The 72,089-nt window shown below is 38.5% G+C and overlaps 2 protein-coding genes and 2 pseudogenes across 2 annotated transcripts; 1 reads left to right on the top strand and 3 right to left on the bottom strand.

Annotated features, from left to right (window-relative positions):
- Positions 1–35,141: 35,141 nt before the first annotated feature.
- On the bottom strand, positions 35,142–36,934 carry LOC132269255 (cytochrome P450 71B10-like; annotated as a pseudogene).
- A 3,168-nt stretch (positions 36,935–40,102) lies between these two features.
- On the top strand, positions 40,103–47,230 carry LOC132269683 (phenylalanine N-monooxygenase CYP79D16-like; annotated as a pseudogene).
- Positions 47,231–49,183: 1,953 nt separating this feature from the next.
- Positions 49,184–58,430, bottom strand: LOC132269254 (B3 domain-containing transcription repressor VAL2-like). The gene is made up of 14 exons (XM_059770389.1): positions 58,045–58,430; positions 57,749–57,886; positions 56,769–56,850; positions 56,567–56,683; positions 55,214–55,878; positions 54,980–55,076; positions 53,920–54,094; positions 53,135–53,211; positions 52,936–53,016; positions 52,604–52,828; positions 52,371–52,420; positions 51,657–51,770; positions 51,252–51,319; positions 49,184–50,090 (listed from the first exon to the last, which is right to left on the bottom strand). The coding sequence occupies exons 2-14, from the start codon at positions 57,856–57,858 to the stop codon at positions 49,384–49,386; spliced, it is 2,568 nt and encodes an 855-aa protein (XP_059626372.1). The 5' UTR covers positions 57,859–57,886; positions 58,045–58,430; the 3' UTR covers positions 49,184–49,383.
- A 3,011-nt stretch (positions 58,431–61,441) lies between these two features.
- Positions 61,442–65,815, bottom strand: LOC132269253 (trans-cinnamate 4-monooxygenase). The gene is made up of 3 exons (XM_059770388.1): positions 64,937–65,815; positions 64,555–64,688; positions 61,442–62,177 (listed from the first exon to the last, which is right to left on the bottom strand). The coding sequence occupies exons 1-3, from the start codon at positions 65,719–65,721 to the stop codon at positions 61,573–61,575; spliced, it is 1,524 nt and encodes a 507-aa protein (XP_059626371.1). The 5' UTR covers positions 65,722–65,815; the 3' UTR covers positions 61,442–61,572.
- Positions 65,816–72,089: the final 6,274 nt, after the last annotated feature.

The raw sequence follows: 72,089 nt of genomic DNA, 5'->3' as shown, positions 1-72,089 counted from the left end.
GATGCTTAACGCTAGAAATGGACAGAACATGTAAGGAACTAGGAAGGAAATGAGAACAGCACGTAGGCAACAATATCTCCTACGGCGTCAGCAAATGGAGGAAGAGCAGCAAAGGCTTGGGTTTCAAGATGACATGGATCAGTTTCAAGAGGAACAGGAGAATGTTCAACAGACTCTGGACCAGGTCAGAGATCCAGAGATTCCTCCTCACCTCAATGACCTCGTTGCTCGGGCTATAGAGGTTGGGGTAACAGCTGCACTTCGGAATCAGCCTCAGGTACAGCCGGCACCTGTACCAGCACCAGTGGTTCAGACGGATTCTTGGGAAAAGGCTAGGAGCTCTTTCACAAAGGGGAATCCACCTGTGTTCTCAGGCTCAACCGATGCGAGAGCAGCTCACCAGTGGAAACAGGACATTGAGCGTCATCTTCGTTTGGTTCAGTGCACGGAGGGATGCACTACAGTGGTGGGAGTCAGTTACCACCTCAGAGGAGAGGATGACATTGTCTTATGATGAGTTCAGTGCTCGCTTTGATGAGAGATATTTTTCCTATGCAGTCAGGGCAGCTATGAAGACCGAGTTTCTAAGTCTGCAGCAGGGAAACATGACAGTGGCGGAGTATGAGCAGCAGTTCACACGCTTGTCTCTCTTTGCACAGGAGGAGGTGGATACAGAGGAGAAGAAGCTCAACAGTTTTGTCAAGGGACTGATGTGGTCTATCAAGAGAGCTATTACAAGTAGTCCAACCTAAACTACCTATGCTCAGGTGGTAGACGCCGCTCTACAACAGTATCAGTTGACTGTGGACATCAGACAGGCTCGTGGTGAGAAGCGGGGAGATAAAGACTCTACTAATCAGTCAGCTGAAAAGGGGAATGGCAATGGTCACCGGCAGAATGAAAAAGGCAAGTTCCAAGGACAACAGCCTTGGAAGAAGCACAAAGGTGGTTCAGATGCTCACCGGAATGGGGCACCTATTCAAAGGCAACAGAATGGGGGACCACAGGCAGGACAGGGTCAGCCACAGGCTAACCGACAGAGGAGGCCATTTGGTACTTTCCAGGGTAGTTGTTACACTTGTGGAGAGTATGGTCATACCACCAGGCAGTGTCCTAAAGCAGGACAAGGACAGGGACAGAGACAGTATGTGCAGCAGGGACAGAGGGCGTCAGTGCCTCTACCAGCTCCACAGGTTCCACGGATTCAGGGACAGACACATCTGGCTTTACCGGCACCGCCGCAGACTCAGGGACAGACACCACAGCAGTTGCACTATGGTAGGGTGTATAACCCCATGCCACAGGATGTTCAGGCACCTCAGACTATTGAGGGTAAGTTTCTTATTCATGGTTTGCATGGACGTGTTTTATTTGATACGGGTGCTACACACTCAATTGTAGCTAGGACTTTTGTTGCTTTGTCTGGGATGAGGACGAGGGTATGCACTAGACCTCAGGGTATTTCTACACCATTGGGTGATACAGCTATTATACATGAGAGTGATGGGCCTGTGACACTAGATATTGGCAGACTCAAATTTCTAGCCAATCTATTGGTCCTGGACATGCACACTTATGATGTGATACTTGGGATGGATTGGTTGTCTCACTACCATGCCCAAGTTGTTTGTTTTGATAGATCTATTATTTTTACCATACCTGGTCAGGATATGTATGTAGTAGCTATGCCACGTTCTAAAGGGGGCGGTAGCACCTATTTGTTCCATGTGGAGGAGGAAAATGAGAAGGGGATTACTGTGTCATTGGATAACATACCGATTGTACAGGATTTCCCGGATGTATTTTAGGAGATTCCAGGGTTGCCACCTAGTCGCGAGATCAATTTTGTGATAGACTTAGCTCCAGGCACTGCGCCTATTGCTAGGGCACCCTATAGGATGGCACCGGTAGAGATGAGAGAGCTGAGGGATCAGATTCAGCAGTTACTCAGCCAGGGTTTTATTCGTAGGAGTACATCACCTTGGGGAACACCGGTTCTGTTTGTAAAGAAGAAGGATGGTTCGCTTCGTCTGTGTATAGATTACAGGGAGTTGAACAAGGTTACGATTCGTAACAAGTATCCTTTACCCAGGATTGATGACTTGTTTGATCAGTTAAGGGGAGCCACATATTTCTCCAAGATTGATCTGCGTTCTGGGTATCATCAGCTGAGGGTCAGGGAGCAGGATGTTCCTAAGACAGCATTTCTCACGCGATATGGTTCTTATGAGTTTCGAGTTATGCCGTTTGGGACGACTAATGCACCTGCAGTATTTAAGGACTTAATGAATAGAGTCTTCCGGGCTTATTTGGATCAGTTTGTTATTGTCTTTATTGATGACATCTTGATCTATTCTCGGTTGGAGGACGATCATGCTAGACATCTTCGCATAATCTTGCAAACGCTTCGTGAGCACCAGTTATATGCCAAGTTCGAGAAGTGTGAATTTTGACAGCGGGAGGTGAAATTTCTAGGTCACGTGGTGTCAGAAAAGGGGATAGCAGTGGATCCGGCCAAGGTTTCAGCGGTGGTTGAGTGGGGACAGCCTACATCACCTACTGAGATTCGGAGTTTTCTCGGTCTGGCAGGATATTACAGGAGATTCATCCAGGGGTTCTCCAAGATAGCAGGACCACTCACTCATCTGACCAATAAGGGTGTACAGTTCGTGTGGGATGAACACTGTCAGCGAGCTTTTGATGAGCTGAAAAGGAAGCTGACTTCTGCACCGGTTCTGACTATTCCGCAGAGCGCGATAGAGTATCTTGTTTACACGGATGCTTCGTTGCAGGGTCTTGGATGTGTATTGATGCAGGAGGAGCGACCGATTTCTTATGGATCTCGAAAACTTAAGCCTCATGAGCTTAATTATCCAACACATGATTTGGAGTTGGCAGCAGTGATCTTTGCCTGGCGTATTTGGAGGCATTATCTGTTGGGTGAGTCCTTCAGATTATTCAGTGATCACAAGAGTCTGCAGTACTTGTTCACTCAGCGGGAGCTAAATATGAGACAGCGCAGGTGGTTGGAGTTTGTAAAAGACTATCATTTTTCTATACAGTACCATCCAGGGAAAGCGAATGTAGTGGCGGATGCACTTAGTCGCCGACCTGTTGGTAGTCTTTCTACTCTATTCACTACTGAGTGGAATGCTTTAAAGAGTGTGGATGAGTTATCGGATGCTTTTATGGCTTGCATGGTGGTTACACCTTCCATCATTCGCAAGGTTTTACAAGCACAACTCACCGATCAGCAGTGTGTCGACAAGGTCGCAGAGATAGCTTCCGGAGAGGTTCCATTCTACTATGTTGGGGCTGATGGAGGTTTAAGGTACAAGGGATGGTTAGTGGTACCTTCTGCTGATAATTTGAGGAAGGATGTAATGACTGAGACTCATCACTCTGAGTTCTCTGTTCATCCAGGAGGCGATAAGATGTATCAAGATATGAAGCGGCAGTTTTGGTGGGCAGGTATGAAGAGGGACATTGCTCTTTTTGTTTCTCAATGTAGTACTTGTCAGATGGTTAAGATTGATCATCAGAGGCCGCCAGGAGCTCTACAGCCACTACCAATTCCGGAGTGGAAATGGGAGAGCATATCTATGGATTTTATGGAAGGGTTGCCAAATTCTTTCAAGGGGCATAATTCCATATGGGTCATTGTGGATAGGTTGACCAAGTCAGCTCATTTCTTGCCTATTTGCACTGACTACACTTCGGAGCAGTTGGCGAGGCTTTACATTTCAGAGATTGTGAAGCTACATGGCATTCCATTGTCAATTATATCGGACAGGGATTCGAGCTTTGTATCTGGATTTTGGAAGAGTTTTCAGCAGGCTTTAGGTACGGAGTTACACCTTAGTACTACTTATCATCCTCAGACTGACGGACAGACTGAGAGGGTGAATCAGATTATGGAAGATATGCTTCGGTCGTGTGTTCTGGATTTCAAGGGCTACTGGGAGGAATATTTGCCACTTGTGGAGTTTGCTTATAACAATAGTTTCCAGAAGACTATTGGTATGGCACCATTTGAGGCATTGTACGGTCGACCGTGTCGGTCACCTGTTTGTTGGATGGAGGTTGGAGAGAATCGATTCTTAGGTCCTGAGTTCATCAAGGATACCTCTAAAGAGATTGCTTTTATTCGAGATCGCATGCGTACTGCCCAAAGTAGGCAGAAGAGCTATGCTGATCGTCGTACTCGGGCTTTGGAGTTTCAGGTTGGGGATTAGGTTCTACTCAAAGTGTCTCCTATGAAGGGTGTTATGCGCTTTGGGAAGAAAGGGAAGTTGTCACCGCGATTTGTTGGTCCATTCATGATTACGGATCGCATTGGAGTTGTTGCTTATCGGTTGGCACTTCCGGATACTTTGGATTGCGTCCACAACGTGTTTCATGTTTCTATGTTGCGGAAATTTCTTCGAGATGAGGATTGGTATCAGCATATCGATGTTGGGGAGATTGCGTTGCAGCTGGATGCAACTTATTTAGAGCCACCGTGTCGTATTGTCGACCGACGAGATCAGATTCTTCGTAATAAGGTTATTCCTTTGGTTCGTGTTCAGTTGAGTCATCACAATGAGTCTGAGTCCACTTGGGAACGAGAGGATGTCATTCGCTCACGGTTTCCTTAAATATTGGAAGAAGGTAAGAGTGAATTCCGAGGACGGAATTCCTTTTGTGAGGGGGGAAGAATGTAATACCCCTAATTTTAAAAAGGATATTCCTGGTATTTAATGGTATTTAATTTATTATTTAAGTGCGTTTTATTTGATTATGTGTCATTATTTTTTTTATTAGGTGCTTAATTGTTTTCTTTTGTAGTGATTTAATTTATTTCTTTTGTGGTGATTTAATTTATTTAAATGATATTTATTTTTAGTTATTTGATTGGAATTACTTGTTAGTGTTTTAATTATTTAATTGGCATTAATGGTTTAAGTGTAATTGGTTTAGTTATTTGATTGGAATTACTTGTTAGTGTTTTAATTATTTAATTGGCATTAATAGTTTAAGTGTAATTGGTTTAATTATTCTATGTGTGTCTTATTTTATGTGTGTCTTATTTGGTTTAATTGGGTTTACTAATTATTATTTTGTTCAATTAGATTATTTGTTAAGTATTTAATGGTGAATAGGGTAATTAGGTAAATACATCTAACTAGGGTTTTAATTACAGTATAAATTAGGGTTTTATATTATAGCCGTCATAGGTTTCTACGTTAATTGGATGGGCCGGTTAGGATTGTGAGTTGGACTTAAATGAACCTAGGGTTTAGGAAAACTCTATAAGTATAAGGTAGACGTCTGTGTAGGGTTTTTTTTAAAACAAAATACACGTTTTGTGAAAGTGGAGAAGGAAAAACGCAGTTTTTCACATTCTGCCAAGGTTTGATCAAAGCTCCGATCCTGCTTCGTCCGTGGCCCGATCGAGCTGAATTTTGGAGGAGAGGTTCACGACTCAGTGACGCACAATCTGAACGGTGGAGATCAGAGTTTGACCTCAGGAACAGTGATTCGTACTCGTGAACAGTAACTGGGTGGCACAGGTTTTTTTTCCATTCTGCCCAGATTTCATCAAACATCCGATCCTGCTTCGTCCGTGGTCTGATCGAGCTGAATTTTGGAGGAGAGGTTCATGACTCAGTGATGCACAATCTGAACGGTGGAGATCAGAGTTTGACCTCGGGAACAGTAATTCATACTCGTGAACAGTAACTGGGTCGCACAGGTTTTTTCTATTCTGCCCAGATTTCATCAAACATCCGATCCTGCTTCGTCCGTGGTCCGATCGAGCTGAAATTTGGAGGATAGGTTCATGACTCAGTGTCGCACAATCTAAACGGTGGAGATCAGATTTTGAGTTCGGGAATAGTGTTTCGTACTAGTGAACAGTAACCGGGTTTTGGAACTCGCCGGGATTTTTTAAGAAGACGACGTTGAAACTTTGAACAAAAGTTTCTGAGGCAAGATTCTATCCTTACTCTTTCCCTTAGGCTTCATACTCTTTGCACTCTTAAATGATTCCAGGATTAATGAAGATTAAACCAAACTAAAATGATATCTGTTTTGCTATGAAACTGGTAGTTACAGTAGTGTTGTAAGCTTGTTCAACCTAGACAAAGCATGTTTGTGGATGCATTGTGGTTCTGTGGTTCACGTTTTTCCTTACCACTGCTAGTATAAATTATTAGAAGGATGGGTCTAGATGATAGCTATCTTAACTTCTGTAATAGCAACTGTTGGAACTTAAATACTAGGAGGATTTGAGTTTAACACTAGATCGGTTTTGTGGAACACTATAATTTGAGCATGTCTACATACATACTGTGAATATTTTTTTGATGCTTACATTATCACAGTTAGTATCAACTGTGGAGGTTAGGATTTTGTGATACATACCCTACATATCTGTATGTCATTTGTAAGGTGTTAAATGGAAGTTTTAATTAATTCTGTCTTTATATCAGACTAAAGGGAACAACTTAAATTGGGCATGTATATGTTGTTGTTGTGACCCTGTTTATCAATGCTTATTTTATCACTGCTAACATTGAATGTTGGATGTTGGAATTTAGTTGATATATATTTGATTTATTGGTATTATTGACTGCTGGAGGATTGGAAAGTAGACACCGGTATGGGATGGTGGCATACTAAGGATGGGTTTGGTTTTTAAAACAATACCATTACCCACCTACTTGGAATAAGGATGGGATTAACTAAAAGTTAAGTCCCGTGGATTCGTATTGTCATGGCAACTACTTGTTGAGCGGCAATACCCGGGATTTTGGATAGATTTTATATATGTACTGTTATGGTGCCTCGGTATGAGCTTGAGCCTCAGGACCGATGGCTAGGGAGCGTATATGCATCGAGATGTGTAGCTGGCTACGATGGTTGGAGGTGTGCCCTGTTTAGGTATAGGTACATATGCCCACTTCGTGTGCGTTTTAGCATATTACCTCTATTCAGGTTGAGACCGGCCTGTAGTCCAGTGAGAGTCCTTTAGTATGACTATATATATATTTACGGACTATTAGCTATTGTTGACTTGTTTAGGATGTACATGCGTATCGGGCCTCTGTTTGGATTGTAGTAGTATAGAACTTGCGCGTGGGCCTGACCCACTTCTATTTTTCAGGTACACGACAGTTCCAGGCTTAAAAGTGTTCGTGCTGAGCAGAGGTCTCTATTCACTCTTCCGACGATGTAGGGCTCTCTCTATAGTTTTCTTTCTGTACGTTTATTACAGTTGTTCTATCTTCCGTTTGGATGTTTAATAGGGGTCCACTAGAGATGGATTCCCAAGTTATAAACTGATGGAGTTTTGGAGTTTGGGTTTGATGGATTTTAATAATTATAATATTTTGCGGATTCTATTTTTAGTTCCTTCCAGCTTTAATTTCATTTCTTAATTTATTTTGTATTCCGTGTTCATTATAATATATTAATTGTTTGATATTCCCTCGGGTTTGGGCCTGGGCCTGATCAACCCGTGTCTCGGATCCGAGGGGTATCTCAGAGGCCTATGAGCGAGACCTCCAAATCTCACCTTTAGAGACACAGGAGACAGAACAGGCCCCTCTGGTAAACAAGGAGGAGTTGCAAGAGGAAAGGGTTCAAACCTCTTCTTTAATGGAGTTACAATCTTCACCAGTCCTCTTGGTGCCACAGCCACAGACTACTACGAGGGATGCGACGGCTACCCCAACGAGGCGGTCCACATCTCCCACCGTTGAGCAATCTACAACAGAGAGGACTCCTCGCCCTCTTGGTGAGCCAAACTCGGGGGTTGAGCAATGCGCTGGGAGTGACACAAGGCCACAAGCTGCAAATGTAGAGACGGAATGGATGGGTATGCCATTCCCTCGCCCCTACGTACAATTCCTCGAGGCGGCCTTTGCACATCATCCCGAGGTTGTGCAATTTTTATCATCGCGCCATGCATATATGCGGCACTCGATGTACCTATACCTTGGGAAAATTTTGGAGATTTTTGTAAAAATCGAGCAGGGCGGGACCAATGATCACCTCATCCAGGAGGCTACACTCCTTTTGGATGATGTTCAGAGGCTCGAAGTTCTGATTTCATGGCTGCGAAGACGATTGTCTGTGGCTGAGAAGTGTTTGTGGCAGCGACTGCTCGCACCCCGCCTTCAAGAAGTGCAGGCTCGTATTGGCAAATTAGAGGGGGAGCTCGCACAAGAGCGAGAGAGCCTGGAAGTATTGACAACGTATTCGCGAGAGCTCGATGATGATTACTCACTGCTGTCATCATATAGGGACTAGACTTGTGGACTACTTTTTTGATTATGTAAATGAGTCAAGGACTCCACAATTGTAATTGAACAACCTTGAATGAAAAATTGTAATGATTCCACTCTTGGTTTTTTTTTTTTCAAGAACTTGAGTCATGCACCAAGCTGAATAAAAACAGTAACTGTCATTCAAGATAGCCAAGTTTAACAAAAGTATGGCTTGAGCCAAACATTATTAATGGGGCTATGATTAGAGCCCTCGAGTATGCAATAGCCACTATTACTAGCTGACTTGACAATATCGGGGCCTTCCCAATTAGGTGAGAACTTGGGAGCTGAGAGGCCGCGCATAATGTGTGGAGCAGCTTTAAAAATGAGCTGGCCAGGTTGGAACTGTTGAGGTTGAACATGCTTGTTATATGTTCGCGCTATGTTACGTTGGTACTGTTGAAGGTGCTGCTGGGCTAGCTCACGTCGCTCATCAATGGCCTCAAACTCAATATCCCGTGACAAAGGAATGCCACTGCGCGAGGCAAGCTGCGCTGCGGGGACTGCAATATCAATGGGCAAAACAGCTTCCGTTCCATAGACAAGAGAAAACGGAGTTTGACCTGTGGAACGCTTGGTGGAAGTACGATAAGCCCAAAGTGCTAGAGGCAAATGCTCTACCCATGTGCCAGGCTTTTCTTCGAGCGTTCTACTTAAAATGCAAATGAGATTTTTGTTTGAAGCCTCTGCTTGGCCATTACCCTACGGGTAATATGGCGATGAACGCTTATGGTGGATATTGTACTGCCTAAGCAATCGCTTAACTTTGTGATTAATGAAAGGAGTACCATTGTCGGTGAGAAGGTAGTGAGGAATCCCGAAGCGGCAAATGATATTTTCTTGTATGAAAGCCGCGACGGCCCCGCCAGTGGCATGCTTAAAGGGGATCGCCTTGATCCATTTAGTGAAGTACTCTGTTGTAACAAAAATCCACATGTGGCCTCACACCGGTGGATGGATTGGCCCACTAAGATCCAGCCCCCATGTGTGGAATGGTCAAGGGACTTCGACTGGATGGAGGGGTGTAGCTGGTGTATAGATCTGGTGATGATGATGTTGACAAGGTTGACATTTTTGTACATGAGATTTGGCATCGCGCTTCATAATAGGCCAATAAATTCCTTTTTGTAACAAATACGCGAAAAGCTTGCGTAAGCCTTCATGTTCCAACTGGTGAGCCTCCTTGAGAGCTTCTATGGCGTCATTGCGCGATAAACATCGCAGATACGTACCATTGAGGGTTCGCCAAAAAAGTTCACATTCCCTAACCTCGAATCGTGCGGACTTTCTCTTGAGCTTTGCAGCAGCTTGTTTATCATCTGAAAGGGTACCATGTGCGAAGAAATCAATGAACGGGCCACGCCAATCAACCATCTCAAGAATATAAGATTCGGACTCGTCCATTACAGCCTGACATCGCGGGCAGGTACGTTACAAGAAATTGGCCTGAGCTGCCATATCTGGCCAAAAATAACCCTAACACTAGAGGCATCGGTACAACGCTAAAGGTGTGGCACAGTGCTGCTCATAAGTCGCTGCTAGCGCTGCCTCAACATCGCGAGGGCCCAAACATCTGGCCAATGCTCCGCAAGGCAGGCGGAAGTAGAGCAGTCCCTGTAAGAGCTGGAATGATTTCAATTGTGTTAGAGGTAGCGACCCTGACCGCTGTTTAAGCTGGCTAATGATTGGGGCTCACCAATCATTTTCTGGAACAGTTTGGGCCGGGAAGAGCTCGGCGATGATAGCTGGACCAATACGTTTTGTGATGCGGATCTCAGTCATGTCATCTGTAATGGTCAGCTTCGAAGCTAACGTGGCAAGGGCATCTGGGTACCTGTTATTGGAACGTGGTACATGCAAGAAACGAACGGAAAAGAATCTCGCAAGGAACTTTTGAATAATAGTACGATAAGATGCGAGCGACGGCTCGCGTATAGCATACTCACCCGTTACCTGTTTAACAACCAACTTGGAATCCCCGTATACACATAAACGTGAGAGACCTTTGTCGAGGGCTACGAGGAGGCCAAGAATGAGTACTTTATACTCAGCTTCAATGTTAGAACAACAAAAGGCCAACTTGAAAGCCGCAGTGACCTACTGACTTGGCGAGGTAAGAATAATGCCTGCCCCGCCACCCGTGTTAGTGGAAGACCCATCAAAAGCTAGTTTCCATTCGCCGTGACAATCTGCGATGGCAGCCACCTGGAGCTTGTCGAGGGGCAATGCTTCGTCAAGAGGCTCATGCCTCTGTTCAGGGAACTGCGCGAGCAAATCTGCTAAAGTCTAGCTCTTAATACCCTGCGGTGCATAGCAGGTAATGTCAAACTCTGAAAGAGATAAAAGTCATCGCGACGCCTTCCCTGAAATGATTGGCTTAGAGAGGAGGTGCCGATACGGGTTGCACTTTGTGATCAAATGGATGCGATGAGCCATGAAGTAATGCCTAGATTTTTGTGCAGCGAAAACAAAGGCAAGGTAGTGACGCTCGATGGCTGAATAACGAGCCTCAGCCTCCCGTACTAAGCGATTGAAATAATAGACTGGCCGTTCTTGCCCGTCGACTACTTGCGCGAGAAGGGCCCCAATAGACTTGTCAGTTGAAGTGAGATAGAGAAGCAGAGGCTGCTCCCTAACAGGTGGGTGCATGGTGGTCGAGGAGACAAGAATGGTCTTAATCTTCTCGAAGGCTGCTTGATGAGCCACTTTCCAAAGGAATTTGGCATTGCCTTTGATCAAAGTGCTAAAAGGATGAGAGACTTCGGCGAGAGCTGGTATGAACCTACGCAAATACGAAACTTTGCTCAAAAAGCTTTTAAGATGTTTGAAAGAGCAAGGGCGGGGCATATCTGTGATTGCACGAGCTTTGGTGGGATCGAGCTCAATTCCCTGGCGATGCACCGAAAAGCCCAAAAAATTATCGCGACGTACCCCAAACGCGCACTTAAGGGGATTCATGCGTAGATTGTACATACGGCATCGCTCAAAGATGCAACGCAAATCGTGGAGATGATCTTCTCGCCGTTTGGATTTCACAACCATATCATCGACATAATCTTCCACTATGTGATGCAACATATCGTGAAAGATGGTAGTCATGGCTCTTTGATATGTGGCTCCAGCATTCTTTAACCCGAAGGGCATGACAGTGTAATGGAAATTGCGAAGTGGTGTCCAGAACACAGTCTTGTGGGCATCTCCTTCGGGCATCCGTATCTGATTGTAGCCGCTGTACCCATCCATGAAGGAAAAAAGTGAATGCCCAGTCGTTGCATCAACCAGCGTGTCAATGATAGGAAGAGAGAAATCATCCTTTGGGCATGCCTTGTTGAGATCGCAAAAATCAACGCAGATCCGAATTTGTCCGTTCTCCTTCTTGATAGGAACAATATTTGCCAGCCAAGTGGGATGTAAGATTGGCCTAATGAATCCTGCAAGGAGCAAATTTTTGACCTCTGTCTTAATCTGAAGCTCGAGTTCAGGTCTATAGACGCGAGGTGCTTGTTTGACAGGGCACGAGCCTGGGATGGTGCTGAGATGATGTGTCACGAGCTGGGGATCAAGTCCTGGCATCTCGCTATAGGTCCATGCGAAGACGTCCGAGAATTCCTTCAGGAGGCAAATAAGGCCATCGCATAACGATGGGTCTAATTACGAGGAGACGAAAGTTGCCCATGGTTCTCGTCCTGCAGGGGCAAGATTGATGTAACACCCCCACATTTTCCACGCATAAGTTGATCAGGCTTATACACGAAAAACGAGGGATATCAAAAACAATTGGCAATATACAAGCATGGAATACAAAATGATGGAAATAAAAGAATTTAGACAGGAAAGAAACATTAAATAATACAACATCCATCCATCCTTTATTTAATACAGTACTTCATTACAACTTGGAAATCCTACGTCAGGGATCCCTAAATATAACCCTGAGAGTTCAACGTCAAAAGTAAATAAAAACTGAAACTGAAATACTACATAAAACTTCTACCCTGCACTGGATCGTAGGAGTAGATGAGTTCGGATGATGGTCCCACACTGCTAACCTCAGCCTTGAAACGGATACTGACCGTATCCTGAAATAACAACAATGGTGGGTCAACCCCACGAGCAAGTCCTCTCTACTATGACCCAAATCAGAGAATCCAATAAATTAATCATTATGAATCGGATGAGTACTATATCTGTATACATCCTATGGGAACTATCCGATGTATAACATGACCTCAACCAGAATAGACGGTGATCACTTAGACTCACACTAGGTGGTTAAGTGTCGCCTTTCCCTACCCGGGAAATCAGCTATTATACATGGTGCACGGTACTGACAACACAGACTATAACGAACTACACAGTGATAACACCTCGCAAAGTACTGATGAATATACTGAGCATATAAATTAGGCAACACATGCCAACAATATTAAGAAATATACCGAGTATGTCAATTAGGCAACACATGCCAATAATATTAAACCACATACCCCGACAGCCACACATCTGTCTATCGCAACGAATGCATAAGGTATAAATGAGTCTAAACTTATTAGCCAGCTCATATGGTTCTATATGGCAACACATCCATATAATATAAATGCGACATAATTAAACAGTCCATTTATTTCCTGAAATGCACACAGCATAATAATCATGGTTTATATATCAATTAACAGTATAAACATCCTATAAGATATCATGGATAATTTATCTGACTAAAACCATGGCCTTATTTAATTTAACAGTAATGTTTGATACCATTAAATACGATAATAACACTATTTATATTTAACAATGTCGTTAAATAAATCACATTAGTATCTGTACTGTGAACGAGCCAATAAATGCTTAGAAAAGATTAATCGGCCATAAGAATAAGTAACGGGTATTAAAATAATAATTTCGTGGCCCGTTAAACCCGTAATTACCAACACAGTACCTAAAAATCCAAGTTTAAGGTTCTGGAATTTACAAAACAGGCCCTAGGGGTATTCTGGTAATTTCCAGCAGCTGTAGGGACCCCACACGCGCCCTCACGCGCCTCCCAGAGCCTCCCCACGCGCAGCCCAACCTTCCCCACTCTCCCACGCGCCTCCACGCGCGTCTGGCATCAGCCACGCGCTCCCACGCGCGCGCACGCGCTGCCACGCGCGCACTAAGGGTGCCTTGCTGACGTGTCACTTCCTGGTTGGTTGGCTGCATCCGGACTCCGTACTCGCGTCACACCGGATCATCTCACCCTATCTTCCCTCCATCCAACGCCCACAGATCCGGGTGTACCGCGGTATCATGGACCGCGATGCACCGGATCAATCAGACTCCACTAATGGCCAGGATGCGCGCGTACACCCTCCTATGGTGCGCCGCGTTGCACCGGATCACTCCGGTCGTCTCCCCCACTGCCGGCGACCGGAAAACTCGCCGGAAGGTCGCCGGAAAGTGCAGAAAATGCCCGGAAAAATCTAGAAAATTCTAGAAAAATCCCTAAAGTCTTATTTAATTATTTTTAGCCATTATTAATTTCATAGGACATTAAATAAATATATACCATCCTATATAATTAAAATTCCATTAATTGAATAAAATAAAATTAATAATTTATTAACCTCTAAACCTTGACTCTATGCATAAAACTAAGCTAAACAATTAATTTATTAATTCAAAGGGGAAAAGTAGATAATAACTTGCCTTTTTGGATTTAAAATAAATCCGCCGGTCTGCGCGTAGTCGGGTAAAATTGCCTACACCGGTCCAAGCTTCTTTCTCTTTCTCTTTTCCTTTCACTCTTATAAAATAGCTCTCTAGAATTTATACTTTGCTTCTAACTCCCTTTATTTTTTTCTAAGGCAAGCTAGTTAATTTATACACAAAATATATAATATAAATATTACAAATATCTTATTTATAATAACTTCTCACCCATTTCTCATACTCCTACCTATATGGCTTTAAGACAATGCCATCTTTAATCAAGATATTTGATCCACCATTCTACCATAGTAAATGAAATTCTATCCTAGTATTTAATTTTTCATCATTACCTTGATTTAATACTAATATTATTATTACTAATATTATTATTAATAAAACTTTTATAATAATTATTATTATATTATTATTAATATTATTATTATTATTATTATTATTAAACTAATATAATTATTATTATTACAAAATAATACATTATATCATCATAATACTATATAACACAAATATAATACTTTACTTAACTAATAATGATTAATATAAGCATAACCAACAAATAAAATTATTAAAAATAATACATGCATATTTACATGAACAAATTTACTATTTTAACATACACAATTAATTTACATGCACAATTAAATGAACCTAATATAATAATGTAGTATGCACAAATAAATAAAATTAATTAACCTAACACAAAATTAATTTAAATACATTCTTTAAAATTTCAGGGTATTACATTCTCCCCCCCTAATAAAGGAATTTCGTCCCCGAAATTCACTACATACCTGTATTAAAAAGTCCTGGATACTTGGCACGGATAATATCTTCCCGTTCCCAAGTAGACTCTGTAGCATTATGATGACTCCACTGTACACGTACTAATGGAATAGTCTTCGTGCGCAGTATCTGATTCCTACGATCGAGAATACAGTAAGGTTGTTCCAAATAGGTTGCATCGGGTTGCAACTCAATCTCACCCACATCAATGTGTTGGTATCGATCTTCATCCCGTAGAAATTTTCGCAGCATAGATACATGAAAAACATTATGTACCCTATGAAGATTATCGGGTAGAGCCAGACGATAAGCTACTGCCCCAATCCGATCTGTAATCATAAAAGGACCCACAAAACGAGGCGATAACTTACCCTTTGACCCAAACCGCATTACTCCCTTCATGGGAGAAACCTTAAGCAAAACCTGATCACCAACCTTAAACTCCAAAGCACGAGTTCGACGGTCAGCATAACTTTTCTGTCTGCTTTGAGCTGTACGCATCCGATCCCTAATGATAGCGATCTTTTCTGACGTGTCCTTAATAAATTCAGGACCCAAAAAGCTGTTCTCACCAACTCCAAGCCAACAGACAGGAGACCTACACGGTCTGCCGTACAAAGCCTCAAATGGTGCCATACCAATAGTTTTCTGATAACTATTGTTATAAGCAAACTCTGAAAGCGGCAAATATTCCTCCCAATTGCCCTTAAAATCGAGAACACATGCCCGCAACATGTCTTCTAAAATCTGATTAACTCGCTCAGTCTGTCCATCTGTTTGAGGATGATAAGCAGTGCTAAGATATAGTTCTGTACCCAAAGCCTGCTGAAAGCTCCTCCAAAATCCTGATACAAACTTCGGATCTCTATCTGATACGATGGACAATGGTACTCCATGAAGTTTCACCATTTCTGCAATATACAGCTTAGCATACTGTTCTGACGTAAAGTTTGACCGAACAGGCAGAAAGTGAGCGGACTTGGTCAATCTATCAACAATGACCCAAATAGAGTTGTGATTATGCTGTGAAGTAGGTAATCCCTCTATGAAGTCCATGGAAATACTCTCCCATTTCCACTCTGGTATGGGAAGTGGCTGTAACGATCCTGGCGGTCTCTGATGATCAATCTTAATCATCTGACAGGTGCTACATTTAGAGACAAAGATAGCTATATCTCTTTTCATGCCAGCCCACCAAAACTGGCGTTTCATGTCCTGATACATCTTGTCTCCCCCTGGATGTACAGAGAACTGAGAAGTGTGTGTCTCTCTCATCACAACATTTCTCAAATTATCAGCTGAAGGCACAATTAAACGTCCCTTGTACCTCAATCCTCCATCAGTCCCTATAGAATAAAAAGGAACATCTCCGGAGGCTAACTCCGAAACCCGATCAATACACTGTTGATCTGAGAGTTGCGCTTGAATGACCTGATGAATGATAGAAGGAGTTACTACCACACATGCCATAAAAGCGTCTGCTAACTCATCAACAGTCTTCAAAGCATCCCACTCTGTTGTAAACAAAGCTGAAAGGCTGACATAGGGTCGGCGGCTGAGTGCGTCTGCTACAACATTCGCTTTCCCTGGATGATACTGAATAGAGAAGTGATAGTCTTTCACGAATTCCAACCATCTGCGTTGTCTCATATTCAGTTCCCTCTGTGTGAACAAATACTGTAGACTCTTATGATCGCTAAACAATCGAAAAGTCTCCCCCAAAAGATAATGTCTCCAAATACGCAAGGCAAAAACCACTGCGGCGAGCTCTAGGTCGTGAGTCGGGTAATTAAGCTCATGAGGCTTAAGCTTCCTAGACCCATAAGAAACTGGTCGCTCTTCTTGCATCAACACACAACCCAAACCCTTCAGAGAAGCGTCGGTAAATACTAAATACTCGATTCCACTCTGAGGTGTGGCTAAGACAGGTGCAGAAGTTAACTTGCTCTTCAATTCAGCAAAAGCAGTCTGACAAGAATCATCCCATACAAATGGTACATTCTTCTTAGTCAGATGAGTAAGTGGACCCGCAACTTTGGAAAATCCCTGGATGAACCGGCGATAATACCCCGCTAATCCCAGAAAACTGCGAATCTCTGTCGGTGAGGTAGGCTGTCCCCACTCCATAACGGCCGCAACCTTGGCTGGATCTACTGCTAACCCTTCTTCTGACACTACATGTCCCAGAAATTTGACCTCTTTCTGCCAAAATTCACACTTCTCAAACTTCGCAAACAACTGATGTTCTCGAAGTGTCTGCAATACTGTGCGTAAATGTCTGGCATGGTCCTTCTCCGACTTGGAGTAAACCAGAATATCATCAATGAAAACAATGACAAACTGATCTAAGTATTCTCTGAATACTCTATTCATCAAGTCCATAAAGACAGCTGGAGCGTTCGTTAAACCGAAAGGCATAACACGAAACTCATAAGATCCGTACCTCGTGAGAAATGCTGTCTTTGGAACATCTTGTTCTCTGACTCGTAGCTGATGATAACCAGACCTCAAATCGATCTTTGAGAAGTAAGTAGCTCCCTTCAACTGATCAAACAGGTCATCAATTCTGGGCAACGGGTACTTGTTGCGAATAGTGACCTTGTTCAGTTCTCTGTAATCAATACAAAGACGAAGAGATCCATCCTTCTTCTTTACAAACAGTACTGGTGCTCCCCATGGTGAAGTACTCCTGCGAATAAATCCCTGGCTGAGCAACTGTTGAATTTGATCTTTCAACTCTCGCATCTCCACTGGTGCCATTCGGTACGGCGCCTTAGCAATAGGCGTAGTGCCTGGAGCTAAATCAATAACGAAATCTATCTCTCGACTCGGTGGCAAGCCTGGAATTTCCTGGAATACATCCTGGAATTCCTGTACTACCGGGATGCTGTCAAGAGATACCGCAGTCGCTTCCTGTGAGTCCTCCTCAAGAACGAATAAATAAGTGCTAGGCCCTCTATCAGGTTGTGGTACAACAAGAAGATACATCTCCTGTCCTGGTATAGAAAATCCAATAGACTTTTCGTAACAGTTAACCTGAGCATGGTACTGAGATAACCAGTCCATCCCAAGTATAACATCATACGAATGCATATCTAACACTAACAAATTTGCAAGAAATCGAAGTCGGCCCATATCTATAAGGATATCACCGCTATACTCTCGTAAAATTGCGCCAACTCCCAATGGTGTATAAATATTAAGAGGTTGGTCACATAACTGAGTCGTCATACCAGATAAGATAACAAAAGATCTAGACACAAAAGAATGTGATGCACCAGTGTCAAACAGTATACGAGCAGTTCTACCATGTATAGAAAACATACCCTCAATAGCCTGAGGAGCCTGCGCATTATGTGACATGAAGTTATAAACTCTGCCATTATGCAACTGCTGTGGAGGTTGTCCCGGAGGAAATGGTGGTGCTGGAAGTGCCGGAAAATTCTGAACTTGCCCACGTGGCATCGGTGGGGCCGGTAGAGGTAACGGCTGATTAGGTCTCGGCTGCCCATACTGTCCCTGCTTAGCTTTGGGACACATCTTGGCCGGATGCCCAATCTCTCTACAGTGATAACAACGTCCCGTAAAAGGACCTGCCTGCCTTCTCTGTTGATTTCCCGACCACTGTTCCTGTCCGGTCTGAGGTATCCCACCTTGTCTACCCTGATTAGGGACTCTATCCCTCTGCACATCTAGGTTTCCTTTGTTTTTCTTCCAAGGTTGATGTCCTTGAAATCTGCCCCGATCATTGGACTTGGCACCACTGCTGCTTCCTTTCTCCCCTGTCTGGTAGTCTCGGTTAGTCCGCTTATCTCCCTTGGACTTCTGGTAATCACTCCTCATCTGGCAGTGCTGTAAGGCGGCATTAACCACCTGGATATAAGTAGTATATGCAGGACTACCTAAGATCACCACTTTAATCGGCCATATTAATCCCTTCACAAAGCGGTCTCTCTTCTTTTCTTCCGTATTGACCTCCTCTGGTGCAAATAATGACAAATTTATGAACTTCTGTTCATACTCAGCCACAGTCATATCTTCCTGTTGCAGATCCAGAAATTCGGTCTTCATCGCTGATCTTACTGACATAGGAAAATACTTGCCGTCAAAGCGAGTCTGAAATTCAGCATACGTCAATCTGGTCCTCTCATCGACAGTAGTAATAGACTCCCACCACTGCAATGCATTGCCTATCAGCATAAACGTAGCCAGCATCTGTTTCTGCACTTCGGTACAGATTACCATCCGAAGATGACGCTCGCTCTCCTGTTTCCACTGATATGCTAACAGGACATCTGTGGACCCCGCAAACGTTGGTGGATTTCCCCGGATGAACGAGTGACGAACTTTGTCCCATGACATTGGCTGTGCCACTGGTTCAGGAACAGGTACTATCGGAGGAGGTTGCTGGTTTCGTAGAGCAGATGCTACTCCTGCTGCCACCGCTCGTGCAATGATATCAGCAACTTGAGGAGAAAATTCCTGATTCTCATTTTGAGTTGGGGAATTACTGCGATGACGGTTCGCATTCCTTGTCCCACGCCGAGACATCCTTCTATTAAATTCAGAAAAATCTAACGTCAGTACATTATAATGGACCGACTAAAAGAATACAAAGAACCCTAATACTTAGGCTCTAATTATCAGAATACACAACGCGGAAGTATAGTAATCACAGATCCCTAAGACACTCGAACCTGGAATGCTCTGATACCAACTGTAACACCCCCACATTTTCCACGCATAAGTTGATCAGGCTTATACACGAAAAACGAGGGATATCAAAAACAATTGGCAATATACAAGCATGGAATACAAAATGATGGAAATAAAAGAATTTAGACAGGAAAGAAACATTAAATAATACAACATCCATCCATCCTTTATTTAATACAGTACTTCATTACAACTTGGAAATCCTACGTCAGGGATCCCTAAATATAACCCTGAGAGTTCAACGTCAAAAGTAAATAAAAACTGAAACTGAAATACTACATAAAACTTCTACCCTGCACTGGATCGTAGGAGTAGATGAGTTCGGATGATGGTCCCACACTGCTAACCTCAGCCTTGAAACGGATACTGACCGTATCCTGAAATAACAACAATGGTGGGTCAACCCCACGAGCAAGTCCTCTCTACTATGACCCAAATCAGAGAATCCAATAAATTAATCATTATGAATCGGATGAGTACTATATCTGTATACATCCTATGGGAACTATCCGATGTATAACATGACCTCAACCAGAATAGACGGTGATCACTTAGACTCACACTAGGTGGTTAAGTGTCGCCTTTCCCTACCCGGGAAATCAGCTATTATACATGGTGCACGGTACTGACAACACAGACTATAACGAACTACACAGTGATAACACCTCGCAAAGTACTGATGAATATACTGAGCATATAAATTAGGCAACACATGCCAACAATATTAAGAAATATACCGAGTATGTCAATTAGGCAACACATGCCAATAATATTAAACCACATACCCCGACAGCCACACATCTGTCTATCGCAACGAATGCATAAGGTATAAATGAGTCTAAACTTATTAGCCAGCTCATATGGTTCTATATGGCAACACATCCATATAATATAAATGCGACATAATTAAACAGTCCATTTATTTCCTGAAATGCACACAGCATAATAATCATGGTTTATATATCAATTAACAGTATAAACATCCTATAAGATATCATGGATAATTTATCTGACTAAAACCATGGCCTTATTTAATTTAACAGTAATGTTTGATACCATTAAATACGATAATAACACTATTTATATTTAACAATGTCGTTAAATAAATCACATTAGTATCTGTACTGTGAACGAGCCAATAAATGCTTAGAAAAGATTAATCGGCCATAAGAATAAGTAACGGGTATTAAAATAATAATTTCGTGGCCCGTTAAACCCGTAATTACCAACACAGTACCTAAAAATCCAAGTTTAAGGTTCTGGAATTTACAAAACAGGCCCTAGGGGTATTCTGGTAATTTCCAGCAGCTGTAGGGACCCCACACGCGCCCTCACGCGCCTCCCAGAGCCTCCCCACGCGCAGCCCAACCTTCCCCACTCTCCCACGCGCCTCCACGCGTGTCTGGCATCAGCCACGCGCTCCCACGCGCGCGCACGCGCTGCCACGCGCGCACTAAGGGTGCCTTGCTGACGTGTCACTTCCTGGTTGGTTGGCTGCATCCGGACTCCGTACTCGCGTCACACCGGATCATCTCACCCTATCTTCCCTCCATCCAACGCCCACAGATCCGGGTGTACCGCGGTATCATGGACCGCGATGCACCGGATCAATCAGACTCCACTAATGGCCAGGATGCGCGCGTACACCCTCCTATGGTGCGCCGCGTTGCACCGGATCACTCCGGTCGTCTCCCCCACTGCCGGCGACCGGAAAACTCGCCGGAAGGTCGCCGGAAAGTGCAGAAAATGCCCGGAAAAATCTAGAAAATTCTAGAAAAATCCCTAAAGTCTTATTTAATTATTTTTAGCCATTATTAATTTCATAGGACATTAAATAAATATATACCATCCTATATAATTAAAATTCCATTAATTGAATAAAATAAAATTAATAATTTATTAACCTCTAAACCTTGACTCTATGCATAAAACTAAGCTAAACAATTAATTTATTAATTCAAAGGGGAAAAGTAGATAATAACTTGCCTTTTTGGATTTAAAATAAATCCGCCGGTCTGCGCGTAGTCGGGTAAAATTGCCTACACCGGTCCAAGCTTCTTTCTCTTTCTCTTTTCCTTTCACTCTTATAAAATAGCTCTCTAGAATTTATACTTTGCTTCTAACTCCCTTTATTTTTTTCTAAGGCAAGCTAGTTAATTTATACACAAAATATATAATATAAATATTACAAATATCTTATTTATAATAACTTCTCACCCATTTCTCATACTCCTACCTATATGGCTTTAAGACAATGCCATCTTTAATCAAGATATTTGATCCACCATTCTACCATAGTAAATGAAATTCTATCCTAGTATTTAATTTTTCATCATTACCTTGATTTAATACTAATATTATTATTACTAATATTATTATTAATAAAACTTTTATAATAATTATTATTATATTATTATTAATATTATTATTATTATTATTATTATTAAACTAATATAATTATTATTATTACAAAATAATACATTATATCATCATAATACTATATAACACAAATATAATACTTTACTTAACTAATAATGATTAATATAAGCATAACCAACAAATAAAATTATTAAAAATAATACATGCATATTTACATGAACAAATTTACTATTTTAACATACACAATTAATTTACATGCACAATTAAATGAACCTAATATAATAATGTAGTATGCACAAATAAATAAAATTAATTAACCTAACACAAAATTAATTTAAATACATTCTTTAAAATTTCAGGGTATTACAATTGACTTCCTCAAGATCTGGCAATTGCAGTGGCTCCTCCTTTACACTCGTGGGTTCAACAACTGGGCTCGCCAAGGCGGAGCCCGCGTACTGTCATAAGGATAGACATATCACCCATCCGGCAATTTTACTCATTTGCACTACTGCGAGGTAGCAGCTTCTGCACCGCGACGAGGAACATATGGCTGTGGAGGGTAAAAAATGCCCTGCTGTACCTCCTCCCACTTGGGTAGCGGAGTACGAATTATGTACGTCTCTGCTTCTTCATCTTCATCATCTAACTCGTCAAAGAAAAAAGCCTCAGTAAAGTGTGCCTCGTGTTTGGCAAAAGGCTTATCAGAACATGGAACCATGACGACCTTATTACCCAAGATAACTTTAAAACATTGATGGTAGGTAGAAGCTACAATGCCGAAACGGTGCATCCATGCCCGCCCGAGGAGTACATGATAGGATGTATCAGTTTTGATAACATGGACTTTAGTGGGAGCTTGAAATCTACCAATCGCAAGATCAACATTTACATAGCCGAGGGTCTGGTGGGATTCATTACCAAAACCATAGACCTCAATGGCCTCTTTGACAAAGCGATCTTGGGGCAAACCAGCTTTCTGAAAGGTGGCCCATGGCATGATGTTGATGGAAGACCTATTATCGAGAAAAGCGCGTTGGAACTCCCTACCATTAAGTTGCGCAATGACATAGAGTGGACGATTCTGAGGGGTAAATACCCTTTTGTCAGATTCAGAGAAAGAAATGGTCAATGGAGCCTGGTGAGAGGAGGGTTGACTTGACGAAGCGGCTGCACAGCACTCTTCTTCGCCGTATTGTGCTTAAACCTTTGATTGCGTGGGGTTGGTTTCTTCCAGCTCGTCATAATACGCGACCACAACCACACCGCGATAACGGGGGTATGGATTGCGCCACACATCCTTTGGCGCAGTCAACTCGAGATCACCACGCTCGAGCCATTGCTGAAAAATTCGCCTGAAAGTCCTGTATGCGCTTGTTGGGTGTGAAGTGGCTTGGTGGAAGATACAGAAGTTTGGACTCGCATGATCCTGCGCGGTCGGCTCTTTGCGAGGGACGGGTAGCACGACTACACCATGCTTGACCCATTGTTCGAGAGTACTGGCAACTTCTTCCATACATACCGGGAATGGGGGAGGCTCATTTGTTCGCTCAGCTCGAGATCCCTTAGCGCTAACATCTGTCTCGCGACGTTTTTTGGCCCTGTCATTGCGAGGAGCAACCGGCGTGTCTTTGCGAGTGACCTGTCTAGCGACCTCTGCCTTGGGAGGTGCAAGATCTTTACAAATGTTTCATACAGCCGTGGTGAGATCACTGAAGCTGTTGAGACCCAGATTAACCTAGTGAATCCTATAGGTCTTAGTCATGCCTTGTATACAAATATCAACCAGATCCATTTCACTACTACCCTCGAAGCATTCCCTCGCACGGGTCTGGAAACGAGAAATGAACTTGAGGGGCTTCTCATGAGATTCTTGCGTTTCTTTGGTGAGAGAGAGTGGTGACCCTCTCGATGGCTTGACTAAACTTGTCGTTAAACTTCTGGGAAAGTTGTTGCCAAGTGGTGATCGAGTCTAGCTCGAGACTCCGAAACCATCTGTACGCGAGCCCGGTGAGAGACTTGGAGAATTCTCGCAGGCGTAAGATTTTGTCATGGCTATGCTGGCCTAGAGATTCCACGAATCTTTGCAAGTGCTCATCGGTATCCCCTTTGACGCCATCATACTTGGGAAACTTTGGGATGATGTACCCCTGTGGGTACGGTGTCTGAGCCAGGCTTTTTGGGTACGGAGGCTCCATACGCAAAACTAACGCACGTGCAGTCGATGGGGCATGCTTCATGAAAAATTATGTAGCATGGATTCAGTGACATATTCCGGGGAGGGGTTTGCCAACGGAACTGGTTGAACTGGGGCGGGTTTTAGGGCTGCTTGGGCTTGCGTCGGCGGATACTATAGCTGTGGCACGTGAGTAGACGAACTGCCTAGCTAGTCATGCTCAGGAAGGGCCACCCTAGTTCTGGCTCGTGCACTCTGCATGATCAAGGCTTCCAACCTATCAAGGCGGTCGTTAAGATCACGGTTGGACTGCAACAACTCCTCATGAACAGAGGGGGCCGCTGAACTTTCCGGCATTGTGACATGTAGTGCACGGGCATTGGAAGCATGTGACAATGCCTGGGATTGAAAAGGAACGCCACCGCCACCCCCAACAGAGGGCTCTGAGTGGTGAGTCGGCATATCCAGTGATTCCATCTGCTTGCACTGATATCCCCAGCGGAGTCGCCAAAATGTAGGCATTCTTTTTTGCTAAGTAATAAAATAATAATAAAAAGATATATCAGGAATACAAATACGAAGGAAAACAGAGGAGATGCTTAGTGTAGGAGGAGGAGAAGAAGACCAATTAACCAGATCCAGATAGTGGTAGGGCGAGTATACAATGTGACAGCTTTTCTTTAGTTCGGGAGAGTTGCTCCTTTCTTCATAGGACAGTGCCATTTATAGATCAAGATTCCATTACTCATTATCCAATGGTCCCCTCTATGCAAGGTTCCTCGCATGCATCACCCCCAATCCGGATTACGTGAATAATCCTGAAGACTTAAGGGGATGAAGGGTCTAATCCTTTCCTCGAGCCTTGTCCCATGTTGTCATGTCACTTCTCCCTTAATCAGGGGCATTAAATATTGCTTGGCCGTCGGTTGGTCAAGCCTAACACAGCATTAATTGTGATTTTAAGGTTTGCTGTCACAACGTGTATAATCCCATTATCTTGTTAATTGGGCCTTACCGAGAACGAAGGCACTTCTTAACTTTTCAACCGCCAATCCAGGATCCTCCTAAGTTTCCCAAACATGGACTCCTATAACACAAAGATCCTACCTCATCTCATACTAAAGAGCTCTGATCTTTTAGGACAGTATCGTCTGGAGTAACACCAGGATTTGGAATGCTCGAAGATCAACTTCTCGAGGCTTACTGGGCCTGGAGCGATGCCAGGGCTTAGAGTGCTCGAGATTTGATCTTTCGAGGCTTGAGGGCATGGAACGATGCCAGGGCTTAGAGTGTTCGAGATTTAATCTTTCGAGGCTTGAGGGCCTGGAGTGATGCCAGGGCTTAGAGTGCTCGAGATTTGATCTTTCGAGGCTTGAGGGCCTGGAGCGATGCCAGGGCTTAGAGTGCTCGAGATTTGATCTTTCGAGGCTTGAGGGCCTGGAGCGATGCCAAGGCTTAGAGTGCTCGAGATTTGATCTTTCGAGGCTTGAGGGCCTGGAGCGATGCCAGGGATTAAAGTACTCGAGATTTGATCTTTCGAGACTTGAAGGCCTGAAGCGATACCAGGGCTTAAAGTGCTCGAGATTTAATCTTTCGAGGCTTGAGGGCCTGGAGCGATACCAGGGCTTAAAGTGCTCGAGATTTCGAGGCTTGAGGGCCTGGAGCGATGCCAGGGCTTAAAGTGCTCAAGATTTGATCTTTCAAGGTTTTTGACTTTTCAACTTGCCACGGAAGGTTTGGCTAGGGTTGTTTTGACTTGTCAATGTGCCACCTCAACGTCTGATAAGTGACACCAACAGTATCATTAGAGGCAAAACATAAAATAACTCTCAAAATATACAAAAATGAGATCACAACTTCCATTTCTATTATAAGTAGTGATTTGCATCCAGAAAAAAGGAAAATTAAAATTTTAAAAGTAATTTAAACAAACTTACTTCAAAAGAAAATTAAAAGTTACTAGGGGGGAAGAAGCAATAGGAAAAAATAAAACTTACTTCAGCACAGGCTTTGGGGAGGACTAAACGACCAATTCGACCTGCATCACTGCCACTCAAATGAATCTGATGCTAAAACTGTTGTTGAGGGGGTGCTAAATGACGCTTTTGTTTTGATATTCGACAAGATTTGCAAGATTTTTAGTTGGTTTATTTGTCTCATGTTCGTCGATCGGATAATAAGGTTGCTCATGCTTTGGCTAAGCTCTCCTTACATTTGTTCCAGGCGGATCATTTTTTATCGCCGATTCCATATTCAATTCTAGGCATTGCTTTGGCGGATGAATGATGCAGGTTAGTTTAGGTGGTTGGGTTGCTGTTGTTTTTGAGTCTTTTGGCTCGGTTGTCAGGAAAAAAATAAAAAATAAAATAATGCTACTTAAACAAATCAACAACATCATAGATGGGGTAAATAGTCATTCCGTTAGACCCAAGAATCAACGGATAGAAATAGATGTCAAGAATTAAGAAATCCTAAGGGGTTAGATTTATTGTGAGATATTGAAGAGAGAGACAGTGGAGAGAGAACGTGGATTGAAAGGGACCGATCGACAAAGACATGCGAAGCATAGTGTCACGGGCTTAGAGTTTCAGCATCACTCTAGCTGCTCCCGTGCGGCACCAAGACGTTGTTTCTACTCTCGCAAGTACTTGGTCAGCCTAACTCCCGTGCACACCTTATTCAACACACTCCCCTCGTGCGCTTACTAGTGTTGCAGTGGTCCTCACCCTCTCCTTACTTGGCTTGCACACTCACACACTAAGGCACTTAAGTTGGTAAGGAAAGAACACTTTTATTATTTCAAAGAATGCTTTGTACAAGGCTAGCACTCAAGCTCTCTACAAGGCTCTCAAGACTCACTCTAGAACTTGTTGGCTACAAAATAAAGTCCTACTCCTATTTATAGGCATCCCCATCCCTAATGGCTGGTTAGGATGCATTTTAACCAACGGTGGAGATCGATTCTCTAGAATCTTTTCCCACCTTCTTCACACTTCCATACTTATCTACAACATTCTAGAACTCTCCATACTACTCCACACAATTCTGGAGAATTCTAGAATATACTACACATATCTAGAATCTTCCACACAACTCTAGACAACTCCAAAAGACTCTAGAAACTCCACATGTCATGCAGTTGCCATGCAGCGTCCTACTCAGCGCCTGCGTGTCGCCTGCTTGGCGTAACCTCCATTGAAGGGGCGTGACATTCTCCCCCACCCATTTCCATGACAACCTCGTAACGATTTCTTCAGCTGACCCAGCCTCTCGCAGGTTATCAGCACTTGCGCATATGTCCTTGGCCCAAACGTACGCGCCCCCTTCGGGAGATGTGAGGTCCTCACGAGCTCCATCATGTTGACTGCCACCTCTGAACTCTTCTTCCTGCCCATGAGCGGCACTATGCATGCGGCCTTGCCTTTTTCACCTCCAAGTATCATCAACGCACCAAGGCATGGTAGTGGCGCGGTGTTGTTCCTGTCCATAAATTCCAGCCCCAGCACCATGTCGTGGTCGTCCATCTCCGTAACCTGGAAGTCAGCCTTGCCATTCCACCCTTGCATGCATAGCTCCACCTCCTTGCACACTCTGCTCACGCGTGCCTCCTCAGAGTTGACGGCTTTGATCCAACCCTCCGTCTTGCGCATCTCCAAGCCAAGTCGTTGCGCCTCCTTTGGGGTAATGAAGTTGTGTGTGGCACCCGTGTCCACCAACGCTTACACTACTTTGCCACCAATCTGCGCATCCACATAACGCACCAAGGCTACCTTCTTCGCCTTGCCCTTCTTCTTGGTGTCATGCGTTATGCTACTTAGCATCTGTATAGCCCCCATGCACCTGTCTTCGTCATTGCCCACATCGTCCACCTTGCCCTTGCCCTTATCCTTCACAAGGGCGTTCATGGTCTTCTTTTTGGGGCAGTGTTGTAATACGTGCGGCCCTTCGCACAAGTAGCACTTCGGCTCCCACTTGCCCTTATCGCAGCGCTCCCCTTTGCCACTAGCCTTAGACCTCTCTCCATGGTCTTTGCCCTTATCATCGCGTGGGCGTTTCTCTTCATCGCTGTGTTCATCATCACTGGACTTGGGCGAGCCCCCTTTTTTGAAGCGCCGGTCTCACCCACTTTTGCCATGGTCCCTCCTGGGAGACGTGGCCCTTTTGTCATCGCGCCTAAAGTCTTCAAGGCACTCTACTATAGCCATTGCGAATACCAAGTCTCTAGGCTCCCTCCTTCTCAGTTCTGTGGCTATCTAAGACTGCAACCCATCAATGAACAAACACACGCGTTGCCGCTCCGGCATCTCTGGGATCTCTAGCATCAAGTTGGAGTACTCCTTCACATACTCCCTTATGCTACCCTTCTGCTTCAGGCGTCTTAGGTTGATTATGGCGAGGTCCTCGACGCACTCAGGGTAGAACTGTCTCTTGAGCTGCCTCTTGAACTCTTCCCATGTGTCAACCGTTCTTGCGCCTCTACCGGTGAAGCGCTGCCTCCACCATAGAGCAACAGTGTCCATGAGGTACATAGTGCCTATCTGCACCTTCTCCTCATCATCCTCGATCTCCATGCACTCGAAGTACCGCTCCATGTGCCAGAAGAAGTTGTCAATCTGGCGTGCATTCCTTACCCCATCGTACTCCTTGCGCTTCGGCGCCTTCTTCTTCCTTGGCTTCACCACGACCTCGCGCGCCTGGGAGAACTTCTTCTTGCACTCGGCAATCTCCACGCACAAGTCGTCTACCCAATCATGTAAGTCCTTTTTCTTTCTCTTATGCCTTGTTGGCGATGCCATCAATCAGCTCATAGAGTTCTACCATCCTTCTCTCGAGCCTGTTAAACTTGGTCTCCGTATAGACCAAGTGTATGACAAGCTTCTCCTCCAAGCTCTGCTCCAAGACGTGGACTTGGTGGTCTCCTCCGCTAGCCATGTCTACTCTAACAAAGCTCCCTTGACGAACCTGCTCTGATACCAACTGTCACGAGCTTAAAGTTTCAGCACCACTCTAGCTGCTTTCGTGCAGCACCAAGACGTTGCTTCCACTCTCGCAAGTACTTGGTCAGCCTAACTCCCGTGCATACCTTAGCCAACACACTCCCCTCGTGCGCTTACTAGTGTTGTAGTGGCCCTCGCCCTCTCCTTACTTGGCTTGCACACTCACACACACTAAAGCACTTAAGTTGGCAAGGAAAGAACACTTCTATTACTTCAAAGAATGCTTTGTACAAGGCTAGCACTCAAGCTCTCTACAAGGCTCTCAAGACTCACTCTAGGACTTGTTGGCTACAAAATGAAGTCCTACTCCTATTTATAGGCATCCCTATTCCTAATGGCTGGCTAGGATGCATTTTAACCAACGATGGAGATCAATTCTCTAGAATCTTCTCCCACCTTCTTCACATTTCCATTGTGATAACTCGAAATTTTTTAGGATTTTATTTTAATTTATTTTATGATTTGATTTTACTCACTTAATGATTTTAATGGGTGGTTTGGTTTTGTTATTTATATATATATAGATAAAGGGGAGCTGTCGAATGGAAAGGTGATTTTGGTTTGGTGATATAAGGATGACTTTAGCTTTTTTGCTTTTGACCAAGTCATATATATATTTATATTGTGTATTATGATGGAAATGAGAAGCTTCTGGAAGAACTGGTGAAAAGAAGACAAGGAAAGATGGAAAAGGTGTAATGATTATGTAGTCCCACTTGAGAAAGAGCTTTGTTTTTTTTTTTTTTTTTTGTTGCCTCTTTTTATATTATTCAGATATATATAATTTGTATTTGAAGGGATAAGGAGGCAAGTGGACGGCTGAGAAGAAAGGAGGTGAAGGGCAATTGTAATTATGTAGTCGCGGGGCCCACTGATTGCTCTTTGATTTCCTTTCCTTCACGTGGGTTCTGATGGAGTGAAGAATTTGTATTAAAAAGTAATTATAAGATTTGGCAGACTACTTTTTGACTTGGGCAATTTTCTTTTAGCTTTGAATTGTGCACGTAGTTCTGTTAGCTGGTTTGAGGTCGGTGGATTGCTTATATATTGGGTGTTTATGATTTGGTTTGTATGCAAAAGCAGAAAGAAAAATTGGAGGGAAAAACAGAGAGTGAGTTTAAGGAAAAACAGAGAGGGCCGAGAGTTGCAGAGGGAGGCTGGAAACTTGGTGGCTTGATGATCCAGTGCAGGAATTCTTTTTCAGTGTAGGGTTCTCTATACCTTGAATGACATGGGGAGGTTTTGATTAAATATTTTATGAAATGTTTTGATTAAATGCATATTTATTTTGTTTATACTCACTTGTATATGTTTATGTTGTGAAACTGTTTTATTAAACCTCCATGAGATTCTTGTTATGGTTTTTCCTATTGGGACTTTTGTCTCACCACCCTTCAGTTTCAGGTACCAAGGACGAACGGGGATTGCTAGATTCGGACTTAGGTTGAAGAGTTGGCGTTGCAGGAATTTATTTTTTTTATTTGGAGATTTTTTTGTGTATTTGAGGAAATTAACTTTGTGTAAAAGAGGGAGTAATTTTTATGATCCTGGGTGTATTTTGATGTATTTGTATATGAATAAATGGAGGATTTTATTGGAACTATCGGGGCGTGACAAAATGGTATCAGAGCTTGTACCCAACCGGAAGTGTGAGTGTAGTGATGATGTAGACGGGTGTGAGTGGGCGAGTGTGTAGCACTGGTGAGCTACCACTCGTAGCCGGGTGTGTGTGGGCGGATGGCGTTCACCGGCAGCTACTGAGATGGTTGGTTAGTGTGGTTGGGCAGGTAGCCCAGATTTGTTAGTGTTTGTTTTTTCTAGTGGGCGGGTGACGCATCGACTAGCTACCACAACGATTACGGAGTGTGTGGGCGGGTGACTAGCACTGTCAGCTACCACAACGTCCTACATATCACTGTATTTCACATCGCCTGGGGTAAGGATTTGTGGATTTGGTTTTGTGATTATTGGTGTTTTCGGGCTTACGTAGACTGTTGAATTTGAATTTTGAGGACGAAATTCTTTTTAAGTGGTGGAGATTGTGATAACTCGAAATTTTTTAGGATTTTATTTTAATTTATTTTATGATTTGATTTTACTCACTTAATGATTTTAATGGGTGGTTTGGTTTTGTTATTTATATATATATATAGATAAAGGGGAGCTGCCGAATGGAAAGGTGATTTTGGTTTGGTGATATAAGGATGACTTTAGCCTTTTTGCTTTTGACTAAGTCATATGTATATTTATATTGTGTATTATGATGGAAATGAGAAGCTTCTGGAAGAACTGGTGAAAAGAAGACAAGGAAAGATGGAAAAGTTGTAATGATTATGTGGTCCCACTTGAGAAAGAGTTTTGTTTTTTTTTTTTTTGTTGCATCTTTTTATATTATTCACATATATATAATTTGTATTTGAAGGGATAAGGAGGTAAGTGGACGGCTGAGAAGAAAGGAGGTGAAGAGCAATTGTAATTATGTAGTCGCGGGGCCCACTGATTGCTATCTGATTTCCTTTCCTTCACGTGGGTTCTGATGGAGTGAAGAATTTGTATTAAAAAGTAATTATAAGATTTGGCAGACTACTTTTTGACTCGGGCAATTTTCTTTTAGCTTTGAATCGTGCACGTGGTTCTGTTAGCTGGTTTGAGGTCGGTGGATTGCTTATATATTGGGTGTTTATGATTTGGTTTGTATGCAAAAGAAGAAAGAAAAATTGGAGGGAAAAACAGAGAGTAAGTTTAAGGAAAAACAGAGAGGGCCGAGAGTTACAGAGGGAGGTCGGAAACTTGGTGGCTTGATGATCCAGTGCAGGAATTCTTTCTCAGTGTAGGGTTCTCTATACCTTGAATGACATGGGGAGGTTTTGATTAAATGTTTTATGAAATGTTTTGATTAAATGCATATTTATTTTGTTTATACTCACTTGTATATGTTTATGTTGTGAAACTGTTTTATTAAACCTCCATGAGATTCTTGTTATGGTTTTTCCTACTGGGACTGTTGTCTCACCACCCTCCAGTTTCAGGTACCAAGGACGAACAAAGATTGCTAGATTCGGGCTTAGGTTGAAGAGTTGGCGTTACAGGAATTTATTTTTTTTATTTGGAGATTTTTTTGTGTATTTGAGGAAATTAACTTTGTATAAAAGAGGGGGTAATTTTTATGATTCTGGGTGCATTTTGATGTATTTGTATATGAATAAATGGAGGATTTTATTGGAACTATCGGGGCGTGACATCCATACTTATCTACTAGTATCTATAACATTCTAGAACTCTCCATACTACTCCACACAATTCTGGAGAACTCTAGAATATACTACACATATCTAGAATCTTCCACACAACTCTAGACAACTCCGAAAGACTCTAGAAATTCCACTTGCCATGCAACGTCCTACTCAGCGCTCCGTGTCACCTGCATGGCGTAACCTCCATAGACGGGGCGTGACAATAGAATAAAATGTCAAAGCCTATGTTGTTTTGTAGATAAGAGTGATTTATTATTATTATTTTATTATTTTAGGTCCGAACAAAGAATCACTAATAAATTAAAAAAAAGCACTAGATATAAAACTTTCCAAAACAAAACTAAGATTAATAAAAATCTAAAGCAGTGAAGGGTGTTAGTGAAAATGGAAGTGCCAGAACCCACAAAATCCAATTATTTTTCTGTACTTGGATTAAACACACTTACATAACGGTCTTATGTTTAAAAGTTCCATTAAATCTCTCAAAATTTTGGAAATTTTATGATTGACATGTGACGAACCACCACCACTCTTTCTCTACTCATATTTTCCACTCCTACACCTTTCCATTTCTCATCTCCTCACTCAACTCAATGCACAGAAACACCTCCTACGGAAATTGGGATGAGCAAGATAAAAATGTCAACCTTGTTTACCTCGTAGTAGTCTCGAATCGAATTGATACAGTAACTAAACCACTGATTAATTCTTATTTATATCAACAAAATAACAGATAAATATCAAAACATAGGTGATGACACTTTCTAATCATTACGTTACTCCTGCCAATTATGCTTGATGGGCACAAGGTAAAGAGGTAACTTCTTAAAGACGTACAGTTAAAGTTACTTCCTCTCCCAAGCTACTGTAATATCTTCAATCTTCATCCCAATTGGCTGCAGTAGAGAAGATTGACAAGCACAACAAACTCTACTGCTTACTTAGACCACTGTGGTACAGTACATATTATACTCTTTTGTTATGCCATATAAAAAATCTCATCTTCAAATAGTCGTGTTTTTTTGTACACAAACATAGGTCATTGCTTTCTTAGACATCATTGAAAGCACCACAAAAGATATACCCACACTAACGTGAAAAATTACTTTTTACAAGTTTGATTTGAATTACAAATGTCGTGTTATTCAAATGAATGGGTTGTGTTTGAACTTTGCACCTTACCTCTCCCTTCTAACACAATTCATTACTAACTCCTAACATTCTTGCCTTTAAAAAAAAAAAAAAATTTGAGTTGAATTGTTCCTATGAATATCATGATTAAGCCTTCTATGATTTAGTAAAAAATTTGAACCGTCAATCTTAATAAACTTAAATTTTCTTGCTGCACTTGAAGCGAGTGTAGACTTGGAAAGAAAAAGATGTGTAATAAAAAACAAAATTTCTATTCCAGTACCTAGTCAAAACCCAGAATTTTTTAATAAATTCCTCAATTTATTCAACTCAAAATACACCATGATCACAAAAAAAATGCCCTTTTTTTATATAAAGTCAATTTCTTCAAATGTACAAAAAATTCTCCAAATAAAATAAAATAAAATCCTGCAACGCCTACTCTTCAGCTTAAACCCGAATCTAACAATTCCCGTTCATCTTCGATACCTGAAACTGGAGGGTGGTGAGACAAAAGTCCCAGTAGGAAAAACCATAACAAGAATTTCATGAAAGTTTAATAAAACAGCTTTACAAAATAAACATATACAGGCAAATGCACCGACTCCATCAGTATTTTCTTCCGTGAATCATCAAAAACCTCTCGCTCCGACCTCCTCTACAACTCTCGGTTCCTCTATCTTTTCTCAAACTCTCTATCTAACTTCACTCTATTTTTCTCTCTCAAACTTCTCTAATTTGTGTGTCTCGTCTTTCTTACTTAGCAATGCACACAACAAACTCAATTTATAGGCAAATGCACCGACTCACCCACGTCAACCCCATTACTTTCTTTTCTTATCATTCTATATACATCACCCAACAACTACAACATCAGCCCATTCCAGCCCACGTGAAGGAAATCGAAACACAAAGAAATTTGGTCCAACAAATGACTCAGTGGGCCCTGCCATTATCATATTTTCCTTATCTTTACTTTACATACTATACATCACTTAATAACAAGACTCCATCAGTACCTCAGCCACCTGCATGCCCGAGCAAAAAGAATCCTTGGCCACAATTTCTTCTTTACGGCAGACCACTCCTTGCTACACTATATATATATATATATATATATAATACATACATATATAAACATGGGACAAATATCAAAACTCACCAACTTTTCTTTCTTTTCAATTTTCGACTCTGTGCCTTGCTGCCAACCTTTCATTCCATCAAATGATATATATATATATATATATATATATATATATATAACATAAATGATAACTACACATCCCCTAACACAAATTAAAATAATAATAATAATAATAATAAATTAAAATTTAAAAAAAATCGGGTTATCACAATAAGTCATGGATTTTGGAATTGTCTCCATCTCTCACTCAATGCTATGAGATAGATGTAAGTTTGGTATCATCAGTTTCCTCTGAACCACTACTTCAAGTAGACTGTTTTAGTCCATTACTTTGTTTTTTCGGTTTCTTTGTTTTGGCCCTTTTTTTTTTTTTTTTTTTTGACCTTTTGGGGGCATGTGGTTTCAAATTTCACTCTTATCACTAAAAAATTTGGGTCAGAGGGCGTAAATTTTATTTACCCGGAAAATAAAAATAAAAAAAGCTCAAACACACTACACACACACACACAAACCCGGAAGAGATGGTAGAAAAAAGTTTAAAAGTATAAAAAGAAACTAGTCCATTCTTATTTATATGCATCAGTCATAACACACACACTCCGATTGATAACTGCGATGAAACAGCGTAAACATTATCTTACTGGAAGTTATATTTGATGGGCACGAGGCAAAGAGGCAATTTTCTATAGACAGTAAAAGTGCCTTCCTCTTCCAAGCTAATATCTTCAATCTTCATCCCACTGGGCAGTTGCCAATCAAAGCGGTAGACAAGGTTTGCAAGCACAAACTCTACAGTTGTGGTTGCCATTACTAAGCCCGGGCAGATCCTTCTACCAGCTCCAAATGTCAAAAACTCGAAATGCTGACCTTTAAAATCAATGCAACTATTCTCAAACCTCTCTGGGATGAACTCTTCAGGCTCCTTCCAATTTTGGGGGTCTCTATGGATTGCCCACGCATTCACTTGGATCCTTGTTTTCGGGTAAACATCGTAGCCACCAATCTTGCACTGCACCATTGTTTCGTGCGGTAGTAGCAGCACAGCCGGAGGGTGTAGCCTCAGAGTCTCTTTCACCACCAATTTCAAGTAGTCAAGCTTTTCAATGTCGCTTTCTTCAACTATTCCCTTCTTCCCAACACAATTTCTGATTTCAGCTTGTAGTTTCTTCATCACTCGCGGGTTTCTGGATAGCTCTGTCATTGCCCACACAACGGTAATAGAACTGGTGTCTACTCCAGCAAGAAATACGTTCTGAAATATGGACAAACCAAATCAATAAGAGGCAAATTCTTTGACGCTATGTTCGGCTGCATAGAATTGGAATATGTGGAGAATATATATATATTTCTTACATACATATTACTATTTTAGCAATATTAGCTAGCTCCTTACCACAAGCACTGCCTTGATACTATCTTTAGTGAGACCTCCAGCCATGGTTTGATCCTTTAATAGTCGAATCAGGACATCAATGATATCTTCATGCTCAGGCTTTGGCCGGGCAGGATCAAGATGCTCGTCAAGCATCCTCTGGTAGAATTTATCGAAGTTGTGGAAACACTTCTCCCTCCTAGCATGAAATCCAGTCAAAACATCTACCATCCATCCAAAATATGGAAAGGAATCTGCTGCAGAGAAACTTGCCAACATGGTCATGGCTTCGTTTATGGCGTCTTCAAGCGAACCAAATTCGAATTGTTTCCCCTCATATGTCCTACCACAAACAATCCTACATACCATTGCATCCGCCAAAGAGAACATCTTTTTGGTGAGATTGACCGCATTTGGTGAAGCCTCGGAGACAAAGTTTATGAAACGAGCCATTTCTTGTTTCCTTACGAACTCGAAGGATCTCACCCTTTTGGAACTGAGAAGCTCTGTGACACAAAGCTTACGCATCTCTCTCCAGTAATCACTATAGGGAGAGAAGGCAACGTCTAAGAAATTGTAAGAAATTCTCCTTAAGCTTTCCGTGGGAGGCCTAGAGCAACATTCATGATCATGAGTTTTAAGACCTCTTTGGCCATTTCAGAGGAAGAGATGACAAGAGTTGGGACTTGGCCAAGTTTTAAGAGCATGATAGGGCCATATTTTTGGGACAATTTCCACAGAGATTGATGAGGGGATTTACCAAGTTGGTGAAGATTGCCTATGATGGGAAGTCTTGGAGGGCTTGGAGGAAGATTAGGTATTTGCTTCTCTGTGTTTTTTGGCTTAAGAATGAAAAGACACAGAATTGGAAGCAACAATAAAAATAGAGGTAGCCACTGCAAAAATAGTGGATGGAAAGCCATGAGTCCATAGACATGATTAGGGGTACTCTAGCCTCCACTATATATACACAGGTTCAAGATGCTTCTGGTTTATTATTATTATTATTATTATTATTATTTTACGAATGAGTGAGATTTAGTTTGGCTTAATCCTTTTTATATGTGGTAAAAGTATAGGAATTTGATTATATTTTTTTAATTTAATAGATTTAAATTGATACAATAATTAAACTTGTACTGTTCTTGTTTAATCTCCAATTGGTTTATAACCAGTTTAAATTTATTTCTTTATTTTTTCAAAAGAAAAAATAAAAATAAAAAAATAATAATAATCTTGACCCACTTTACTACATCTGCCCCTGTACTATTTACATTACAAATGATTCAATTTCAACCATTCATTATTATTTCTTTCTTATCTTATTTCTTTTCTGAAATACAAATTTAAAGTAATTATGTGTCAAATCTTGAATCACTTATTAAACCGATTACTTGTAATTTCAAGCTAATCAATCTATTATTACGTCATTGTTCATTATTGCTGTAGTGCTTGGTCGATAATTGTACTACATAACATATTTAAGACACTACCAAACAATATTATTTTTTCCGGCCATCCAAAGCATGAGTTTTAGACCTCTTAAGAGTCGAAAACAATAATCTGGATTGCACCCAGAGGCTTTATAGGGAGAGTACAGGGTTAAAGAACTCTTTAAATTAAATTAAATATTTTCTTATTTTATATATATATATATATATATAAAAGGCTTACTTAAGCTTGATTTGAATTGTTCCTATGAATATCATGATTAGGCTTCTATGATTAGTAGAAAATTGGCACTGTCAATCAGAACAAATTTAAACAAAAAATCTCTGGCTGCACTTGAATTGAAAGTTTTGTACATTGAAATGAGTAATAAGAACAAAATTTCTGTGCCGAATTGATCTTATTTTTGGAATGATATATCCTAGCCAAACTACTGATATCATCATATTATTCCGTGTACAAATTTTTTTGTTCCTCGGCAAATGTCATATTTAGAAAGTTACACGTAGAAACGGGAAACAAAAAAATCACAACTCACCACCATCTCTCAATTATTTCAAAGAGTATTGATACATATCATGAATAAATTTCATGATTTGGATCTTGAATTATATAGGTTAATTTTTTTCTCTCTTTATATAAACATTTATATATATGGTAACGAATTTAACAAAATTGAAATTCTCAAACTGATTGTTCAATAAAAAAAAAAAAATTTCTTCATAATATAGTTTAATTATTATTATTTTTTCATAATACAGCTTAATTATATATATATATATATATATATATATATTTTTTTTTTTTTTTTTTTTTTTTTTTTTTTTTTGTGATCAAATTTGAATTATAGGGAATGGAACTAAAGTTTTTCGATTAACATCACAAAAACAGATTAGCTTAAAAGTTTATTGCAGATAGGAGACTATGACTAATTTCATCCAAAAAATTTAATAGCATGATTATATTCGTGTAGTAATAAATAATCATTTACTCTTTGAAATCAATTCTTTCTAAGGAAAATTACAATGAGATAGAGTTAGGATTTTTAAATAACAAAATAATATATTTTATGAATTAAGTAAAATAATTACGAGAACTTTTGCTCAGGTATAAAATACCCTCCAAACTCTTTTATTTCAAAATACTAAATTATCAATAAATTAAAATAAAACAATTAAAGGAAAACATGAGTCATATTTGTAAACAACATATGTTAGTTAATTGAATATTCATCAATTGTGTATATATTAGTGTAACAGTTTGTGTTTATGCATAGAAAGAGAGATTATGTTTCAGAAACTGTAATTGCAGTTTATAGTTCACCAAATGTGTGTGTGTATGTATATATAAACATGAACTTATCTTGTTGAATAGGGATTAAGGACCAAAGATTGAAGAACCAGAGAACATCTGGGTATAATACATGTATATATTTATATATGTGTGTACAGATTTATATATATTGAAAATACACATATACTTCACCAAAATGAATTTATATATATGTGCTGGTATAGATATAAACATGTATATACATGTGTGTGAATTCAATTAGATTAGCTTAGGGAAGAGATTAGGGAAGATGGATTGAAAAACGTTGAACATTTCAGTGATCTCCTGTCCTGACACGTCCCTTGAATATACTCTCAATATAAATATAGGAGTAAGTGCAAAAAATACCCTTCAAGTATATTTTAAGTAGCATTTTTATCCCTGGTTAAAAAAGTGTGTAATAAACACTCTTAATTTTTTGAAATTGTACAAAATTACCTCTCTGTTAGAAATCTAACATAAATTATTGTTGTATTACCTATTTTGCCCTTTTAGTTTTTCTTATACGAACTGTGATGACCTTGTGAGCAGGTGTGCCGTGGGCGAGTGCGAGAGACACTATCAGGCTACCACACTGGTAAGTTACGGGTGCACAGTCCCACATTACCTGAGTAGAGGAAAGGTGAAATGCTTATATGTAAGTGTGTCATCTCCAATTGGTATGAGGCCTTTTGGGGTGAAGCCCAAGAGTAAAACCGTGCGGGCTTAGGCCCAAAGCGAACAATATCATACCATATGATTGAGTGAATCGTTACAAATAGTATAATAACCTTGTCTGGGTAGAGGAAAGGTGAAGGGCTCAGTAACTCTCTCATCTTTCTCTCCCTCCTCTTCCCAGATTATCTCGCAAAGCAAGAATCTTGGAAGGCGCGATTGATCTCACACAGTGCAATTAAAATAGTTTTACCTTCAGTCCTCCCCACTGCCCACTTAACCCATCTTCTACCTTCAGTCCTCCCCACTGCCCACTTCTCCAGACCATCACTTTCTCTCTCTAAACCCACCATCACAACCCAATTCAACCCTTCGAAGCCATACCCATTTCGCAAATCTTTGGTACAACCTCTCAAATCTTCGGTGTCCGCTTCGCTGTCAACATCGACGGCACTCCAGTCTTGTGCTTGAATGCCTCAAATAGTATAATACTCTATAGACAGGAGGTCTAGCCTCCATGTCCAGGTACTTACCTGCTACATGATTCAATTCGTTGAAAATTTCAGTTTTTGTTATGTTAATTGTTTAATAATCTAACAGGTTATATTTATATATGTCACTCTCTATATGTATGCTTATGCTTATGAAGATGAAAAGATGATATATTGCAATTGTGATTTGTATATCAGTTAGACCAATGTGGGTTGTGGACTCCGCAGTGCACCATTCACCATCCACAGCCGAGCCCATCTTCTCACCACCGTCCGTCCTTTCTGCCGTCGCTCCATCAAAGTCGAGCTCGTCGCCGCCTCCATCATCAAAGCCGAGCTCGCCGTCGCTCACAACCAAGCCTCTCTTTGCCCGTCGGTGCCGCGACGCTTGGGGTTTCTGGGTGTGCTTTTTGGTTCTTTTACAAAATTTCGTATTTTTATATATTTTATTAGTTTTCAATGTCCCAAAAGACTTGATTGTACTAAATTAAAACTTAAAGGATTTTTCTTTTTTTCTTTTTTTTTTTTTTTTCGGTATTACAGGAGTGTGGTATGATGTAAGCATATTTGAAGGTTTTTTTTTGCGGTAGACCCTATCAATATAATCATGAATGATTTTTTGTCTGCTTTGCTTTCTTTAATGACTGGATCGCAAAGTCATTATGGTAACCCTCCATAATTTCAACAACAGTTTGTTTATTTCATTTTCTTCTCATATTTTCTTTATTCCTGAATTTCTTTGAGTAGTTTTTTTTTTAATTTCCTGGGTGAAGAAATTATTTAATTTGGGTGGATAATTTGATATTTGGGAATAATAGTTTGGATGTCATTTTGGATTAGAACAATAATTTTTGCATATGTCATGTGTAAGGCAACTGTTTTGTTAGTGGCGGTTTTTTTTTTTTTTAATAAGAAATGTTAAAAATTAAATTAATAAATACAAAGAGTTAAATCTGACATTCCTAATTATTTTACCTTATATAAAAATTATTTTTTCTTTGATCCATCCGTTTGGGTTCATCAATCATGCAAATTACAATTATAGGAGAAATCTTATATGGAAGAATTGTAGAATGAAACTATCATATGTGGAAGATTCTTGGAGGGTAAGCAACACGAGTCCAACCTTAATTCTTTCACTAAAATTTGTATAAATATTGAGTATTTTCTCAAAAAAAAATTTCAAAACAACTTTTATTCTAAGGTAAGAGCATCTCCAACCGTTGTGTAAATTTTTTTTTTGTAAATCTGATGTGTCATGATAGATTTACACAAAAAATTTAGATTATTTATTTTTAACTCCAACGGTTATTTTATACCTTTTGTGTAAAAATATATTCCCATTATACGTAGCAATGTATATTTTACACAAAATGATATTTTAACAGACTGCTGGAGATGCTCCAAGAATATCAATGGTAATTTGGATAAAATTGCTCAAAATAGATCCGGCTTCTAAATAGAATTTTTTTTTTTTAATCGTCTGTTCTATGTTGCAATTTTAGCTACTCATAATCTGGTGGTATGGACATGTATATGTATATATATATTTTATATGGTGAAATATTTAATTTTTCTTCCAAACAGTAGTATTGCCTCTTCATCTCTATTTTTTTTTTTTTTAAATTTGTTTATCTTAAATTAATAATTAGTTTTACCTAAGGAAATATTATGAAACCTTATTCTAAATATAAATTATAAAAATGAATATAAACAATTATATATTTGAATTTAATATTCTATCATTTTACATCATAAGGGTAATTTCGGTATGCATAATTACTTTCTTTTTATTTTCACACTATTCAAATTAACAAATTAATATTTTTCTACAATTTTTTTACATAAATTTTCATGCTAACCAAATAAATGTTAGAAAATATCTTTTTTTTTTTCATTCACTTCACTTTTCTTTCTCATTCACTTGAGAGTAAATATATTATTTAATTGTTTAGTGAAAGATTGTGCAGATACAAAACTCTAATACCGTTTAATTTCGGTTTTTTCTTTTTCCTTTCCTTCTACAAAATCATATGGTTATATAGATGGGAAACAAAATTCTTACATTAGATTGTATACGATTTTTGTATCTATAAAGTCATTTAATTTGTTATAATATATTGTTCCATTTGCCTTTTTTCTATTTGATCAATTGGACTCTGACATACAAAACCTAGTGAGGATTCTTTCATGGTCGTTTATCATCAATGTAAATTTAACACATATAGCATATATATTCATGTTTTTCTAGATACAGAGAACTTTGTTATATGTACATATATTTACAATAATAAAAATTTGTTCCGAAAGATAGAAGCCACGTAATCATTCATGATACACATCTTGAATTACTGCTCATATATTTTTAACACATTGTGTTTAATAATAAAATTATTTATTATTGCAATAAATGTGTTAATAAATATTGTAATAAATTTATTAAAATCTCATTTACAAAAAATACATTTTTAACACATTTATTAAAAAAAAGAAAAATAAGAGTATCACTTGGTTAAAACTGTTAGGTCTACTGATTGGTCATTAATGCATTAGATAAGAAAGTGGAGAATCCCATTTTTTATATTTGGCATGCATTGACCAATCAAATATATTAAGCCTAACAATTCTGCCTAAGTAATCAAAAAATAATAAGAGAAATAATAATACACATTAATTATTGTGTTAAAATAATAAAACACATTTTTTCTTGAAATAAATTTGTTAGTAAATGTTGGGAATATATCTTAAATCAAGAATAAATGTGTACATTATTTTAACACGATAATAAATGTGTAAAAATGTATTTTTTATTTATTTATAAATGATGTTTTAACACATTTATTATATATATATATATAAGTGACCTCTTGTGGAGGAGCAAGAAACTTCATATACATTCTATAGTGACTGTTAATAAATGTTGTGGTAAAAAAAAATACATTTTCAACAAATTTATTATTGTGTTTAATAATAAAACTATTTGTTATTGATATAAATGTGTTAATATACATTGTAATAAATGTGTTACAATATCATTTATAAAATAAAATAAAAAATTACATTTTAACACATTTATTATCGTGTTAAAATAATGTACACATTTATTCTTGATTTAAGATATATTCACCACAATTATTCCTCAACTGAATGCCTTATTTTTTTATAAATTTTTTTTACAGTAACTCATAGGAGATTAATAGTTAACTTAATAGTAAATTATTTAAATTGAAAATTTTGTTGTTTTCATAAATACATAGTTTAATACAACCATACTTTTACTGTAATTTAATACAACCATACTTTAACTGTAATCATTAATTTTTTCATAATACTTCCTCTGTCTCAATTTAAGTGTGGCTTATGGACAATAGTAATTTTTAAGGAGACATGTGGGAGAAAAAAATTACTAACCTGCCTTTTAACTTTTGAATATTAAATTTGAAATTTTAAACTCAAAATACATTTATGAAAATATGTGAAATATATTGTTTGAAAAAAAAAAAAAAAAAGTGAACTATTAGTTTGGAACAGATAAAAAAACATAACCCTTATTTTGAGATCAAGGGAGTGTTAATCTAGATTTCACCAAATTTAAACCTACCTTCAACACATTTAATTATACACTTAACACATTTAATCCATATTGCACCACCCTATACATACAAAATTTTGAATTCATCCAAGTTAATTTTTTTCCCAATTAGTTGGTGTTTCAATACCCTTAAATACCTTTTTCCTAATTCTCTCTCTGGCGCTGTATCATGCTCCATTAGTGGCGTCAATACGAAGTTTGGGATTTATTGGGTTGCCTTACTCCACTTCCCAAGTTTGGGTTTCTATGGAGACTAGTTTGGTTCTGCTCAATATCGGTGCACCTTTCCATCATGTGGGTTGTGTGCTTCCTTGGCCCACTTTGCTTATATACCATATTTTGGCCAGGTTTAATGTTACTGACACATTTCCCCTGTTTTGTCAAGAGTCTGACCTTGACCATAAAGAGTGTTAGTTTGTTTTGGTTAGATCTGTGACTGTTTGTGTTATATGTGTTGTTGGCTCTATGTCTATGACCGATGTTCTTGCCTATATATACCGTATGACATTTGATTTGTTTTCTTACCAGAGTAAAATAACAATAATAATAATACCCTTAAATACCTACAACACCTTTAAATCGGATAGTATGAAATTGGTTTTTATGTTCGCCTGGACAATTGGCAGGCCCCACACGCAATATCCAAACTGGCTATTTGGCCAGCTAAAAGTGTGCTCCCAATATATATATATATATATATATATATATATATATATATATATATATATATTTTCTCTTTCATTTTCATTGACAGGTTCAATAAATAAATAAACAAGACTTGCCCAGCTAAAAGGGTGCCCCCAATTTATTTTTCTATTTTTTATCTCTTTCATTTTCATTGGTAGGTTCAATAAATAAATAAACAAGACTTGCCTACTCACCGATGAATAAATTATCCTTACTAATTCATGATGTGGTACAAGTACAAATACACAAATAATCTCTAATTACAAAATTAAAAAAATAATAATTAATAATAACACTTATGATTGGACCACATTTTATAATTATGAACTATTTATGCATTTATGATTGGACCGACGTAAAAAAATCCTCAATGCAATTGTTATATAAAAGGTACATGTTGATCAGTGATCACAATAACAAAGTATAGATTAGTAGTAATGGTTTTATTACGAGTGTTATTCAGTAATGACCATAAAGAACTCTACCTTAGCCATCTCTTCCTATACCTAAGTATTACAAAGATCATTTGTCCCGTATCGGATCTGGATGGAAAAGTATTAGGTACAAATAAGTGGGTATGCAGCACTATCCAATAATTCGATCTTTTGGGTATATGGGCAAGTGCCCACCCGTTACAGTTAGTATTAGAGCCAGAACCAGACCCAGTCCGTGATCCGGTGTCACTCCAAGCACCCGATCCGGAAGGCGTCCGAGTGAGCCACCCTTGGGTAGACAGGGTGGCTCGACCGCAACGAGGGTGTTGCGAGTTTGGGTAGAGGAGAATGTTACAAAGGTCATTTGTCCCACATCGGATCAAAGGTTATTTGTCCCACATCGGATCCGGATAGGAAAGTAATTGGGTATAAATAAGTGGGTATGTAGCGCTACTCAATAGTTTAAGTTTTTGAATAAATGGACAAGTGTCCACCCGTTACACTAAGCCTCTTCCATGGCACAGGACTTGATATGTCCTGCATGGCTTTCCATCCACTCTCTTCGACTTTTCAACCACTAATGTTATTTTTCTCTTCACGATCTTCATTTTCTTGTTCCTTGTTAATTACCAAACATGGGGCAACAAGAAGACCAAGGTTAGTCATCATAATCTCTCACTGCCTCCTGGCCCAAAACCATGGCCTGTATTTGGGAACCTCCCAGAAGTGGTCATCAACAAGCTGACATTTCGATGGATACACAAGCTCATGAAAGACATGACACCGACATAGCTTATCTCCGTCTTGAAAATGTTCTTGTCATTCCTGTCACTTGTCCTCAAATTGGACTCGAGTTCTTGAAGAAACAAGATGCAACCTATCATCAAGGCCTGATTGCATGGCAGGCGATGTCATCAGCAATGGATGCATACAGTGGCGGATTCAAGGGGGGGCTTAAGTGGGCTTGAGCCCCCCACCCCCCTAAAAAAATTTATTTTATTTTTTTTTTATTTTTTTATTTTTTAGTATAGGTATATTTAGCCCAATGTTTTAAAAAAGAAAAAATTAGTAATAGTATTAGCCTCTCAATTTTAACTCATCCAAACAAGCTCAATATTTAAGTCACAATTTTAAAACAAAGGTCGAACCAAGCCTAAACCAAACAAACCCTAAATAATTACTAAGTCAAAGCACAGAAAACTCCTAAATTCCTAATCTTGCACAAATCAGAGAGCTCACTCTTCCTCTCCCTCTAAAGGATAACCTTGTTTCCTTTAAAATTTTCCAACTCTTTAATTTTTCGATCCCCAATTACTCCTTGTTTAATATTAGCCCCCCATTAATAATTCCTGGATTTGCCCTTGGATATGTAACAACAGTTCTTGGCCCTTTAGGTGAACAATGGAAAAAAATGAAAAGGGTTGTTACTTCTGAGGTGCTTTCAACGGCTAGACACCCATGGCTTCACGACAACAGAGCTGAAGAAGCAGATCACCTTGTCTGATATGTCCATAACCAATGCAAGCACTCAGAGACCGATGGTGTAGTGAATGTGAGAATCGCGGTGCAGCACTATTGTGGGAATGTGATAAAGAGGATATCTGACATTCAACAAGAGATTTTTTGGGGAAGGAATGACGGATAGAGGACCGGGTAGTGAGGAAGAAGAGCACATCGAGGCGTGTTTCACCCTTCTTAGGTACGTGTTTTCGTTCTGTGTTATTGATTATATCCATGGTTGAGATGGTGGGTTGATTTCGATGATCATGAGAAGATCAAAAAGAAAGCTATAATTGATGAGAGGATACGACAATGGAAGAATGGCGTCAAGAAGGTGGAAGAGGACTGGCTTGATATTCTAATTACGGTCAAGGATACAAATGGTAACCCAATACTGTCAGAAAAAGATATCAAAGCACAAGTCCTTTTAAGTTTCTCTTTTTCTGTCTCACACATGAAAAAATAATTAAGCTTAATTCAAATCTGTTTGGTTCAGTTTGTTGTGAAAATCAAATTAATTTATAACTTTATATAGAAGACTAATTTGAATCTCTACAAGGTGCAAGTTTTGTTATTATTATTAATAAATTTACAATAATAATAACAAGACTCTTGTACCATAGTAATTGAATCTCATAGAATTATTTGGATATGAACAACATATAACATCCTCTGTAATAAATAACTTAATAAAAATCTCCAGTTGCGCCCTTTAATGTTCCTCACGTGTCAGTGTCTGACACAACTGTGGCAGGCTACTTCATCCCCAAGGTAGTCATGTCCTGCTCAGCCGTATAGGATTTGGCCCCAACCCTAATGCCTGGGACGACCCACTCAAGTTCAAGCCCGAGCGCCACCTAAAGGATGATGGCTCAAGCGTGCAACTCTTTGAATTCGACTTGCGTATGATATCATTTAGCATAGGGAGGCGTGGATGCCCCGGGATCGCACTGGGGTCCGCTATGACTACAACGCTGTTGGCTAGGCTTCTTCGAGGGTTCACATGGAGTGTGCCGTCAACTATCGACCTCAATGAGGAAATGGATAGTCTCTTTCTGGCTAAACCACTGCTTGCACTCGCAAAGCCTCGTTTGGAAGATAACTTGTACCCTGCACCTTGAAATTAAGTACACCTCTTATTTATCCAAAAATTAATTTCAGTACACCTTGAAAGCAATTATATCATCAATATAAATATATATGTAATTGTTCAGTTGTGGAGGTTCTCATCAATATGCACTATTCTCTTCTACTTGTGAGGCTATGTGGCAAAGAACTTGTTTTGGCATGGGACAAATAGTCAATAGATTACTACAGATATTTTATTCTAAAAGTGCATTAATTATTATGGTTCATGTTTATTAAGATTTTCTTGTTCATAGTATGTTCACAAAAATTCTGTCAAATTGAAAATTCAAATCAGATCAGACTGGATCGGATCAAACAGTTTGGTTCAATCACGGTTACAAATTTATAAAACCGTAAATATACGATTTGGTCACGATTTGAGATCCTTTAGGACCGAACCGAATAGTTTAGTTATATATAAAATATAATATAATCCTAAAATCCAAATCACTTAGAAAATTGTAGCAACTATCAATTCTATGGTCCATTCTTATTTTTTATTGATTTACCGTGGCTGAATTTTGTTGGTTTTTTGAATTGTGGCTAAATATTTGTTGTTAAATTAGTAATTCTGAATATATATTAGCAATTTTGAATGTACTATTCCCACTTCAGTTTTAAAATTGACAAAGAATAATGAATTAAAATTTTTAAATATATTAGCAATTCAGAATGTGTTGGTTAACTTGGTTTATTGTTGTGCATTTGGATTTTGAAATATGAATACTTCTAATGTAGGGGGCAAAAAAAAAATGTACAGAAAAAAAAAGATGAAAAAAAAATAGGAACCGTGTGGAACCGAACCGAACCGAACCGGTTTCTCACTGTTTTATTTGGTTTGTTTCCTTTGGTCAATTAATAGTTTGGTTTGGTTCCAGAATTGGTTCTAGATTTTCTGGAACGGTTAGAATCGGTTTAATTTCAAAAAACTTTCAAACTGATCTAAACCAAACCGTGTACACCCCTCTGTCTGTCCATAGGCCATTAGAGTTTAAATTCTGTAGTTAATTACTTCAACTTCACAAGACTTTCTACCAAATTAGAGTTTTATATTTTTGCAAATTTCAAGATCTTTTTTGGACACGTATACTCTCCATTGGTATAAAATTTTCTACTGTGTTCATACCTAAAATTTGCAAATGTGTATAAATTAATGATGGGAAATAGTTAATTAACGCTTCATATTGCAAGGTTCATTCACTTATGAGATTATTATAAAAAATACTACATGGATCCTATGCTCGAAATCCCTTCTTTTTATTTGTACATTGAACTTTTTTTTCTTTTTTCCTGAAAGTAAATATACTCTTACATGCTTCCATTAGAGCTTAAACTCCCTATCTACACTTTTGAGAGGCAGAGGACATACAAATCAAACCAAGCTTTGATGACTTTTTCATTAAATTTGCAATAATGGGATAGCAATAATCTTTTTCTTATAATTTCCTATATTTTCTCACCAATTCATCCTATTCAAACAAGAAGCGCAATCCTTGACTTTTCAGAATAAAAAAATAAAAAAATAAAAAATAAAAAATAAAAATTCCTTTACTTTTCAAGACAAACACTCCCTATTCTGTATTTGGGACTATAGATCCTAGTTCTTGTCCCTTTAGGTGAAATATGGAAAAATATGAAAAGGGTTGTTACTTATGCGGTGCTTTCACCGGCTAGACACCGATGGCTTAACCACAAGAGAGCCGAAGAAGCAGATCACCTTGAGGGAATGTGATAACGAATACACGTACTCTTAATTGAGTACGTGTATTCGTTCTGTGTTTATAATCCATGGATGAGATGGCAGGTTGATTTGGATGGTCATGAGAAGATCATTAGGAAAGCTATTGCAAGTGTAAGAAAGTATCAAGATCCTGAAATTGATGAGAAGATGCAACAGTGGAGGAGTGGTGCAAAGAAGGTGGAAGAGGATTTGCTTGATGTTCTAATTACGGTCAAAGATACATATGATAACCCATTACTGTCAACAGAAGAGATCAAAGCACAAATCATTGTAAGACACAGTGCACTCTTTGATTGTGGAGACACATAACATTATCCGTTGGGGAAGAAAACAGATATCATATATAATTTTAAACCTGTAAATAATGAAAAAAGGAAAATTATAACAGCCTCGTTTGGGCTGAGATTATCCTTCATCACTCATGTTCTCATACTCTGGTACTAGAGATGCAAAATACCCTTCATCAGGTGGGCTTCCCTCGTTCTCACAAGAGGCTGGTGAGAGCAAACAGGGGCGCAAGTTTGAGAGCCCATTCTGCCTCATGTACGTCTCTAGTGGAAGGCTTGCTGCATGAACAAGTCTGGTCATGCTCGCTCCTGTTGTCTCTGTTAGAAGGTCGTCTTCACGGTTGGGATGGCAATTCAAGTCTAGCTGTTCCTTGCTGGACTCAGCCACCTCCATTTGTGTTCTAACCCCGGTTATTTCATTATCTGAATGGTTTATATGCGGCAATGGATGTTCAGATGTGCCAGCCATCTCTGATTCATCCCTTGGAGGAACCTGGTCCTTCCTCCGGGCAATTTCTGCTTCATGTTCTGATTGGCGTTTCTTCTTCCGCGACATGAGGGTTCTAAACCGGCGCTTCACGGTCATGCACACAACGCATATGCAACTGGGCTTGTGCTTGCCGGTCCCACTAGGGGGCTGAATGCAGACGATGCAACTGCAGCCAGGACGATGCCTAGGATGTTTTGTAGTGGCTCCAACTGACAGATCACCTAACTCACCCACATTGTCTCCTAGGACTGCAGCAGTGGCCAAGGTGTCTAATCCAGAGGGCTCGTGTTCTTGGCCTACCTTGCGGCTTTCTATGGTTCTTCGTTTCTTAAAATCTGGAGAAGTGAGAGAGAGGGAAATTAAGCATCGGCAGGTATTTTGAGATTCATTAGGGAAAATATCACAATCAATATGACAAAACTATTTGCAATGAGAATAATCATAAAACGAAGAAAACCAACAGGTGACACGAGTAAGAATAGGGAAAAGCAACTTGTACTGATGCAAACATTGAAACTGTTGAAAAACGTCTTGAATGGTCACACATTGAAAAACGGGTTTTACAGACGTAGGATCTCTGAATCAACTCAAATGGCCACTGGACCCCATTTTATCTGAATTTCGAAACTGTTGGACATAAAGTTATTAACCAACTTAAAAACTTCACTCCTCACAATAAAAATAGACAAAGTAAATTAGTCCCTCTACTTACTTCTCCTTTCACAATAAACATAGGCATACAAAGAATACAAATCATCTATTTTTCACAAGTGCAACACATGAACATTCACATAAAGCATGCCAAAATCTAAAAGCTTCCAAAATCATCCATACTAATCTTCATGGACACATCAAATTGTGTGAGGTATAAGCAACAGATGTAATATGAAATGGGGAAGGATAAAGTAATGTGTCGGAGACACCTATTATCGAACACAATCAACAGAAGTGTCCAACTAAAGAACAATGAAACTCTTCCTACTTCAATAGAATTTCATAAGAAACAGACGTAATATGAAATGGGGAAGGATATAGTAATGTGTCAGAGACACCTATTATCGAACACAATCAACAGGAGTGTCCAACTAAAGAACAATGAAACTCTTCCTACTTCAATAGAATTTCATGCAATACTTACCAAAATTATCAGCATACAAAATAAATTATTTGAAAAAAAAAAAAAATGAATGAAGCTTCCATGTAAAACAGACTAATCCCAAAAGATAGAAAACAATTGAACAACTTCAACAATTTAACATAGTCCATTTTTTTTTTTTTAACATACATAGTCCATATGTAACCAAGTCCATTTTAGACAGTATGCATGCATAATCATCCACAGTGCAGCCAGCGTGCAACTAAATATGCGCTAGTGGATACACATAGGCATTGTCTGAAAGCGAACACATATAAGGACTTGCAAGCATTATGATTATTAATTCTCAAATCCATTAAAATTTAGTTAAAATAAGAAGGAAACACAGTCTTATTCATACCCTTGCCAACTCTGAAAAAGCTTTCCAGATCCTTTGGACTCATATCTTCAGGTGCAGAACATAAACATCTGGAAGCACATCATAAACATTAGTATGAAAAAGTACTTCCTTTTTTGCCACAAACAAGCAACAGAAATTACAACATTCATGTAATCATAACTAGAGCCTTGTCTATCTCAATGTACAACTCCCAACTGCATAAACAAGGATCGAATAGAAATAAAATAATAATAATAATAATAAAAGGATGGAGCTGTATTCGATCTCATGACTCTGATATGGCCACAAAGAGACTTTACGAGCTATGCTAGCAGAAACCTCATACAACACAAAATTTAATTTTAGGAAGACAAATACAAGAATAAAGGAAAAAGATAAAAATAAAAAAATAAAAATGGTCCAGACCTGCTTGGATCCCAAATATTTTCTGAACATGTCCACTTCGGAGGGAGAAGAACATCCACAGGCAACTTTCGCCATTTGGAGCAACTATCGCAGTGAGTCCATTGTTCCTGTTCCCTGGATCATGATTAATGCTCTATATATTCAGAGTTGAGGGATGTTCCAACGAAACAATAATATTATTTTCTTTTTTTTTTTTACTTTTTTGTTGTGGTGGTGGTGGTGGTGGTGGTGATTTTGGGGTGGGGGGTCATTGATATTCTTAATTCTGTACATATAAAAATGAAACTGAATTGAGAGTGGCCCTTTACATGCATCACAAGTGGTAATGGGGGCAGCTTGGGATAGCCCGTTCTTCAAATATCTTGGACCATAATGCATGCCAGAGAGGATGAGAAAAATATTAAAGAAAGAGAATTAGAGGACAACTAATAAGATCGTGAGTCTAGAGCCACAGGTTCTTTCCATCATTCATTTCTCATCTGTCGATTGTTTAAAAATATGGGAGCAAAATAAATCTGCCATTTGAAACTTTAGAAATAGTTCTCTAAAAGGAAGACAAGTGAAACCAGAAGCATAACAAACATGTCAAAAAATGACAGCAAAACTTTCTCAAAAGTCTGTTAGTCCCCCATAACCCCCTCCCTTCCTTCCTTCTCTCTCTGTTTCTTGATATACTGATGACAAAATAACTAAATAACTTAAGAAGTTACTCACCCAGATGCTCGTGTGGTGAATATAGTCCTCTTTCCAAAAACTGGTGGTTCCTAAATAACATGAACAACATTAGTCACACAGATGACGTGGAAAACATGGTGGGGATTGATGTTCTAAACTCGCTAGAAGGTAGAGCAGCATTCCCCACAGATGACTTATTAACTTGCAGACAAGAAAGGCTGACCAAAATATGTTTAAAACAAACAAGTATTTGTTTCGAATGGCATATTTACATCATATTCTTCAAATTCATGCTCCTCAATCATGACAACGGTTGGCTTGGCACTCGGGGGTGGGCGAAGCAACTCCTGAGCTTCTTCCCATGTGAGTCTCAGCTCCATAGCCTCTTCACTATGCATGAGTAGTCTCTTGCTTTTTAACCCAATGTTTCGAGTCCTCTTCTTCTCTGGAATCAGAAATGACTGCTGCGATGAGTCCTCATTTGTCCTACCTCCACTCTTCTCATTTTATGCCAACCAAAAATAATGAGCAAAATCAAATATTCAGACAGAGCAATAAGATGAGACATTTGCTTCTGTTCAGCAACGGGACATAGACAACTTACTGTAACCAGGTTTTCATTAGCACCAGAGAAGGAGCCTTCTCCAGAAGGAGCGTCATTAGGTAGGACAGATACTTGGTTGTCCTGTTTCTTAGCAATATAAATTATTTATGTCAGCCCATTGACACACTGACACACCCAGAAAAAGGGAGAGAGAGGATGTTAAATAATGGAGAAGAGGATGAAGCATACGAAGGTTGACCTGCACATCAACAGGGTTTGCTGCCTTCCGAAAGCCCATGACAAGTTTACCGCCAGGATCTATGCGACTAAAAGTCACTGCACAAAAGTTAATTAATAAATTAAAATTTTCAAATTAGAACCAAATAAAAAAAAGACTAAGAATATGCAAGGTGGATCAATCTCGATTGAAGAACTATACTGAGAAAAAAATGAAAAAGGTAAACTATTATCTGAACTACCGATGGATGTTGTCCATGTATGCATCAAGATTCCTTTAGTACAAAGATTTCAGTTATGCATGCTAGGAATGTATAAATGTGAATGATTTCCCATAATAAAATCAAGGCTCCATTACCAAACTCATAAATATAGAACACATGGAGGATGTTTAGTTGTCATTTTAGAAAAAAACCATGCCCAAAATATGAATAGTCCAGGACTGATAGTTCACACCACTAATAATTGAGGAAAATGCTTTGAATATTAGAACAAACAAGCAGTGCCATGAGCCTACTTCATCAAAATCTCAGGAGGATCAATTACCAAAAGAACCAATAAATCAATCAAACAACTAGCTACAGAATATTAAAACAATATATGGAACAAGACAAATAACACTGCACAATAATGCAAAATTGCTATGTTATTCCAGCAATTATATATACAGGTTATTAGAGAAACAATTCAAGTACAGGGCCTTCAAATGTCAACTATATGCAAACATAAAAATTAAAGCTACAACTAATATGTATAATTAAATATACATGTAAATTTCCCTAAGAGCAAAAATGGCATGAAGAATACCAGTATCACCAGCTTGTAATTGCATATTCTGTATGCAAGGGGTTACACCCTCTAACACATACATCCGGCTATTATTGTTGGGCCAAAATCTGAACTGAAATGTCCACTCTTTACCCTTTATATCCTGAATCCTTACTGGTAGACCATCTGACTGATAAATAGGTGGAAAATACGCCTGCAATGATTTCCATATTGTAAAGCATCATTATTACTGTTAATTATGGCCATCAGTTGTATTTTGGTGAAAATGGGGAAAGAAAATGGATTGAGGTGCTAAGCAGAAAACAGCGGCCAACCTCCAATCTTATTATCACTTTACTCAAGTGCCCCTAACGGGTGTCATAGTGGGGGGAAAAGAGAAGTTATGAAATGAAAAAAATTAAATTTTTTTTCTACTATTTTAAAGCGTAAGGCAAAACATATTAATATAAGTATGCACTAAAGGTGTCATCGTATAATAAACTTGAGATTTAGGGCCAGACAGGCATTTTAGAATTCATAACAGAAAGAAAGTGTAGTATGAATTTACAATGGCACTATTATGAGAATATAAGAAGCATTATTTTTAATGACCTTGGGCTGCCAAGTGTAAGAAAATAAGTTCGAGTTTGGGGACAATCACTTTGTGTAGATAATGACAAAGATTAGTCTATATTTAGTGTATCTCTTCCAGTATCCTTCATTAACAGGATTAAATTTGGTGATGGTCTTTTTATTATTTATTCCTGCAATCATATAGTAGCTTTGGGGGCAAAAGAGTCAGTTACATGGTAGCTTGGGATGTAACAATGGTAGGTATTTAAGAATAAGTTAGAAGATGAAACTGTAATGTATACATATATAATTGTGTATAAATGTATAGTATCATTAGAGGCAAAAGATAAAATAACTCTCAAAATATACAAAAATGAGATCACAACTTCCATTTCTATTATAAGTAGTGATTTGCATCCAGAAAAAAGGAAAGTTAAAATTTTAAAAGTAATTTAAACAAACTTACTTCAAAAGAAAATTAAAAGCTACTGGGGGGGAAGAAGCAATAGGAAAAAATAAAACTTACTTCAGCACAGGCTTTGGGGAGGACTAAACGACCAATTCGACCTGCATCACTGGCACTCAAAACCTTTTCGAACAACGGCACAATAGTGGAATTCAAACTTGAAGATAACAAATGTAAGGTGAAAACCATCTTTCAATTAATGGATAAAGAAAACCATGCATATTAACAGGAAAGCAGATTGCTTTATTACAAGAACCAAATTAAATATGAAAACAGTGGCATAATCAAGGATACTCTCCAGATAACTGCTGTAATTCTTCGTCAGTAATTCTTGGCCAGTACCGTGAAAGTAACTGGTTCCTGCCCCGCCCTTCAGCAGGAGGTCGGGCAGTGCGCGCCTGAGAAACCATCTCCTTATTCGCCTCTAAGCCGATAGTGAGGCCACTTTTGGGGGGCTTGGGCAAAATATGGCGTGTCCTTTGCCCTTGTTGAAAAGGAGGAAGTTTGCTCTGTTCCCTTCCTTCCAAAACCCCACCAGGAAAAGGTAATGCAGAATTTGTAGTACCCAAAGGAGGGCTTAGTGAGAAACTTAAGGATGGTTGAGTGAGTGATTCATACATATCTTTAACCCCTTGCATTATTATGTTATTGTCTGGTTTAGCAAATATGGATGATACAACTGAATGTTCTGTCAGATTTGGAAAAGCTTTGCTGGCTTCCCCAACCGGACGTATGATGTCTTCAGGTTTCCTTTGAAGAAGAGATGCATTTAAGTCACCATTCTGAGCTTGAGGGAAGTGGCTGATCTCATTCACTTCCGTTGTTTTTCTCAACTGCATAACCCTCCTCTTATCAACAATAATTCCATTGATTTTATTTTCACCAACAGAGGATTGTAGATCACATATATCATTTGTTGTCAGTGTGCCAAATCCACTGGGAATATCATTACTTGGAATCTGCATGAATAAATTATAGAAGGATTTAAGATACTAGTATGTAACATATTACTTACAATATTTAGTTGTACTCCTGAGAGTACGAACTACACCCTACGTATGCAGGAAACTAATCAAGTAAAATGACTAACAACATTCGGACAAAAACATACTAAACATGACCAAAACTGGCTATATCTCAAGTAAAAAGACAAAGTCCTTCTGCAAACAAACACCAGGTTTACCCACAACTGTTCCATTGGCAAATTCATACAAGTGAAAAGACATATTTCATCACCTGCTGCTCTGCTAAAAACGAATATGGTCCAACAAAATATTGGAATTATGCCAATGATATAGACAGGGAATGTCAAATCTAATAATTTAAACCATCCATCTCTTCCCCATAATAGGCCATAGATGATGTGTGGATGCAGTTAAATTACCAAAAAAAAAAAAAAAAAAAAAATCACTAAGTGCTACTATTCATACTCTTTAGGTTACCCGTAAAATTACATTACTGATCTACTTTTGGCATAAAATAATGTAGCACATTAAATGCTCCTTGCACAAATGTAACAACTAATAATTTAAAATCAAGACTGATGCCAAATGGCCTAGAAAAAATCATTTAATGTATGCAGTCCATTGTTTTTGAGCAATTTAACATAACTGATAGTAATATTTTGGATTTTAGATAATTAATTACCATAATTGGTCTTACTGAGTGAATCTCCGAACTCTTTGCACAGTTTATACACCCTACACCTCCAAAATCCAGGTAATCCTGCAAATCTTTTGAAGCAATGCATCCACAATGGATACGCTGCCATACCAAATTGAACAAGACTTTAAAAGCACAACAAAAACAGAGTGTTCTGAAAACATAAGGAAAATCAAGCTTTAATTACCTTCCCACAGAATCTGCATTCTCTCCAACCAGTTTCCTCCAGGTGGAATGTCTCGCAGTAAATTAAATTTTCATAGGCAGATCTAATATTCACATGAGGCCATGTCAAGCAAAATCCAAACAAAAATTATAATCACTATGAAATCCAAACAGGAATCTCTCAAACAATTTGACACATGGAAAAATATATATATATATCATCATGAGATAATTCATCTCACTGCTTTGTATGCAATCAAAAAAAGACCCAACTATATCAGAAGAAAATCTACATTTCTGATGTGACAATTGTTGCAACTCCTCAAGCAAATCAATGTATTACAACTGTATGTACAGAATGAGAGTCAAGACTACTAAGATAGTTTGATCGCATACAGTGAAAACCAACGATAAACTAGTGAAAAGAGTGAGATGGTACACATTTAGGGTAATGTTAGGCATTTGGTAAAACAACATGGATTGAGATAGAGTGCAGAATGGCGAAAGATGATTCATGTGGCCAATCCCAAATAGTTGGTTAAGGTTTTGTTGAGTTGAGTTGAATTCACTCGAGCTAAGGTAATGCTTTGAGGCTATTTATTCAAATTGAGATTTTCTTTAGTCCTCTAGTTGCTTCTACAAATTTCTTCCTACAAAAATGGAAAATGAAAGTGCACTATATTATCATAGCATTGCCTATGATCATACCCATGTTTTAAATTGGGGAAATAAACACTTTAGAAAAGAAAAAATAGAAGTAAAGAGAAATCAATAATAGGAAAAGTTCCAAGTCTGATCACGAGAAAATGTGACATAAAAAAATCCCAAATAAAGGAAAAATTCAAACCAAAAAAAAAAAAAAAACTCCCAACAAGAACTATATTGAGATCCAAAAAAAAACTCACAACCCCAAACTGCCCTTGGAACATGAAATCAACTCAGACACAGCTGATACATGAAAATTCCGAGAAGGCAGGGCTAGAATTGGAATTGGCAAATTACCCGCAGTTGTAACAGAGAGTGGCGAATCCACCTGATTTCAATCCCCAACCTTTCTTCCACTCGAGGCTCGTCGGTGCCCGGCACACTTGGTTCATGCAAATCTTTGCCATTAACCCAAATTAAACCTAACACCAATCTCTACGCAAACAAAAAAAACCCAAATCAAAACCCTAAAATTCTCTTTAAAGATTCGACTACCCAACACATATAAAAGATCAAATCAACCCCAAAAAATGAAAAAGAATAAAATCAATGAAGATTTGAAAATAAGAGATACAGGGTACAGAGTAGCGAACCTTGAATGCCACATTGACATGAATACAAACATTACAGAAAAGCCATGAATTTGGTGTGGTTAGCTCTTGATTATACAGAAAGACTTCAACTTTCAGAGTGAATCTGTGAGCTAGAGGAGTGGGTCAACTCAGTGAAGGTGAGATTAAGACGACGATGGAGGTTCTTGGGATTGAAGGGTTATGAGAATAGATGTAGAGAGAGAAGAAGAAGAAGAAGAGAGAGAAAGCTATCTATGGTGTGCATGCAAAGCAAACAGAACAGAGATGAGATGCGCAAAATGCATGCACGACACTTGAAGACACCGCGAGGTCGTCTCCCCACTTCACCCTTTTCCTTCTATTGCCCACTTTCGGACACTTGATAAGATCCACCCGACGGTTTTGTGGATTCCCATGACCACTTGTCGGTTAATTTCCGATCAAAGTCAAAATTACTATAAAAAATAGGTAATTTTTGTTGAATTTGTTGTCAAAATTGTAGGACTTATTTCCTTTTATTCCCCTACAAATTCAAAATTGTGGGACTTATTTCCTTTTATTACCCTGGCCATTTAAAGCATTTTATTAAACAATATGTTTGGGGCAAGATGGTCTTCGCGTATATTTAAAGGGCAATAGGGACCTTCTGCTGTTTCAGATTGCTGACATCATCATCTAACCAGTTTGACCGTATTAGACCACTGACGTTTGTTTAGGGAAGTAAATGATATTTATACTAATCAGAGGAGAGCTGTTTGAGCTTTTTGCTAATTAGAGGGGAGCTGGTGTAATTTACCCATAAGATTATTCAAGATCAGATCAACCTTCTAATCTTTCATTTAAATTTTTTTTTTTTTTAACTGAATTAGGTTTGGATTTGTGTAGATTTCGTTTTCTACACAAAACGATGAAAGGTTTATTTCTTCTTCTACTATTGTAAACAATACTCCAATTATAAAATTCAAATAATAAAATGATACATTGTAATGTGCATACTATGAAAAATAAATCTTTGTGTGGACATAGATTAGAAAAAATAAAATAAAATACTTTACGGTGGAAGTACATAATAGCAATTTGAATTACATTTTGAAGGAAGAAAAATGAATTTTCATTAATTTTTTTAAAGCACGTGTATCGTTGCTACAACACGCATCATTTAAATTAGAAATACATTTAAAAACGAAACTTCAAAAACTTACCACCACAATTCCTACCAACCTACAATGCCATGGGGAAAAAAAAAAAAAAAAATTCTACCATAAAAACAATTAAGGTGATATGTCACTATCAGTTACCAATATTCTCATGCATGCATTGTGCATAATGTCAACCAAATTAGGTAAAACAAATGATGATAATCAACACAAAGTGCATGAAACCAAGATAAGCTCTAATGGAATTGATAATAAAATACAAAACAATTCTTTTCATATTAAACAATTCTTTTCATACTATAAACGCGTTAGCTCCAAACTCTAATAGATCATATGTTTAATGATAATATTTACTTACTCCTGCTGAATATGTGTTCTTTTCTAATCTATGAATAATTTAATTACAAACGCAAATCTTTAATTATAAAATTAAAAAAATAATAAATAAATAATTTTATGTTTATTTATACTCTGGTAAAAGATACAAGTTTCCAAAATTAATCTTTAAAAATTTAAACATTTATATTGTTAACTTATACAAAATTGCCGTTTATACAAATATAAAATATATATGAGGTCAAGAAAAACAAGAATATATATAAAAATATAGTAATTATCTGGCAAATAAAATGGACAGCAGTGACCTACGTGGTGTGATGCGTCCATGTGAGGGCGTTCAAATCACAATTCCAACGATTTTAGCTAAGAAGACAATGGTAGCAGAGGATGGCATCATGTGCCGTTTCATGCATTCATTTTTTTCACTAAAATCAAACCGCATGCGTTTGAAATTTACAACTTTAATCCAAACCAACATCGTTTTGCAGGCCCTTGGTTTCACACCCCCATTGGCGGCTTTGATTGGAACCTAGCTTGCTCACATTGATGTCACTCGGTGCGGAGAATCGCATTGGTTATAAGACTGTAAATAAATCGAACTGATAAGTATCGAGTACATGCAGTTCATTTGTTTTGAGTTTGGTTTGGATTCAGCTCAAAACGTGTGCTCAACTTGAATTGTTTCTAAAAGAGTTTGTGGATGTCCTTAAGCCACGTCACCTACTCATGACCTAAGTAGCCCGCACGAATCATTACTCCAAAGCAGGAAGGACAAATCATAAATAAAATTTTGAAGAGTGGGTCGAGGAGTATAGCGACCCAAGTACGAATCGTTGATCGACGGGCCCAGAACTTCAATCCGACCCAAGTACGAATCGTCGATCGACGGGCTTAAAACCTCAATTCAATGCAATTATGAATTATCGATCAACGGACCCAAAACCTCGATTCCACCCAAGTACGAGTCGTCAATCGACAGACCCAAAACCTCGATCTAAGTACGAATCATCGATCGACGGGCCCAGAACCTCGATCCGACCCCAGTACAAATCATCGTTCGACGGGCCCCAAACCTTGATCTGACCCAAGCACAAATTGTCGATCGACAGATCCAAAATCTTATGACGACTTGATCACATCAATCTATAGGCCTAACTAACCGGAACGAAGAGTAAATGGTAAGACTTACTTCGTTGTCAGGGGAAGCACAAAAGAGACTTTGGATTGGAGGAAAGAAAGCTAATCAAGTCTTGCAAAGCAAGACCCAATTCGAGGACCAGAGTGAGAGATAACCGGAGTAAAAGTCGCTACCGTTATGCCTGATCTTGCGTCATTAAAGGAGCGTTACACTTATCTAATGGTCCTGAAGAATAAGAATTAAGGCAGCATAATCTTAATGATTACATGAGTCCTACCCTATTCAGAAGGAGCCTAATAAGCACTAATAAATCCCCTTCACTAACTTGAGGCTATAAATGGAAGAAGGTCAAAGGCAGGCTACTCAGACCATCGACTCCTGGCATTATCTCTCTTACCATCACTCCAATCCCTACCTTTGGGGCTAACTTTCTCTCCCTTCCATAGCTCTTTTGCTTTCCTCGCATTGTCTTGAGTGATATACCCCAGACTCATTGACTTTTCAACAGTGTCCTAGGAACCAGTATCTACAGAGTTCAAACTTGAATTGTTTCCAGAAGAGCTCGGTTTGGATTTAGCTAAAAACGTGTGCTCAACTTGAATTGTTCCTGAAAGAGTTCAAACTTGAATTGCTTCCAAAAGAGCTCCATTTGATCATCAAATTGATTATTTAATGACCGAACATAGATCCAGATTTGTTAGCGATAATTCTATTTATATGGAATAGAAACAAAATGATTTTACCATTAGGGCACTACAATATTTAAGCTATACGCACGCAAACATCATACCAAGTAATTACTTATTGCAAATTTGTAAATTAACCTTGCGAATTCATAGATTTACAAACACGCTAGAATCATATTTAGACTTTTCCTTATCAATCCCACTTTGACAACACAAAATGGAAGAGATTTCAAGTTGAAAATGTTCTTGGTTTTGCAACAATTGTTGAATGCTTCAAGATGTGCAAACTGAACTGCCCACCCTTCTCTGTAGTGTCTATCTTTGATTGTCCCGGAGGAGGCAAGAGTTCGAAATTCTGTACCAAACGTCCTAAAGTGATGCCGAGGATGGGCAGAGCAAGGATAATTCCAGGGCAGCTCCTCCTACCAACACCAAATGGAAGGTACCTGAAGTCATTGCCATTGGCCTCAACCTTGGACTCCTCTTGCAAGAACCTCTCGGGCCTGAACTCTTCGGGGTTTTTCCAGTGAGCTGGGTTGTTGGCAAGCCACCAGGCGTTCACCAAGATTTTGCTCTCCGCAGGGATGTCATAGCCGCCAAGCTTTGCGTCTTGCAAATTCATGTGGGGGACCAAAAGAGGAATGGCCATTCGTAGGCGAAGGGTCTCCTTGACCACAGCTTGGAGGTAGGGCAGCTTATAGGTGTCAGGCTCGGTGACTTGAACTCCAGGACCAAGCATGGTGTCAATTTCATCCCTGAGCTTCTTCTGGATTTCAGGGTGGTTAACAAGCTCTGCAATGCCCCATTCTATCGACCATAGTGTGGTTTCAATAGCTGTTACATGACATACAGACAGGGATATGCATTAGCATGAACATGAGGCCACAGTAGTCTAACATATCAATACATCGGTAAACACATACATGTAAATGTACATATTCAGACAGAGATGGATATACATGAGGCCCATAATACACACCAATATATTAATACACATTCATGCACATACTTCAATCATGATGAAATAAACTATAATGTATCTGCCGTAGTTGGTGATCCTCATAAATTAAATTAAATGTACAATTAGGTGTTTTGGTTGGCAATGACCCACTAATGATAGTTCCACATAGCTGCACCTAAATATCAAATAATCTCGCTAGGAAACATAGCATGCGATGCACCTACCAAACACCAAACATGATTGGTGGGGATTCCACTAATTTGAAAACCTTAAATCCCCTAATCTCGCTAGGAAACATAGCATGCAATGCACCTACCAAACACCAAACATGATTGGTGGGGATTCCACTAATTTGAAAACCTTAAATCCCCTGCTCCCCACCTTCAAAGTTCAAAGTTTCATTTGTGGATTCGGTAAAATTTGACTTATTTGGTCATGCTCGGACCCATTCTAAAAGTGAAGGAAATTTTTACTTTCTGTGCACTTCAGTTTCCATGTAACTTTTACATTTCATATGATGAGCAGGAAACGTAAATTGGAATGTTAATCGCATTGCTTTGGAAAAAATCATCCATAAAAACGAATGAGTAGGAGATGATAAGTATAATGTGTTTGGTTTGGTACTATAACATATAACAATGACTAAACCAAATTTAATGACCCCAACCCCGTATAACAATGAAAATTCAAAGTTACTCATAAACTAAGAATGTAAATAGCTATCAGTAGCAATAAGATAAATAATTAAATAACACAATAAAGTTTTAGTAAGTCGTTAATCATGTCATAAACATTGATGGAGATGAAAATAGCCATTGAATAAACCGACTAGAAAGCTATTAGACGATATCATAAAGTTTAATGTAACTTCCTAAATGGACCAACCAATAAATGACCTCCTTTAAAAGCAAAATTAGCACTCAAAATCTAGAAAGGCATTCAATTATCAGCATAGATTTTATGTTTACGTAGTAGAAGAAGAAATAGCACCTGCACAATATTAATTACTTCACCTAAATTTAGGCGTCTCTAGAAAGATCAATCGGACAATGGCGGGTCCACGAAGCAAGCAATGAAAGTGGTCACTTGGGGCTATGTGGAACAATAAGACCCTCTTATATTTTGGTTATGTGGGTTTTATTATATCAAGTGTGAAGCTACCACTCAACTATTACCGGTAGTTGGTATGATCTCTCCTCCTCAAAAGAGAAGTTGAGAGTTCCAACCCCGCAAGAGGTTGTGTGCAGTTTGCCTTGACATCTAAAAAAAATTGAAGCAATTAAATATGTAAATGAAATTGATGTGATAGAGACTTTATATATAAGTACATGTAGAATCTTTTAAAGAAATTAAAATAGAAATTAAGAAAGGTAATAGAAAGTTACAATTAATAATTAATAAGAAATGTAAATGATAAACTAAATTATTAAAGTTAAACAAGAATCAAGTGCTAATATCTTACCCAAATTAATGTTGTTTACTTTAATAAAATAAATATAGGCATCAAAATGTTAATAATTCATAAAATGATAAATTAAAATATTAAAGTTAAGAGTATACATGGTCCAAACGGATTATTTTTATTTATGTGAGAGTAGTTATATTTGGGCACGCAATATTCTTTGATGGAATATTTCTTATTGGTCATATTAATACAAGAGATGTTATTGGTCATATTAATACAAGAGATGAGGAAATGAAGCGTCCCACTCTATTATATTTGGCATGCATTGATCAATTAAAAGCATTTGGCCTTGGAACTCATTTTTCTATTTGAATTAGTACATATATCTTATCCCTAATTAATATGTACTAATCAACACGTAAATAATTGTTCCAACAGTTAAACTAAAATATCTTATCCCTAGTTAATATTATTTAATTAATATACCAAATATAGGCATCAACATGTAAATAATTGTTCTGGTTACTTCTGGAAATGATAGGAATTTCTCAGGATTTGAGATAAGGATGAGACCAACAAAAGTCAAAACATAACATTTAATGGAGTCCATTTTGGCAAGGAAAAAGAAAGATAGACGTTCAGGTAGACTTGGCGGTTACTTAATGCTCTTTGCATTTGTCACGGCAAAGTGACGTTTACAAGTTGCTGGGTGTATATTGACAATTAAGGATGCAAATAACACTAAAATTACAAACACCTCAGAGAAGTGTAGCTTAATAGCACAGGACAAACATGTAAAATCATCAAGAACAAGAGCCGTTTAACAAACGTGTAGAAAAGCGTACCGGCAACATTGATGTTCTCCACAATGTAAAGAACGTTGTCCTCATTTATCTCTCCCTTCTGCTGGGCCTCCAGAATATGATCTATTGCACACTTTAGCCCACTGTTGTCCATCACTTTGGTGCTTGCTAACTTCCTGTAAATACATACACACACATATATATATATAGAAACATTTCTGTCACATCACTCATATTGGAACATATCTAATGGTTGACAATAACATTTAATTGTAAATTGGGAACTCAAAATTTTTTTTAAGATTTTCCCCATTAACTCTATGCATGTGTGTGTGTATATATGAGCGGGAACTGACATTGGGACTTATGTCATTTTTTGGTAAATATATATAAAGAAATATAAAGAAAAGAGTAAAAAGCTTACTTCCTTTCTTCAAGAAAATAGTCTTTGAAGAGGTTCAACCTTCTCTCCTTGACTTCTTTACAGATTCTCAAATAGCCTCTCAAGAGAGGCCTCAAAATGGGAATAAAATCACCATAATTGTACTCAAAGCTCTGAGCCAATCTACTTCTCTCTCCATTCAAGGCCTTGAGCCTCTGAAACAACGGGTCCTCCTCGCTCTCGAACCTTCTGTCGAACATGATCCGGTACATGTTGTTGTACATCATAAGTTGCAACCGCCTCCTCAAAACGATCCCAACCGTCGACGCCTCCGGGATCTTCTTCACATCTTCCACCACACGTGCGGCCTCATCTTCCCACCCGTGCCGGTACTGCTGGACCACCTTGTTGGTGAAGAATGGGACGGTCATGATTCGCCTCATCTTCCTCCAGTGCTCACCGTAGACCGTGAACACCATATCCTGACCCTTACCCGTGAATATATCGAACACCACGTTTCGGGTTCGGGACCCGAACTCGACCCCCTGGGTGTGTAACACGTCTTTGGCTAAGTCAGGAGACGATACCACCACAAGGTTGCGTTGGCCCATTCGGAGCAGAAGAATTTCGCCGAACTTTTTGGCTAGGTCCGTCAGGTTTCGGTGGTTCAAGTCATCGCCGACTTGGAGCCAGTTTCCGAATACGGGTACGGGTATGGGTCCTGGAGGGAGTTTAAAGCGCTTACCACGCAGTTTAGAGACGGTGATAGCGACGACAACGGCAACGAAGAGAGCCAAGAGGGTCTTCTCTAGAAGTAGAAGATCCATTGGGAATGAGGATTGGGAGCGTAGGTTAGAAGGGAAAATGGTGGAGTATGATAGAGTTAAGGGGCGGTGGGTATTGGTGAATGGTGGGTGAAGTGATGGAAGCGCGGGGCATTTATAGAGTGTGTGAGGTGGTGGTGGTGGGAGTAATGGAACGGGTTTGATGTGAGATGTTGGTGCGGGTTGACGGCGTTAGATTTAACGGCGGATTAATTGGGAGGAGAGAGAACGAATAAGACAGGGGAGGGAGTAGGTAAGGGGGTTGGTGAAGCACACTAGCATCGAACTCTCAATCTAAGAGACTGTGTAATCTATAATTCTTTACATGATAGTAACACAACACTCTCTTATGTGAAGTCAAGTTATTGGCAGTTTAGTACAGTCGGTGAGGAGGATTTTGCATATGATTCTTTTCATATATTATGGGGGTAAAGTAAAATCACATCATGAAGTTTAGTAAAAGAATATTCAAAGAAAATTTATTTATTTATTTTTGAATAAAGACACTTTTAGATTCAAAAATAGATAAAGACATCCCTTTATATGAGAAATTGACCAAATTACCCTTTGACTTTTTAAAAGACTTTTTTAATTTTACCATTTAATAAATTGGACCAATCTATCCTCATGAACAATTTATGCATAAAAAAATATATATTTATATAGTTTATTTTTTTTTTTTTTCTTATTACTGTATAAATGTCCCAACTTCTTAAAAATGTAGACTTCTAAAATGATTTTTTTGATCCAATACATATATTTCAAATAAATTATATTTTGTTATTACTTCTTTTCTTTTTCTTTTTAATTTTTAAATTAAGATGTTTAATTCTTTCATCTAAAAAAATTAAATCAATCTCTTTTCCTTAAAAATAAAAAAATATGGTACCAGTCTAACTTTATCCATCTTAAATTATATATCAAATATTATGTATTTTCTAACATAAAAGAAAATAGGTACCAGTATAACTTTATGCATGCATTTGTTTTTTTTTTTTTCCCCTTGTTTGATTATTATTTTTTTTCCCTTTGTTTTATTATTATTTTTTTCCCCTTTTATGTTAGGAAATGTATAATATTTTATATATAATTTAAGATGCATAAAGTTATACTGGTACCATATTTTCTATTTTTAAGGAAAAAAGATTGGATTAATTTTTTAGATGAAATAATTAAACATCTTAATTTAAAAATAAAAAATAAAAAGAAAAGAAGTAAAAACAAAATATAATTTATTTGAAATATATGTATCGGATCAAAAAGTCATTTTAGACGCTTACATTTTTAAGAAGTTGAGACATTCATAAAAAATAAAAAAATAAATAAAAAATTGAACAATATAAAGTTTTTTTTTTATAACTTTTTTTTATGCATAAATTGTTCATGAGGGTAGATTGGTCCAATTTATTAAATGGTAAAGTTTAAAAAGTCTTTTAAATGGTAAAAGGGTAATTTGGTCAATTTCTCATGTAAATAAGTGTCTTTGTCCATTTTTCAACCTTCAGGGGTGTCTTTGTTCAAAAAATAGGTAAATTTCCTCTGAGTGTCCTTTTGTCAAACCTCAGGAGGTGTGGCTGTACTTTACCCTATATTATGAATGATTTAAAAATATATATATCATATTTTTCTACAAATTATAAGAAATAAAAATAAAAATAAAATCGAAACTCTAACGAGATTGCTATATTTAAATTGATATTTGAATTATGAAGTTATTTATACAATGCCTTTTTAATTAGTCCAACCGAAACTCAAACCCCTCTTCTCCTCGTATAGAATGACGAGGTAATATCATTGGACCCAAGACGCTTTGATGGATGCAGTCATATATTTAGAATCACAATAAAAAATCCTAATTATATTAAAAATTACTCTAGTTGGCCCAAAAAAAGTTTAGTTGAGCGTTTTTAAATGTTGTGACATTCAAATTTATAGTTTTTCTTTTGAAATCTCTTAATCACTGGGCAACTCAAGCGGGTTTTGTTTTTTGTTTTTTGTTTTTTTCCATTTGAGACATCTGAAACCAATTTGACCTTTAATGGAGATAAGGCATGATATCCCCAACTGATGCACTTCCGGATAAAGAGTACCAAGGTACCAAAGCAAGAACTTGAGTTCAATGCAGTGTGTATTAACTTAAAGGTACCGGTTGCAACAGTGCTCAAATTGACGTTTGAAGAAGACTAATGCTACTGGCCTAAATTAACCATGTTAAAAAACTGACACATTTCAATTTTGACGTGCTACATTGATTGTTATAGTCATGACCTAAAATTGATTTGTAAGAAAACCGTGTTAGTACCCAGAATTAATTTCATTGGTTTAAATATTCATGATTTGGTATGGTTCCTTGGAAGACCTTGATTAAGAGACTAATATTTGACAGCAAATTATGGAAGGAATGGTCCAATGCTGAATTTAAAGTCTTCATCTATACCCAATTAAGAAAAATATATATATTAATGGGAGCAAACTACTTTGCTGGACAAGCATAGAACAGCGGATACATGGAGTCTCGTGAAGTTAAATAAAGGGTCATTAATATGAGTCGGACACATTTGGATATATTAATGTGAGTCGGGATTCCTACACACACATTAATGCAGCCGAATGTATCCATTTTATGACTCTTCATCACAACACATTGTTTGTTTTTTTTTTTTTTTTCCACCCTCACAACACATTGTTTATTAGTGCCATCAATGTGCCAAAGTGTTTCTCAATTTCATCATTATACTTTATTTGAAATGGACAAATCTTTAATTGAGGTGAAATTATGAAAAGATCCTTGTTCAAAGTGGAGCTATGGTGGAGCACAAGAGGACATAATCTGATCACGTGTTGATTACGTGAAGAATTGTAATGCTCAAAGTTGCTGATTTTAGTGTACAACTTTGGCTACTGGCAAAGTGAAATCGTTTCACTTGGGCAGTGAGTTATTGAAAACTGCGTGAAACAGTTTCTTAATCAGTTTTAGAAACTAGACGACATTAAAAAAAAAGCTGAAGATTTTCGGAAGAAGTTATACATGCATGCTATTTTAGAGTCGAAGAAGGTTATGGTAACTCCTTCTTGTAGGCAACTTGGGGAATAATTGTCCAACAAGGAATTAGATTTTGAAAACTTTCAGAATACAGATAGGTATGAGAGGTTGAGAGAGAGAAGAAATAAAATATGTAAGGAATTTAAGGATGAGTGTTATGAGGAGATGTGAGAGTATATGTAATTCCCAAGTTTATACATGTAGTTTCAAAAGAGATTATGAGTGAGTGAGTGGGGTTTTAACATGTGGTTGTATATTATCTTCCTTAATTTATAATAGTAGAAATCTCTATCTCCATGGACGTAACCCTAGAGTTAGGTGAACCATGAAAAATATTGTGTTGTGTGTGGATGTGTATGATTGTTATTTCCATATATACTTGTGTTCATGTAGTTTAATGATACTTCTTATGCGTGTGATGAAAGGAGGATTTAACTCTCAACAACAACCAGCTGTTTAATGAATTGGAGGGAGTTAATTATCCCCAACAACTGGTAATAGAGCCAATGGTGGGTCAGAGCCCATGATTGGTCCTGAAGATCAATAACAAAAGACTAGTGCGAAGATTATCATAGCAGAGGATGATTGTGAGGTGCTATGGAGATTCAATCAGAGTTAATGATAACACGAATAAGATAGATGATGTGAAGACACAAGCCCATGAAGAACAATTCTGGGACAAGTCAGAGGATACTCATTTTCAAGATAGGACAAAGGCGATAAGCGTAAAGCTAGCCCGTGAGGAACAAGTCTTGGGATAATCCGGAGGATGCTCGTTTTCAAAATATGGCAAATGTGATAGGGGTGAAGCCTACGAGGAACAAGTTTTGGGGACATCCCAAGAGTGGGTGCTAATTCTTAAGATGGGGTAAGGGTGTGAAGAATAAAGGGGTTTACTCCAAACCCTTTGGAGAGGAAAGGGGAATATGAAAAATGAAGAGGATCGGTTTGTTGTTTTTAATCAGAAAAGCAATTGATGAAGATGAGTTGAAAATTGGCGTGTTGCCATGCATGAGTGTGATACCCCTCGGATCCGAGGTAGGTCTTAGTGTTTTGAACTAAGCCATCCCTAATATGACACCGTCCCATACCGGTTCATATATATATCCATATAAGTAGGACTTAACCTTTTATGGTTAATCCAACTTGTAATACCCCTAGTTTAAAAAGGATAAAATTAGGATTTAAATTTCATTCTATGTGCATTTTTGTTTGTTGATTTTTGTGGCTATGTGCTTATGTGTCAAATTGGCTATTTAATTAATTGTTTGCATGTTTAATTTATTTTATTTATTTATTTGAATTAATTGTTTATGTAATTGGGTTAATTTAGTTCTATTATTTTTTTTTTAGTATTGTTTCTCTGTGGGTTTTATTATTGGTAAAGTGGAATTAGGGTTTAGTCTCTAATCATTCATGGGCTAGGGTTATTATTATACCCCTATAAATATCAGTAACTGAGGTTTAGGGTTTTGAGAAAAATAGACGTGAATCCTGTAAAATAGGACCGTGAAATATAGAGTGAAAACAGAGAGGGTTTTTAAGGACAGAGCATGGTAAGGTTTGTAAAGGGAAGAATAGGGAGGATCAAGGGGGTATGGTGGTGGACTAACTAGAATCAGAGGAGGCTTGACAGTGGGTTATATTGCCGGAACAAGTAAAGTCTGTACAGGCAAGTTCTTCTCTTCCTCCTTCCCTTTGGTTCGTGTTCTGTGCACCTAGATATTCTCTAGGGTTTAAACAACCAGTAACTGGGATTTATATGTTTAATATATATTATATAAATGATATGTTTGCATTGAAATCAAAAATTGTTACAATTTCTGCATGGCACGTTTCAATTTTATTTTTGTAAGTGTGTTAACTCTATTGTAACTTTAAGCTTGTTAATTAATTTCAACCACTGCAAACGGATCCTTGGGATGTTACTGGGGTGATATAAGATCCTTAGGTTCAGTGGTAAAGAGGAACAGAGGGAGTGAAATAGAACTGGCATTGTAAATCAGTTCAGTGTTGTGTTCTAACCTGCAAGTTCTATGGCTTTGTTTAAAGCTTTGTAATTGTTCCAAATTGTGTTATCAAACCATTAGCATGCTTCTTAGTATTAATAAGACCCTTAGGACCAGGTTTAGGAATCAACTGAAGGGTAGAAACATACCGGAAAAGAAACAGAAGGTCGGAACGGAGCAAAACGGGGACAGACGGCTCTTAAGGATGTGAGAGCCGGCTCCACAGAAGTGGGAGCCGGCTCCCACACATGTAGATCCGGCTCCTAGGTTATTGGAGCCGGCTCTAGGCTGATTGGAGCCGGCTCCCAAAGTTCTGGAGCCGGCTCCACCCCAAAAAGTGTTTCCTGGATTTATTTTTGACGCAGTTTTGAAGCTGTGAGTGTCTGAACTGTTTTGGAAAAATTTTGGGACACTACAGAGTGTTTAAGAAGTTAATTTTGGATGTTAATAAGACTTTTAAATTGATTAAAGTTTAAAACAAAATTCATGAAGCAATCTGTTTAAAGCTTGGGCTCATTGTGTACGGTTAAGAGAGGGATGGAGATTATACGCTTAGGTTTTTCCCTGGGTGTTCCAGTGGGTTCTAATATATTTATAACATTGTTCTAAATATATTTTAAGGCCATTGATGTATTAGCTTGGAGGTATACATGCTTTGGAGTTAGTTGCTCAAGTTGATAAATCGTTCCCTGCAACTATTTGGTTTACTGTTTGGATTTAAATTGCTGGAACTTTATATATTTTGCTGCAATTGTTTGGATATTGGTTTTGGATTATAAATCGCTAAACGATTATATATATATGTGGAATTTTAATTGTTGAATTAATAGATTCTGTCAATTACATGGTTGTGGAGGATGGTATGAACCGGAATGGGATGGTGTCATACTAGGGATGGTTTAGCTCAAAATGCATAAACCTAACCTATTGAATTTAAGGGAAGGATTGTAAAATATTGAATCCTAAACCTTGTTTAGTCAGATCGACTGATTAAGTTGAAAGACTATCTGGATTAATTATGTTTGTGTGTAGTCGGATCGACTGATTAAGTTGAATGACTACCTGGATTAAATGTTGGTTGTGTTTAAGTCAGATCGACTGATTAAGTTGAATGACTAAACTGGATTAAAATTCTTATGTCAATTCAATAAACAATAAAATGGCATACCTTGGGTTAGACAGACTTTATATATATGTTATGGCACCACGATATGGGCATGAGTCTCAGAGTCGTTGGTTAGGGAGCGTATATGTATTGGGATGCATAGCTAGATATGATGGTTGAGGTGTACCCTGTTAGGTCTAAGTATTCATGCCCA

This window comes from Cornus florida, unplaced genomic scaffold (assembly GCF_030987335.1).
Source record: "Cornus florida cultivar Cherokee Brave unplaced genomic scaffold, ASM3098733v1 CherokeeBrave_3.0.0_Hap2_Chr08, whole genome shotgun sequence".
Classification (NCBI taxonomy): domain Eukaryota; kingdom Viridiplantae; phylum Streptophyta; class Magnoliopsida; order Cornales; family Cornaceae; genus Cornus; species Cornus florida.
The sequence above is the reverse complement of the archived record's forward strand: the minus strand, read 5'-3'. Positions and strand labels throughout refer to the sequence as shown.

Coding starts and splice junctions, on each gene's coding strand:
- LOC132269254 (XM_059770389.1), bottom strand. CDS start 57,858: ATGGCAAAGATTTGCATGAACCAAGTGTGCCGGGCACCGACGAGCCTC. Junction 55,077..55,213: donor TTACAGCAGTTATCTGGAGA/GTATCCTTGATT, acceptor GTTATCTTCAAG/TTTGAATTCCACTATTGTGC. Junction 54,095..54,979: donor TCCCCAAAGCCTGTGCTGAA/GTAAGTTTTATT, acceptor AAATCATTGCAG/GCGTATTTTCCACCTATTTA.
- LOC132269253 (XM_059770388.1), bottom strand. CDS start 65,721: ATGGATCTTCTACTTCTAGAGAAGACCCTCTTGGCTCTCTTCGTTGCC. Junction 64,689..64,936: donor TATTTTCTTGAAGAAAGGAA/GTAAGCTTTTTA, acceptor ATGTATTTACAG/GAAGTTAGCAAGCACCAAAG. Junction 62,178..64,554: donor GGAGAACATCAATGTTGCCG/GTACGCTTTTCT, acceptor GTCATGTAACAG/CTATTGAAACCACACTATGG.